General features: G+C 44.4%; 6 protein-coding genes across 7 annotated transcripts in view; 3 read left to right on the top strand and 3 right to left on the bottom strand.

Moving 5' to 3' along the window:
• tnksa (tankyrase, TRF1-interacting ankyrin-related ADP-ribose polymerase a) overlaps positions 1-11,495 on the bottom strand; it is a gene marked incomplete at its 5' end in the record, with an annotated part of 135,507 nt that extends 124,012 nt beyond the window's left edge. Inside the window, 2 exons of the mRNA XM_080842586.1 lie at positions 9,962-10,186; positions 11,054-11,495. Coding sequence (XP_080698712.1) covers positions 9,962-10,186; positions 11,054-11,495 — 667 coding nt within the window. The remainder of the gene's footprint in view (positions 1-9,961; positions 10,187-11,053) is intronic.
• Positions 11,496-20,186: 8,691 nt separating this feature from the next.
• ppp1r3b (protein phosphatase 1, regulatory subunit 3B) lies at positions 20,187-21,116 on the top strand (the record flags this gene model as incomplete). The annotated part of the gene is made up of 1 exon (XM_080842585.1): positions 20,187-21,116. One exon carries the CDS (start codon positions 20,187-20,189, stop codon positions 21,114-21,116), a length of 930 nt encoding a protein of 309 aa, XP_080698711.1.
• A 6,369-nt stretch (positions 21,117-27,485) lies between these two features.
• Positions 27,486-39,814, bottom strand: pptc7b (protein phosphatase targeting COQ7 b). The gene is made up of 6 exons (XM_080842187.1): positions 39,271-39,814; positions 35,286-35,465; positions 32,743-32,941; positions 28,975-29,098; positions 28,306-28,435; positions 27,486-28,004 (listed from the first exon to the last, which is right to left on the bottom strand). Exons 1-6 carry the CDS (start codon positions 39,470-39,472, stop codon positions 27,946-27,948), a joined length of 894 nt encoding a protein of 297 aa, XP_080698313.1. The 5' UTR covers positions 39,473-39,814; the 3' UTR covers positions 27,486-27,945.
• Positions 39,815-40,885: 1,071 nt separating this feature from the next.
• tctn1 (tectonic family member 1) lies at positions 40,886-47,598 on the top strand (the record flags this gene model as incomplete). The annotated part of the gene is made up of 14 exons (XM_080842018.1): positions 40,886-41,249; positions 42,953-43,070; positions 43,225-43,358; positions 43,529-43,680; positions 43,876-43,978; positions 44,179-44,291; positions 44,398-44,418; positions 44,656-44,805; positions 44,949-45,074; positions 45,247-45,335; positions 45,852-45,989; positions 46,351-46,504; positions 46,706-46,837; positions 47,437-47,598. The coding sequence occupies 14 exons, from the start codon at positions 40,886-40,888 to the stop codon at positions 47,581-47,583; spliced, it is 1,941 nt and encodes a 646-aa protein (XP_080698144.1). The 3' UTR covers positions 47,584-47,598.
• A 538-nt stretch (positions 47,599-48,136) lies between these two features.
• On the bottom strand, positions 48,137-52,578 carry hvcn1 (hydrogen voltage-gated channel 1). Of its 2 annotated transcripts, none has more exons than XM_080841946.1 (6): positions 52,494-52,578; positions 51,362-51,602; positions 50,991-51,095; positions 49,758-49,989; positions 49,010-49,122; positions 48,137-48,686 (listed from the first exon to the last, which is right to left on the bottom strand). In XM_080841946.1, the coding sequence occupies exons 2-6, from the start codon at positions 51,539-51,541 to the stop codon at positions 48,630-48,632; spliced, it is 687 nt and encodes a 228-aa protein (XP_080698072.1). In that variant the 5' UTR covers positions 51,542-51,602; positions 52,494-52,578; the 3' UTR covers positions 48,137-48,629. The 2 variants fall into 2 exon arrangements, with proteins under 2 accessions (XP_080698072.1, XP_080698071.1); XM_080841945.1 differs by having other exon boundaries at positions 52,209-52,530.
• A 3,189-nt stretch (positions 52,579-55,767) lies between these two features.
• csgalnact1a (chondroitin sulfate N-acetylgalactosaminyltransferase 1a) overlaps positions 55,768-60,000 on the top strand; it is a gene marked incomplete at its 3' end in the record, with an annotated part of 45,364 nt that continues 41,131 nt past the window's right edge. Inside the window, 1 exon segment of the mRNA XM_080842823.1 lies at positions 55,768-55,865.

Below are 60,000 nucleotides of genomic sequence, written 5' to 3'. Positions count from 1 at the left end.
AGAGACACACACACACACACACACACACACACACACACACACACACACACACACTTGATTCTAAACAGAGCGAGGAGCCGGCCGCACCTGCCTCGGACTCGGCGAACGAACACAACGACAGATGTCAAAATTGCGACAAAATTGCCAGATGTGAGCAAACCTGCCTGTTTGCCTGGACTCAAGACGGAGATGCCGAAAATATTTGGGGATAATAATCACAAAGGTGGGGGGGAGGGGGTTAGTATTAAACACATAGTATGTGTGTTTCTCTACCAAGGATCACAAGTCCTGTTGAAACTACTCGTATCTTTATAGGTCTGCAAGCCTTTAAAAAAACAAAGAAAAAACGTGTGGAAGATAAATGAAATGTACCATGAGAATAGACTTGTGGATCTACGGTGGAACCAGGCTAGATGGAGGTTGGTTAATGGGGCTGTATTACCCCCACCGACTCTTCCCTTCCTCCTTGCATCCCACTCCTGACCAATAAAATGGCAAGCCTGGGAGATGTTATTAACTTCATCCATCATCTGATCGCGCTGCTAACGGGCACATCACATCTCCAGCACTGGGACGCTTCTGTTTGTAATGCACCACCCAAGGGTAACTCTAGATCATAATAACGCACCTCACTAACGGCAGGGAGTTAGACGGTCTGGCACGGAGTAAGACAGTCTGTCATCTCCTACCACCACGCCACACTGAGCTCCACCAAACAGGTGTGCTCCCTACGGAGCAGAGTGAACATCAATAGCCAGCACCACCTCCTCTGTGCCCCGTCACCACCTCCTCCTCCTCCTCCTCCTCTGTGCCCCGTCACCAACTCCTCCTCCTCCTCTGTGCACCGTCAGCACCACCTCCTCTGTGCACCGTCACCTCCTCCTCTTTGCACCGTCAGCACCACCTCCTCTGTGCACCGTCACCTCCTCCTCTTTGCACCGTCAGCACCACCTCCTCTGTGCACCGTCACCTCCTCCTCCTCCTCTTTGCACCTTCACCACCTCCTCCTCTGTGCACCTTCACCACCTCCTCCTCTGTGCACCATCACCACCTCCTCCTCCTCTGTGCACCATCACCACCTCCTCCTCCTCCTCTGTGCACCGTCAGCACCACCTCCTCTGTGCACCGTCACCTCGTCCTCTTTGCACCGTCACCACCTCCTCCTCTTTGCACCTCACATCCTCCTCCTCCTCCTCCTCTTTGCACCTCACTTCCTCCTCCTCTGTGCACCGTCACCACCTCCTCCTCTTTGCACCGTCACCACCTCCTCCTCTTTGCACCTCACATCCTCCTCCTCCTCTTTGCACCTCACTTCCTCCTCCTCTGTGCACCGTCACCACCTCCTCCTCTTTGCACCGTCACCACCTCCTCCTCTTTGCACTGTCACCTCCTCCTCCTCCTCTTTGCACCGTCACCACCTCCTCCTCCTCTGTGCACCATCACCACCTCCTCCTCTTTGCACCTCACTTCCTCCTCCTCTGTGCACCGTCACCACCTCCTCCTCTTTGCACCTCACTTCCTCCTCCTCTGTGCATCGTCACCACCTCCTCCTCTGTGCACCATCACCACCTCCTCCTCCTCTGTGTAGCTATAACAGCATAAGAGTTTGATGAGATCATCTCAAACATACGGTGACTCACACACCCAAGAGCCAATGAGGGCCAGTGATTTGGGGAGTGCATGGCAACAAGAGCCCCATTTCTGAGGAGCTCTTCAGAGAGATGCCTGTGGCGTTTTAGGCTCATGAGGGGGGAAAGAAATGGACAAATTAAAAACCAATAAAGAAAAACATATTGTAATGGATGCCGCAAATCTCAGCCTTTTCCTCCTGCAGGAATTAATGTGTGCTAAAAGGCACGCGGCCTTCGCATGAGGCAGGCGCTTGAGGGTGGGGGGGGGGGGGGGGGGGGGGGGGGGGCGGCTTGGTGGGGGGGTGACGGGTTGGAAGAGATGGGCTGATGGGGCGAGGGCGACGGCAGCGATTAAGATTCATGCTGGCACCTCTTGACAGCTGGCCTATCCATCAGAAGTGCGGGCGTCAGAGCGAGCGTGCCTCCAGGACAGCGCCTGATAGGCCCCCCCCCAGTGATCGGCCCCACCAATCACGCGTACACACCACCGCCGTCGCCAACAGTCACGACATCTGATGCGGGAAAAACGGGCGCAGGTGTGTGTGTGTGTGTGTGTGTGTGTGTGTCTGGAGTGTGTGCGTATCTATGATCTATGGAAACACTACACAACATCCTGCTCATCACAAAGGCAGTTGGCTGAGAACAGATCTATAGATTAGTCTATACGCCATATGTTTACATATTCTAGACTGAGGCCCTTTTGTATGTGTATGCAAAACATTTGCCACCTTTGTGTGTGTGTGTGTGTGTGTGTGTGTGTGTGTGTGTGTGTCTGTGCCCACCATAGGGGTCGAAAACCCATTTCCGCCAAAACCAACATCAACGGCCCTGGCAGCTGTGTGTGTGTGTGTGTGTGTGTGTGTGATGTGCGTGTGGTATATTTCTGGAATATGTGTGTGTGTGTGCGTGTGGTGTAAATGTGTGTGTGCGTTATATGTGTGTGTGTGTGTGTGTGCGTTATATGTGTGTGTGTGTGTGTGTGTGCGTTATATGTGTGTGTGTGTGCATGCATGTGGTATATATGTGTGTGTGTGTGTGTGTGTGTGTGTGTGTGTGTGTGCGCGTTATATGTGTGTGTGTGCATGAGTGTGGTATATATATGTGTGTGTGCGTGTTATATGTGTGTGTCTTCTATATGTGTTTGTGTGTGTGTGTGCTATATGTGTGTGTGCTGCAGGTTCCACACAGGTGTGAGCCACAGCACTGGCCCTGGCAGCTGAAAATGGCTGATCTGAGCGGAGCTGCCCATGCAGCAGCAGTACCCCAAAGGTGCCCACTTCACCACGCCACTGATGGGGGGCAGCTGGGTGATGGTACCCCAAAGGTGCCTACTCCACCACCCCACTGATGGGGGGTTAATACGAGCTGGGGGGTTAATATGAGGGGCAATTATGACAGGCAGCCATTGAGAGGCGGGGCTTAACAGGAAGATGTGAGTGACAGGAGCCAACCACAGGTGAGAGGGGTAATGGTTCACTCACACACACACACACACACACACACACTACCACTTAAAATGAGTGGAAAAGGGTGTGTGTGTGTGTGTGTGTGTGTGTGTGTGTGTGTGTGTGCTATATGTGTTTGTGTGTGTGTTACTGTGGTGATCCCATCACTCTACGATAGCACCCTACACTCCGTGAAGATTGATTCACCCTAACGCTGTTTGTGTGGAGATTCATTACTCATACACACACCACACACACACACACACACACACACACACACACACACACACACACACTGCATGCAGACAGGCCAGGAGCATCACCAGCCGTGCCATCCATCCCCCTGTGTGTTCCGAGACTGACAGTGAGCGACCTCTAGTTTCACATTGGACCCGGCGCTGCTCAGCGCTAGCAGACACACACACACACACACACACACACACACACACACACACACACACACACACACACACACACACATAGACACAGTAATTAATGCCCCCACACCATCGCCCCTAATTAGCACAACTAATGCCAATTACTTATTCATGGTGCAAAACGCTGATCATCATCATCATCATCATTACATTTACATTACATTTAGCCATTTAGCAGCCAGGCACCTTAATCCACAACAGCTACGCTCTATGCCGTGGACATCCATTTCAATCCTGGCCCTCCCAGGGAGGCCGACCTTGACCGCGCTTCCATCAGGTCCTCCCACGGGAGAGTCATGACTTGGCTTCTTGGCTGCTTGTGGGGTGTGTGTGTGTGTGTGTGTGTGTGTGTGTGTGTGTGTGTGTGTGTGTGTGGATGGGTCGGTAGTTATATAAAAACCTGACACTGAAAGAAGATACAAAGGCCAGTGAACGGAGTCTGGCGATAGCTAATAGCCACCCCGATGACACTGGAGAACTGTCTGTATTATGAAAGCTGCCGTCAGAGTGGAAACGTTTCGGTCGAGCATTAAGCTGAAAAGATCATCGGTGCCTGCCGACCTGCCCACCATCCAAGACCTGTACACCTACAGAGTCCACTCTTTGCACTCCATGTTGTGTATACAGTTCACAGCTCCTGTATATATCAATTCCTGTATATTTCTTATATTTCTCAGTCCATATATATCCATCCCTCCTTGTATATATTTCTTATATTTCTCAGTCCATTGTGCTGTTGTGTTGTATTGTTTTTTGCTGTGTTGTTCAGTACAATGAGAGCCACTTAACCCGGAGTCAAATTCCTTGTTTGTGCAAACTTGCTTGGCCAATAAACGGGATTCTGATTCTGATTCTGATTAGAAATGTATTAGCTATCCCGGTGGGCAAGTGAGTCGCCCAGAAGAGGGCCTCTCTGCACAGGTAAAATAATAGTATGTCAAATAAATAGTGTTTGTAATAAATCTGTTACATTTTAAGTTATGCCACTTGAGTGCAAAGCAATCAGGTCTAGGAACTTGGCAGCACACGTGGATAATCTGCTTGTTCCGACTAACTCGTCCGTGAACTGCGATGAAGGCTGAGCGATGAAGAGCTCCCTCAGTGCCAATGGGAGAGTCTGCACAAGCGCTTTCAGCCTGCCATTTCTAGACTAGACTACCAGAGAAGCGTTTTATTTCGCCTTCTTGAATGGCAGCAGAAAAGGCAGCGGTTAGGGGCGGCAATAATACCTTCCCTGACAGGTATTCCCATGATTTCGATGGCAGGCCAGAACACCGCAAAGCCGAACGCAACAAGAACATTACTCATTTTCAGTCAGGGTTTAGCGTTAGCGACTGGGGCCCTTAGCTGCTGGAGGATCTCTGACACACACACACACACACACACACTCGGCCGAGGGAACAGAGTGCATTACGGGAGGCCTGTGTGAAAAGAGTCACTGTAACGTGAATACCAGTGGACACAAACAGAGACAGCCACACAGGGCTTTGTGTTCAAAATGGCAGTTGGAGATAAGGTCTGGTCTTTGTGTTGTGCCAGATACAACAGACATTCCTTTGGAACCATTAAGGCTATTAACCCAACAGTTGAAGACCTCTTCAATCATACAAACACGTACACACGGACAAGAATGTTTGTTGTAAGCGAATAGATTAGCTATAGCTTCAGGAGAATAGATCTGAACGCGACCCTCCCTCCTTCTCCCTCCGCGAGTCCTTCGCCTTGACCCCCCCCACTAAGTGATCCTTACTGGGTGTGCAGACGGCCATTGTGATGAACATGACATGCTGTGGATGATCACTCATGAGAGCCACAGCCCCAGACACACACACACACACACACACACACACACCACACACACACACAGATCAATCCTGAGAGCCCAATTTACCACCTGACAGTCACGCCGAAGAAACGAGACCTTTGTCAAGGCAGGTGTCAACGCCCTGTCAAAATACTCCTATCATACACGTACACAAGCACGCGCATGAACACACACACAATCGCATGCGCGTGCGCGCACACACACACACACACACACACACACACACACTCGCATGCATGCACACACAAACCCACTCGCATGCACACACACGCACACGCGCACACACCCACACACACACCCACCCACTCGCATGCACACACACACACACTCGCATGCACACACACACTGTCAGGTAACTTGACAAATCATCCTCAACACCTTGGTTATTATTGCTCCGCCAGATTCCATGATCACTTCATCATGTACACTGTTGCCTTGGAAATCTGACCATCCTTTTTTCCCCTCAGAGGAACAAAAAGAGATAACGACAATCCTACAGCAAGCAACACATTGAATGCTGAGCAGAACGAGAAATTATAGGCAGGGTCCACGATTCTGGCTGAAGATTGTTGATAATTAAGATGAACAGCCAATCAAATCGTAACCAAATACTGGCACATGTTCCAATAAAAATCTATGCTAGGTGAAAGATTCCTTTTCAGAACTAATCACACCCCTCTCAATCTCTCTCTCTCTCACACACACACACTCAGCAACTGCTTACCTGGCGGCAGGACAAGCAGCTTGCACTTCACTTAGCTACTCGTTATGCCGAGCCGGATCGTAACAAGCATTCAGTCATATTAAAAACTATCAAACAAACACAGGGGGCTGCTGGTGTTTCCAATAGATAACCTATTCCTTGCATAGAAACTAAAAGCTGCTTCCCCATGTCTCTTTGTCCTGTCCTTTGGAACTGTTAAGAGTGCCAGTGCCAGAGGACCCTCAGGGATCCACTTGGTGTGTACCTTGAGAGCATATCTGACATGTACTCAGGTGCATGACTGTGTAGTGATTTATAGACTAGTAAAATAATCTTAAAATCTATTCTGAAACCAACAGGTAAACAGTGCAATGATTATAAGACTGGTGGGATGTGCTCCCTCCTTCTTGTTTTGGTGAGAAATTGTGCTGCTGGATTCTGTATTATTTGTAAATGATTAATGGCTTTTTTTGGAAGACCAGACAAGAGCGATTTACAGTAGTTTAGCCTGCTCGAGATAAAAGCCCGCATCAGTCTTTCAGTGCAAGCCGGAGAAGGAAACGGCTGCACCTTAGCAATGTTTTCTTAAGTGATAAAAATATGTTTTAATCATATTTTTGATATGGGTTTCTAAATTTAGTTACGAGTCAAATATGACACCTAGGTTTCTGCCCTGGTACTTGGTCTTAAGTTCTAGTGTTTCTAAATGTGCACTACTGACATATACCACTGACATATACCGGTTTTGTCTTGGTTGAGCTGGAGAAAGTTCTGTGACATCCATACATTTATATCAGCAATGCAATTCACCAAGCAATCAATAGAGCTTTAATTTATGGTGTTACAGAAATATAGAGCTGGATGTCTTCCGCGTAGCAATGGTAAATTGTGTTGTGCCTCCAAATGGCACTACCAAGGGATAATATAATAGACTGAAAAGTAGGGGACCTAAAATGGATCCTTGAGGGACCCCACAGGTCATACAAATGTTTTTTGAGCTGTGGTCTACAAGGGCGACAAAGTATTCCCAGCCCGTTAGATAGGTCCTAAACAGGTGAGGCCAACCCAATTTTTAAGTCTTTTAATAAGGATATCATGATCTACAGTGTCAAAAGCTGCACTCAGATCCTGAAGGGCAAGGACAGATAGTTTTTTAGGGTCAGCATTTATTCTGAGGTAATTTACAACCTTGACTAACGCCGTTTCTGTGCAGTGATGATTTATATAAAAATATAGCTATGAATTATGAATATAATTGTGCTATAAGTCAGGATTAAAGTGCATATTTTTAAATCAAGTGGTAGGCTATGCATTCATATTTCCCCACATTAATACTGAGTATGGTTGAGGTGCCTTGTCTACCCTCATAATAGCCTCTCCATGTGTTCACAGCAAGCAGAAAAACAAGTCTGAGCTTCTGAAAACTGGAGGGCCAACTCATGCTATTTTTCCACGAGCAAAGGAGTTAGCCATTGCAAACAACACAGGAAGGCCCACAATGGAGGTTCTGGCCTTGGTTGTAGCTCAAAGTCCAACCCTGGGTGATATCATACCAATTGTTTCGACTGCCCAGTTTCATAAATTATGTAGTTCACATGTCTGTCTTATGTACAGTTGAAGGGGATACAATTGAGCTGCCCAAGCTAGCAGACTTATATTTTCCACAATAACAGAAATATGACTTCCACCACATCCTCCAGCCCTAGTCTCGTGGCCGACTGTTGAAATACGGTAGAACTGGATGAGGGAAGAGCTGCCACTAACAGGGCTCTGATGTAGCCCTTTTAAGGGATATCAAGGGTGCTATTATCTCAACTGGCACTGCATAGCACAACAAGGTAAAGCGTTTAAATGGCAGGGAGAGATGCTCAAATCCCTTCCATGCACGGTAAAGTTAAGCTATTGACTTCATGAAAACTGTAGTACATGTAAAAAAAAAAGCTCAGAATGCATGGCATACTGTAGGAGGGAGCCGGAGAGCCTCCCTTTCTAGACTCTTATGAATAACGCGCTGTGTTGTTGTGTGTAGTGTTGAAGCAACTGTGGGGAGAATGCATACATAACGCATGAACCCCACCCCCACAGTTCATTACACACAATAACAGGGCCTTCCGCCTGCCTGTCCTCCACGCCGTGTGCTTTAATATGCCGTGGAGGAAAACAAGAGAGATACAGCGGTCCCAGTACACACATAAATGGATAGATGATTTTCGCCCGGGTACACAAATAGGCTCCTCCACTTTCGTCTGAACTGAACAAGGTCATAGGCTGGAGAGGCTGGAGGAAGACTGTGAGGCGAGCGAGTGAGTCCAGTTTCAGCGGCGGTGAAAGTGATCTAACGTGATGTTCCTCCAGGACAGCCAGCCTCTGCTTCCCCTCACAAAAGGGAGGGGTCAGAGAGGCCACTGGGGGGACTGCGGAGGCGGGTTTCGACAGCGGCAGCGGAGACGCCGAACACTGAGGTGCCTGTGTTCGCTGTGAATAAAGGGCCAAACATGCTTGGAGTGGCAGGAAAAAATGTGTGGTTTAATGCTGCTTGTGCAAGCAAACAGCCATGCTGGCACCAGTAAACTCTCCATCTACAGACATGGGACCAGGTTTATGAAGCAAGTCGCACTAAAAGTTTCTAACTAAAAGTTTTCTCCTAAATCCTATTCCCGCAGCTACTGAGACCAACTTTTACCAAGAAAAAGCAAGAACTAAGCTAACAGAGAGACTCCGTTGCTTGGTTGATGCGTGGATGAGTGACAGGTCTGTGCCGGTGGGTAGCCATATGCTACATTGCCTTCGGCAAACAACAAATAAATACATTTGTATGTACGTCACATAGGCTAAGCACTCACACATTCAAAGAGGCAAAAACTAAAACAAAAAACCACAACAGCAAACTATCCCAAAAAGGTTTTCAACACCTTACTGTTTAGCCTGTCAGCAATGGAGGCTGGCACAGTGGATACATCTCCCAATGCCATGAGGCTGGCAAGGGGGTTGCTTTAAATTCTCTGATTCCAACAAACTCTTACATTCAACTATTGCCTGATTAAGGGTAGCAATAGTCTGGTCACAAGACTTCCTTTGAAGATAATTGGGCACTTCTAAAAACGAAACCGGCCACTTTACACAGGAAGTCTGAACTGTGGAAGTACACTGCGGATGCTTGTCTTATCTTGTACTTTAATCTGTCCTTAAACGGTCCTAACATTTTGATGCAAACCAGTCATGGGATCCAACCAGTTGCAATAGAGTAACGAGTTACAGCACAGGAGATTATAACTGGAGTTTAAGACATACTACATTCAAGCATTTGAACAAGTCCTAAATCACATTTTACAAGAAAATACCAAGGGTAGATATGCAAGTCTCTTATCTGCATTTGTCAAGCATATTGCATGCGTTTTAGAAAATCCCATTACTTAGGTCACTGATGTATAAGATAAAATACAGCTGATCTGATATTGAACAATAAAGGTTTAGCAAAGAAGAATGACAAGTTGCAAAGAGGCATCTAAACGTTAAAAGAGGGATTCCTAAGAGAGAGGAATGCTCCCTTATTAGGCTAACCAAACCCAAGGGCTGCTAGTTAGTGAAGAGAGAAGATAACAGGAATTGAAGTGATACATCTGCAAATAGTTTCTGTGTGCTTTTCATTGTAGCTTACCACCACACAGCAATGTGTACACTTAACCAAAGGTAATCATTTCCTTGTCAGCTGAAAACTCACATTCTTAATACTAAACAATATACCTGAGCAAACCTAAACCTCAATGACAATCAACAATGATTAAATGTAGCCTACTCCAAATGTTGCAGTGTACACCTCCGACTGAAGGAATATCCACATCAGTATCACTCAGTATTACATGATATTTGGAAAAGTCAAAAGCTTACTAAAGACATTCAAGAACATGGCGAGAACTTACCGATGCACACATCAATTTTGCCCTTGATGGCTGCCTCATGCAGTGGTGTGTAGTTCCAATTATCACGGGCGTTTGGGTCAGCCCCTTGGCACAGCAGGAGACTGACCACCTCAGCGTGGCCAAAGGAGCAGGCATTATGCAAAGGAATTAAACCACCGTCATCACGGGCATGGACGTTTGCCCCGGTCTGAAGGAGATGCTCCACCACGTCCTTCCTCCCAAAACCTGCAATATTTCAGATCATATGTGAAGTTCTAGTTTCCACACTTAACAGTAAAGACATTCATTTGACTGTAGTATTAATGTAAAGTATTAATGACATTAATAGTTATACTGACTGGCTTTTGGCATGTATTCTGATCATTTGTATTTATTATAGACGAAGGATTACGACTAGGCTAAATTAGGCTTCTTACTTTAAAATGTTATGAAGACATTTGTGATTTTACAATAAACAGCAAAACAACACGACTGCACCACAAAGTCGTTTAAATATTCAGTACAAGTTTTGGTCGCATCGGCTTGCCTTGCAAAATGAATGGGTTAAGGTAGTGACAAAAGTTCCACAATAATCCTGAGGTTTTAACTCCAACACCAAACGTTTTGATGTGAAAAATCTGCCAGCAAACTTGCAAGCGATAACTATAGAACCATCCAAATGGAAATGACGTTAGTCTTCCAAATGTTATTGTAACTAAGAACGTATTTTTTTATAGTAATGGTTTGCATGTCACCTAGGATATATTTCCCAGCCCAAACCGCAATAAACTATGTTAAGCTGAATTATCTGCGTTGTTTAGCTAGTATTTTATGACACTGGGTCCCAAAAGCACTAGCCACAAAGCTAGCTGTGTAAGCTAATGAACAACTGCTGAAGTTATCAAATCACAAAAATCAAAACAAACAACTCGAAACAAACATCCATCAATTACTTATCAATGCTACCAGTCAGGCCATTTAATAAGGCATGCTAGCGAGTTCTCACACAACTTCTGGTTCGACAGATAGCTAGCTTGCTACCTGCTCTGCAAAATAGCTTAGCCGCTGAAGAATAATATTTACTTGCGATAGTAAACTTAACAGTTATCATACCTGCAGCGAAATGCAGCGGGGTCGATTTACGACCAGCCATGTCTTTAGCATTCACATTAACCGAATCCACCAGTCTCTTCACCCGTGATACGTCCCCATTACGACAGGCCTCGAAAAGCTCCCGAAAGGCTCCACTGGTCCCGCAGCCTCCGCTCCCAGGGCTGTTGCTGCCTGAATCCGGACTGGAGCCACTGCTGCTGCCGCCAGCTGTAGATGAGCTAGTAGAGCTGCTACCGCTCAGGGCCGGAGCAGGGAGGTCGGGGGAGACTGGAGATATCTCCGGATCAACCACACTCTCCTGCTCGGATCCAGCCACCGGCGATGCTGTCGACCCGCCGGACACTGGGGGTGATCCCGGAGGAGTGAGAGTATGAGTAGAGGGTCGCGGTGGGGATGAAAGGTTTGATTGTTGCTGCTGGGATGAGCGACGAGACGCCGCCATTTTCATCAGTCCCTCTGGCAACAAAAACAGTTCTGTTGAACTTCCGGGGAGTGGGAGGGAAACTTCCGGCCTTGAGTTCGCCAGACAGCGCACACCAATGGCGCACACAGGTGGCCTACTTCATGGAGTGCCAGTTGTGTACACAATTTTTATTCATGTGGATGCATTTCCTCACTTCATGTTTTCATATGATGGCGCAAGCAATAATATATTTTGCTTTCTACGTTTTAGTTTTATTGTAGCGATCTCACAATTAGGTGTATATTTGGCTCTTTTGCTGTTTATTAAGATAATAATAAATAAGAATAACATTTTATTTGATTGCACCTTTATGACACTCAAGGTCACCTTACATCATACAACATCAATACAAACATGCATTGGTCATCAATACAATAACAGAAAATAAGATGAAATAAAGTGGAGCTGATGCTAGTTTAAAAAGGTGAGTTTTAAGAGCTTGGGTACAGCATAGTAGAATGCCCCTGCACCCATTGTGGTGACGTTGATGACTTGTAGTGCTAGTGGCCCTACTGATGATGACTGAGAGGAACAAGAAGGACTGTAGGTCTAAATAAGGTCTATGATATAGGCAGGGGAAATATTATGATAATCTTTAAATGTCATTAATAGGTGCATTCGTTGTACTACAGGGAGCCAGTGTAATTAAGACAGCAGGGGTTTGACATGGTCAGTGGACTTTGAGCGGGTAATAATCCATGGCGCAGAGTTCTGGATGAGTTTGAGCCAGTGAATGAGTTCGTTGGGGATGCCTGCCAGGATCGCATTGCAATAGTCAATGCGTGACGTGACCAGAACGTTGACTAGGACTACAGTGGAGTGCTGTGTGAAAGCAGGGCACAGTCTTGAGGCCATTGTTTATTTGGCTGGAGAAGGAGAGAATACTGTCCAAGATGACACCAAGGCTCTTAACCTGTTTGGAGACAGTTATGGCTGCATCACCAATGGAAAGTGAACAGACCATAGTTTTTGAGAATGTGCATTTGGTGCCAATGAGAAGTAGATCAGTTTTACGGCTGTTTTAGGTGGTTGTTTGTCATCCACATCTGTATACCATGGACACAAGCAGTGAGGGTACTGCAGGGTGGAGTAGAAATGGGCTTAGTGAAAACATAAAGCTGTGTATCACCATATCATTGAAAATGGATGCCATAATGCAAAAAAATGGTTAATTATAAATAGATGCCACCCCAACACTGAACCTTGTTGAACTCTGTTATAAACTATGGGGTTTTCAGACTGGTAATTCTGTATTTGTACAAATTGTGTTCTTTCTGCCAGATGGCGGGCAAACCATTGCTAAACATTGCCAAAGACTTCAATGCAAGTCAGACGATCCACAAGCAGCTGATGGGATATAGTATCGAAGGTGGGACTGAGGTCGAGGAGAATGAGGGTGATCCTGGACCTGAGATGACACCCTCCACTCAAGGACTTTTGATATAAATGGCGAGTTGAAGAGAGGTCGATAATTATTAAAGTCATCAGGATGCCGTCAAGGCTTTTTTTAGTGTTGGTTTTGACGATGGCCACTTTTAATGAAGGGGAGACTGTGACAGTGGTAAGAGAAGTGTTAATTATTGAGGTTATCTGAAGGGCAATAGGGGGCAGACATGTTTTAATTAAGGTTGTTGGGACAGGATCCAGCTGACAGGTGGGGCAATTGCATTTTCTGATGAGATCCAAGATGTGACTTTCTGCCTGCCTGAATTCATATACAGTACCAGTCAAAGGTTTGGACACACCTTTAATTTTTTGGAGAATTGTTTTCTTTACTATTATTATTTTTTACATTGTAGATTAATACTGAAGACATTTTAACTATGAAAGAACACATATGGAATGATGTACTAAATACAAAAGTGTTATTTACCATGTAGAGAATGATGAGAAAATAAAAAACTTCTCAAAAATTGAGGTGTGCCTAAACTTTTGACTGAAATCTTTCGACCACAACATCTCAGAATTGGCTTATGATTTGTTGCCCTTGTACACTCTCACCTGACATATCCCAACATTTGACCTTCAAACTCCCAAAACTTTTCTTTAAAGTAAGCACAGGTATTTTTCGGATCTTTGGAGCTGAGTTACTTATAAAAAGAGTCTTGCTTGCCATCTCATGCTGTGGAGGAAAGGTAAAGACAACAGAAGTGCTTCTTCCTGACATGATCACCTGCATTGCACAAAATGAAAGCAGATAAGATAAGATAAGATAAGATAAGATAAACTTTTATTAATCCCGTTAGGAAATTCACGTGTCATAGCAGCAAGATTTATGAAGCGAATAGTATAGATATACAACAGAAATAAGATAGGAAAGATAATCAACTCATTTTGAGCATTTACTGATTCATTTTTTAATAGCAAAGTGTGTGGGTCAGTGGATCACAATCGCGTTTATTGAAAAAGGATGATATAACAAGATTTCGTCATCTTGTAACAAAATAATTTAAGGCAACCGAAAAGAAGTGGTTTCTGGGAGAGAGTTATTTCCCTCTGGCATATACTTGGGATGGGAGGGGATTTGCAACTTTGCAGAGCGTTTACATTCACAAACAGCTAAATAACACACTAAAGGAAAAGGGAAGACCGGAAAAGTATTTAAAGAGAATTGTATCTTTTTAATTTAGTGAATTCACACCACATGTACGGGGACAAGTCAACGACTGAAATCCAGGTTTAATAGAGATATTAAACACCAACAAAAAGTAAATAACTCAACCCAACCGTACTATAAATGTCAGTGTCAGTTCTTAAATGATGTTAGTCCTTACTCATTTTACGGAAGGCATTAAGGTTCATTTTAAAGTTTTCTTTACATTTCTATGCCCATGTTCTATATTCAACCTTCCCAACTCTGTCAGAAGCCACCAATCAGAGAGGAGCTATTTTTAGTACATCAAACAGCGGGGCTCAGTCTGCCTGTCATTGCTTACCACCAGCTGTTTACCGGGTCACTGTTATACTTCTCCTTGACCCTCGATCACTTTCCCATCAATCATTGATCTGGTATTAAGTCTTCGCGTGACCTGTCTGCCAAAGGCAGTTTTGAAATCCAATCGCTTTCATTAGAATTGATCAGAGTTATTTAATAAAGAGACGGAGATCAAAGCTTTTAATATTGTTCGTCAGTTATTAACATTTGGCGACATTCCAGATGGAGTTCCCATCAGACATTTGGAAAGTCAAACATTTGTATTTGCTTAGTTCAGCAACACAGAATGTAAACCAACACCTAATGGTTATGTATCCAGTGAGTTCCTCGCCTACAAACCTTTGAAAATGTTGAACCGTCTGACTTGTTACGCGGTGGAAACTGACCCTGTTGACACACTGACCAGATTAAACATTCCACACTTAATGGAGGCTTGGTAGCCTGGAGTGTTTCGAGACTTGAAAGCATATTTCACAGAAGCTTCACCACTATCATATTTATAAGTAAAGCTATGTGGCCAGCAAATACACGTTTTCTAAGTTTTACACTGACCACTGGTATTGTCCTCCCTATGTCAGCAAGGCAACGCATCAGTTCATTTCCAACTTGCAGCAGTCATGTTTAACGTGTCGGAGCCTTCAGCCACACTGTGCTGAGGAAAGGGTTCAAATATGATCTCATTAAGGTATTACTCATCCCTGGCCTACTTTGGTCATGTTCATAAGTTCATAAGACACTAGGGGAGATACACTGTAAACTGTTTATGAAATAATAGTTTAATAATTAACTTCAAGGCGTGTGGTGAAGGGGAGAGAGGAAGAAGGAAATAGACCAAAGGGCGCAAAAGGCCCCTTTCATTCATATCAACATTAGTCATAATAAGAGATGTGTGTGATGATTATATCAAGTTTATACTTTTAAAGTATAAATATAAAAACGGATGTAGCTACATAGTCTCACTCCTAATACCTGAGGCCAGCATTACGCTAGGGTAGATCACAAACACACACACACACACACACACACACACACACACACCCACACAATCGGTTCCCCTTCTTCACAACACAAGTAGTTTCCTTTAATACTGAGACTGCAGCCTCAGTAGGAAACTTCCCACGCTGTGCATGGGCACATGCTCCAATCAGATGCTCTCTTCTTTAGCGGACCACAACTCATTCAGCCAATCGAGAGCAGCATTTGAATCACACTGATTTAAAACAGGAGTGGGTAGAAGATGTGCAGGCCACGCTGGGTTCCATAACCAGGACTGAGAAGCTCTTGTTTAAGGATCTCATTGGTGCAGCCTCCAGATGCCTCTCCCCACATCACAATGGTTGCTCCTAGAAACCAATATACTATATCACGTTATACCCCCTGAGCTGCTGAGACAGATGTCAACATCCATGTGGAGGATGTTTCACTGGGGGAAAAGCAAGCCTTTAAAGGAGCCCTCTATTTTTTTAACCTGGGCCCTATTTCCCCATCTTTTTGGGACAAAAAAACTATATCTAAATCAGTCCTGTTACCAGAATTCTCTGACTTTACCTACATTTCCCTGGGGATTAATAAAGTATCCATCTATCTATCTAGCTATATATCTTCACATTACAGGGTGCACTGACACTGTGTTTGAATTTCAAAATGATGTTAAGTACACAGAGTACACATTGGGAGCCAAGTATTTGCTTTAAAAAGGTCAAAGATGGAGATGCTGAGTTTGCACCCGGTGCATGGTTCATGTTCGTCAAATATTAAGTGAAGGAACATGTATTCCAGAACGTGTCATTCAGAACGCGGGCTGACAGAGGTACAGGAGGTAGACAAGTCGTTTAGTAATCAGCAGGTTGCTAGTTCGATTCCCCTTGAGCAAGACACTGAACCCCTAATTGCTCCTGATGTGCAGTGTGCCATAAGTGTAATCATTTAAAATGTGTATACCCCTTGTAAGTCGCTTTGAATAAAAGCGTCTGCTAAATGACTAAATGTAAATGTAGTGACTGTTGCCCTTTTCAAACAGGACTGGGCCTTTTTTTTTAGAGAGCCAATACGTCTGACAGTTCTAACCACATGTGCATTATGTATCAAAGCAGGATATTAAAAAGTCAGTTACCCGTCTATGACCAGTAATTCATTCTGTTTGTAGGACATTCTGATTCTGATTGAAATACTCTGAAAGGAGACTCTGGTCAGTCAGGAGTTGTTAGATGTTTTGACAATAACAAATAACCCTGTTTTGATCACACACAATTCAGTACAGAACCTTGAGGGACTTGTAAGTACTATTTTGTTCCTGTTTTTTTAATCACCAAACTGCAAACATGTTGTGACATAGGGAAAAGGGTATACAAAAAAACAAACAAAAAAACATTTTGTATATATACCTTTTCTGTAAGGCTATAAGGCTATTGTTTACATTCACCATTAACAACCACAGCCTGAGGTCTGCATGATATAATCTCTGGAATCTTTGGGGTGGCAAGCGTTTGACCTCCTGGTCTCTCTACAGGTCAGGGGGGGGGGGCGAGTAAAAACGAGGAAAAATTTGACATCAGACAAAATGCTGCGTCTGAGTTAGGACAAACGACTAAGGAGACAACTAAAAAAAGAACGGGGGCGACGGGGAAACCTTGCTCCTAAAACTCTGCTCTGTCTTTAAAACACTAAAGGCCGCCGTCCCTTTCGCTCTAGTGTTTCCTCCACACCCAGGTGATCGCGTGAGGGGGGAATAGCCTGGCAGGTCATGACACTTGACGTCATGACATTTGATGCGCGTGACACTTGACGTCATGACATTTGATGCGCGTGACACTTGACGTCATGACATTTGATGCGCGTGACACTTGACGTCATGACATTTGATGCGCGTGACACTTGACGTCATGACATTTGATGCGCGTGACACTTGACGTCATGACATTTGATGCGCGTGACACTTGACGTCATGACATTTGATGCGCGTGACACTTGACGTCATGACATTTGATGCGCGTGACACTTGACGTCATGACATTAGATGCGCGTGACACTTGACGTCATGACATTTGATGCGCGTGACACTTGACGTCATGACATTTGATGCGCGTGACACTTGACGTCATGACATTTGATGCGCGTGACACTTGACGTCATGACATTTGATGCGCGTGACACTTGACGTCATGACATTTGATGCGCGTGACACTTGACGTCATGACATTTGACTACAGGAGAGCAAAATTAGCTGAGGACTACCTCAAAATTCACAATGTCTTGATATAGTGTAACATATAGATGAAACCGATTACATTTATAATTATCTAGCTGTCTTTTTGAGAAAAAAAGACATACTATTGTCCCCTATAGCCACATAGATGTCCAAATAAGATGGCCCCAGAATAAAATGTATTGCCAAGTAGGTTTACACCTATCTGGAATTTGCTCTGGTGTATAGGTGCATACAGTAAACATAAAACATACAAACACAGTACTACACATATTATAAAACATAAAAACACAAAGGACTGCACATGAGAGAAGTACTTTAGATAAAACACAGTATATAGGATACAATATAAATATATATATATATGTTAAAATGTACATTAGAAGGCAAAATGCAAAATGCAGGGCAGGAGTGCTAAAGTGAATGTGCAGTGTGCTACCATAACACAGACTTCAGGAGTGGGGGCTTCTAAAACTACATTACGGCCTACCAGTGAGAAGCCAAGTAGCCTATTGATACATATCATGAATACATTTCTAACTTTGTTTTGACAGTTTTCAAAGGAGGAGGCCTGATTGAAAAAGCGTCTGAACTCTGAGGATGCAATGAAGTGACTGCAGTGCACCTACCTCTACAAAACAGCTCCACAGGATCCAACGTCCCAGGACGGCCACCGATCACTCCCTGGAATGCAACCAGCATGCCTAATGAGTCGTCTGTGATTGGTCGATGAAACGTGTCCACGTGCACCCGGTGTGATCTTCGCCCAGCGTGGTCTGATTGTCGCACTTCGGTGCTAAACAGGATCCTGCCCACCGGCCTACTTCAATCTTTCCACAAAACTATCTTGCATAACAGCAGCGTGGAAGAAGACAGAGTGCCGGTAAAGATCCAATGGACATGTCGTGGCAGAGGGAATGAGCTTACCACTGATGAAAACAAAGAGCACGCGAGAGATATCCTCTGTTTCTCAGATGCACTACATGTGATTATCCTGGTAAGTTAAAATGCAGATTTCTCACGGCAAGGGAAACTTTGTAACTTCCATGAAACGCGAATTACTTGAGGAGGAATACATGATTTACATGAAATGTTTGGCAGAGCAGTGACTTTGTGACTTCATAACCTACAATTGTGTGTGCATCTGTGAAATAATGTGCATTTTACAGTTAGATCGTACAACATATCACGTTCAACAGTGGGCCTTTAACGTCTTAAACAGAGAATTAAACCGAAGTATCCCAAGTGTCAGAAAGTAACCAATCCAGGAAGGAAATTCTACTAATGCAAGGAAATGGGGTCAAGTTTTGATACAATAATTTACACCTACCACGATTAAGTTGGTTTCTGACCTTATTTTTTTAGCTGAACTGTGCATTATTGAGGGAAAAAAGTTTGATCCCGGTCGAACAGGACGATAAGGAAGGGCGTATACCTTTAACGCAAGCTTTCGTAAGTAGCCTCATAATGAGGACCCGGTGCAGGTAGGCTACCTAATGAAAATATATTTATGCCATTTTTTAGGATAGGATTTAGGTTATTTTTAACGCTTTGTGTTTAAATGAGTGCTGTTATCTACCTTTTTATATTGGTTTGACTGTTTTTATTGTCGCTTAGGTCTCGGCGTCTTAGCAAACAAATTGATCGATCATTAACCAGTCATTAAACTGAACACCTAGGTCTGATCACAATACGATGCACGATAAGATTCTCAGACTAATCAAGGATGACTTTTGAGCTTGCAAGTATTGCCGACCTTTCTTTTAAATACATTGATCTAATTATTGATCTGCTAATTGGATGGGGAAACTTTTTCACCGTGTTGGAGACTCACTTGCGCCTCATATGGTGAACTCCAGAGGGCGCTATGGAAAGCTTGGTCTTGGTTCATCTCATTGGCCGTCTAGTTAAAGCAACGGAATGCATGATTTTACGCTCTAGGACTGTTCTTGGTTCATGTTTCTATGACTATAGGTACCTAAGTTTGGTTTCGTCTAGAGAATCAATATGACTCTATATGATCACGTGAAGGACGGATCCATACACCTGAGCTGCCTAGGTTACGCCCTGTGGAATGCTGTGTTCTGCAAAAATGTAATAAAAACTTTCACAGCGTCACCTCGCTAATTGAAACAAAAGTTGTCAAGCTAGTAAGTTTTGTCAGTGCCATCTGTGTTGTTGATGGGGATTGTAAGGCTTAAATATGACCTTCAGGTAGCTAGTTTTAGACCAAAACTTCTACTGCTGCTTCAACAGTAGTAATGCAAGGGTGACTTTACCCCATGGAGGCACCAAGACTGGACCTCTGGGCCAAGGTGAAAGTGTTTGTTTAGGGTAACCTACTTAGACAGGTAGATAATATTTAACGATTGACCCTTATAAAAGTCATCTCTCAAAACAACTGATAAAGCCTATTTCCCTAGAGCGTTTGTGTTTACCTTGTTAATATTGTGGAAGTAAAACCTGTTGCCCATACACTTTCGTAGTAAAACTGTAACGAAATAATGCCATCCATGCATGTCAAAACATTATGACTAATCAAGTTTTTGTTGTCATTAACAGTGCACACTACAATTCCCAGCATACACCAGCCATGCCTGTGGATCTGGCCATGCCATTCTTCCTGTCCAGAGGGGCCTTCCATGGCAAAAGGGGCCTCGGGCCTGTGAAGCCCTTGCAGCCCTGCCTGTACCCAGCTCAGAAGATCAGTCAAAGGCACACCCAGCAGCACTCCAAATTGGACGAGGAGAGCGCACTCAGAGCAAAGAAGAAGCAGGTGTCTTTCGCGGACCACAGAGGCTTGGCCCTAACCCGGGTCAAGGTCTTCTCGGAGTTTGCGGACTCCATTGACATCCCCCTCAACATCCAGGAACTTCTCCGCTCCACGCTGGTCGTGTCGGACAAGGACGCGCTGGTTCTAGACTTCGCCCAGCCGTCCTCCGACTACCTGCTGTTCCGTCAGCACCTGGAGCAGAACTACGTTTGCTTGGAGCACTGCTCACTCAAGGAGCGGGCGCTGGCAGGCACGGTGAAGGTCAAGAACCTGTCCTTCGAGAAGTCCGTCAAGCTGCGCGTCACTTTCGACACGTGGAAGAGCCACGCCGACGTGGAGTGCCGGTTCATGAAGAACACCTACAAGGACGAGGACCGCGACACCTTCGCCTTCGAGCTGAGCCTCCCGAGCGAGGCGCGACCGCACGAGCGCATCGAGTTTGCCGTCCTCTACGAGGTCGCCGGAGCGCAACACTGGGACAGCAACGAGGGTCAGAACTACAGAATCGTTCCCTCCGCACTGAAGAAGGAGCACCAGAACGCCCTCCACAGAAGAAGCCCGTCGCGAACAAGCACCAGTGACTGGGGCTTTCAGTTTGACCGCTACGGAAGCCCCAGGTGCTCAAATCGGCTCTTCCCTGATTGGCCAGGCTATGATGGCTATGATGACATTGGCCCTTACTACTAATTCCAGTAGCACCACTGGTCCTTGAGGAATCGGGAATACCGGGAAGATCTAATTGGAAACTTTTTCCACTGCAAGCGGGATAAAGGCGGTTCCACTGTTTGACTGACCTCAGACAGTGACACAAACTAACAGGGTATTTTAACCACATTACACTAATCCAGAATGAAACTATAACAACAAAAATGTTGCAATATTTCTGCTATCCTCGTAAGGGACCTATGCACTTTGGTTTTCCTATTGGGGAAAAAAAAGAAAAGAATCCTCGGTGCAATACTATCGGAGTCCAGTTCCAAGATGCACACAGAGGGGAGTTACATTCCTGCTTCTCTCAGGACTCTCTTGCAACTGGACATTTCCTTTATTTGCGTTAAGGTTCCTCACCCCGATAAGCTAAGGTTTGTAGGGCATCTATGTGTGTTTGTGTGATCAGAGAGAGCGAGTGAGGGCTCAGATACACATACGCGTTTTTGTAAAAACGCGACGCTAGGAAATACATTGATTCCTATGGTACGGGGCGCTTTGCGTGAAAGCGCGCCGTACCATAGGAATCAATGTATTTCCTAGCGTCGCGTTTTTACAAAAACGCGTATGTGTATCTGAGCCCTGAGGGAACAAGAAAACGTCACAAAAACAGTTATGATTTGGTGTTTTCTGCTACAGCTGCTCCTTTATCAGTTATATTTATTAGTATGCCTGAGGACTTGCACCCTTAAGACAATCAAGTGTGTGATAATGTGATAATGTGTGATAATTGCCGTTGGTCTTAAGGCTGTTTTTAATGCCAGAGTACTTTAATTGTTTGCACTGAGGAAGGGCATCATGAAAAGGAAAAAAAAGCAAGACCTCAAGTTACGTGTTAATTGGTGTCATGGTATTGATTTATGAATGTAATTGGTCCTTTTGATCGTGTCCGCACATAACACAACTGTTAAAAGTTGTGGTGGTTAATTGTTGCCTTTTTAAAATGACTTTAAAGCTTTTTAATGTTTTTAATATTGGGCCTGGAACACTTGCTTATTTTCATGTTCTCACGTTAGATATTTGGATTCACTTTTGATGGGCATTAGTTTTTAAAATAATTACAATTCTTCATTTATGACTTTTTATGTCCTCCACTAAGACAATGTTTGGTTTATGCAACACCATGTTCAATACTGTGTTAATAAGCATGTTTATGGTTTTTGTTGTGTTTTTTTCTCCTCACACTTTTTCTGATTATGTTGTACAGAGATCACCAGAGTACTTTGTTTCTGTGTTAAGCAGTGTTAAATGTTACCAGTAATTGCTTTCTTCTAAATATGTCTGTATTTTACGTGCAACGGTACAATTGGGAATCAGTGCTTATGTTGAGTCTGGGATGTATTGAAATCTGTGTTTAATTTGACTGGGAATTGTCATTCTTTTTTTTAAGAACTTAATAAATAACTTGACTTGTAACCTGCAATGGTGTAGTACGTATCTCTAACAGGAAGATGGCAGTGTTGAGCCAATATCCAAATGTGTCTGACGTTTACTGAGACATGCAATTTCAGCAACACTGTCACTGAGGCTTGCACTCACCTCTGGAACTACTGTCATCAGGCGTTCATAGTCGTGTGCGTCATGACTATTGATTTCTTCTTGTGATAAAAACATTTAACTTAATAGAGTGAACAGATAGACTTAGGTTAGGTACATTTTGAACAGAAAAGTTAAAGCAGTTGTCAGCAGCTCACCCTAAAAGCCAACATGGGATACAATTAACATGTACAGCTATATAGAACACTTTATTGTAATTCAAAGTGCATTTCTTGTTGTTGATGTCAGTAGCAGTGTTGGCAAGTGTCCAAAGCTTGAATGGGATCGGAAAAAAGCAAGCAAATGTCCCCTACAGTCAGAATGTCAATACTGCCCATCTCGTTTAGTATTTCAGCAGTGTAGCGCTGTTCGATATACGGCAGATGTCGGCAAGTGCTTGCCACTATAGTCGTGTGTATTTGCACGCATGCCAGCATGAATATCAACGGGCTCGTACTAAACGCGACTACAACTGTAGTTCCACTGCACGCATGTTTTGCCAGCACATATTCGCTACGTTTTGCCACGTGCTGGCAGAGTCGTGGCTCCCCCGTCACGCCCCGGAGCGATCAGCTGAGCGCGGCCCGTGTGTTCCCCACGCGTGACAGGGCAGATTGTAAGTGAGGCAGCGTTCAGTGATTTCACATCCACGTGCAGCACCATCATCGATTTAGGCTCAGTGCCTGGTATTGTGCTTTGAAGCCTATCGTGCACGTGGCACCCAGCTGCTAATGGGTAATGCGTGACCAACAGGCAGGCTTATTTTGGTTTTTTTTGTATTGGTTAAATCTTTTGGGATAAAATGTGGAATAACCTGATTCTACGGAAACGCATAAGGGTCACGGCTGCTATTGTTGAGCTGCTTTTGTGTCCCCTCGCGATATTTTTTAGGTTCCAACAAATATGTTTTGCGCTTCCTCGACAGTATTCCTAGATACATTAAATGTATTGCGAGACGACGCAAAAGTATGGGAAATGCAAATATTGCTTATTTAAAAAAAAAATCATCCCCGTGACCCTTAAGTGGCTCCATAAAATTCAGCAGGCTATTTGTTATAAATAACAGCCACGTGATGTACAAACTGTAATGGGAATGCCATAGAGAGAGCCCCCATCATTTATCGTAATCAGTTTATACACTTATGATCTATTTTAAGCTTAGGAGAGGAGAATGCTCACTAGCTGAAGGGTGTTAGGTTACATTCATGCAATGCGTGTGTTGCTGAAGTAGGCTCATTTACTGAAAGTTTCACTAAATCATCGCTGACCTTTTGTCTCCACAACTTCATCACGACCACTGGCTAATCAATCAAGTTCATAATCTTCATCCTCTCACACCGTGGGCCCGCTAAAGATTTACATGCTGACGTGGCCTAGAAGGCCATTGCGGCTACACATTTATCTTATCACTGATAGGGCCGCCAGTCATCAAAAGATATTTTTGACCGCAGGTTATCAGTAGATCATTTTAACCACAGAACAAAGATAGCGGTTCAGTAGAGGTGATCTGCAAGTGCACTGGAAGACTGAGTTCACTCTCTTTGATCATTACTGATTTAAATATATTATAGATTTAAATAGTACATGTTATACTATACATCAAATACAATTTCTAAATGTTAGTATCAATATATTCACACTGGTATCCCCAGCCATTCCACCTGTCACTTCTTTTGATCTCGTTCATCAAAGGGGCCGATCCATGATCCATATAACACACTGCATAGTTGTGTTCATAAGAACTGTCAACACAACACACTCACAATTTTTTAGTATAAATACTATATTTCTTTTATTTAAATATTTTACAACTTTTGAAAACATATTTACAGAAACTATTCTTGCATTGTCACACACTGTACACACAAAAAGTGTAGTTCTCATTCGAAACATACATCAGCTTGGAGAGACCACTCATCTTGACTGCAAAAGCACCATCAAAGACAGAAAAAGACAAAGACAGACAGACAGTCAGACAGAGACAGAGAACAGTGTGTGGGACCAGGTCCTGACAAGACAAGCCAACTCTGCCATACACAGCCTCTTGACCAGGATAGTCTCGGTTAGTTAATGTTTCCTTAAGGCAAGTCCTGGTTGTACGAGTACGCCCTCCCCACCCATCACAATGGAACACGTATTTTGGAAACAATGGTGGGGTGGGGGGATGGGGGGGGGGGGGGGGGGGGGGGGGGGGGTTTAATAAAAACACCATTTAGCGGCTTAATACCAGTTATTCGGTATTCAGCTGCTAAAGGTCTTGGCTGAGGAAAATCAGGTTTTTAAGAACCATGATGCCATTTTTGAGGGCTCCTTTGATTCTGTGAAGATGTAGCGGAGGCTCTGTAGCATTGAGATGGCTGAGACTACCAGCAACAGATACTCAGTGAGAGGCAGTGTAGCATTGAGATGGCTGAGACTACCAGCAACAGATACTCAGTGAGAGGCAGTGTAGCATTGAGATGGCTGAGACTACCAGCAACAGATACAGAAGTTAGAGGCAGTGTAGCATTGAGATGGGGGAGTCTACCAGCAACAGATACAGAAGCGAGCCAACGTATAACCAGCCCAGACAAACACCATGCAACAAGAGAGCCCAAAACAGATGATTTACCAAGATTGAAAAAAAAAAAAAAATTCTGTGTCTAAAAACACACACCCAAACACACAAAGTGTATTGTTACATCTATGGTATTGTCATGCCAACAATTAAACTGTCCGCTTGCTTGATTTGTGTTCCATGTCCTTGTACATATAGTCAGTACAGTGACGCCATGTTTTTCTCACATAACAGTAACTCACATTTCCAAGACAACAGGGACTGTCATTTTGAAAGACGCCTTGGACATGCTGTTTGTTATGGCTTTCCTACTTTGGTTTTCTTTAAAGAAACATGGCCTGCAATGAGGTTACACACGACTTCTGGCGCACGCTCACACACACACACACACACACACACACACACACACACACACACACACACACACACACACACACACAGTTATAGTGGTCCGGGGACCTGGTCACCAGAGCCATACACGTGTAAGTCACCACTTTTCTGGTAACAACTGTGTTTGAGGCACGTGGACGAGGATCTGGTCACTATTTTTAATTTTTTTACCATTTCCCCCTTAAAACATCTCTGACCATTATACATACAAGTCTAATTTAGCCTCACTGTCCAACTTTACACACACACAGACACAGACACACAGTTGCTGAATCAGATTACTTAATGGCAAATAAATCAGCTAAGCATACAACCAAATGACTTGTGGTTGCCATGTTGTGTGACAATACTGCTTTGTGTTTCCCAAAAGAAATGTGGACTCCATCTTGGTCACGCTTACATTCTAACTTGAGCTTAAATGGCGAGAACAGTTGGGAGAGAAATGTGACCGAAGAGTCAAACCAGAACCCACTGAATACAGTAACAGTCTGATGGAGCTCCAGTGTTAATGACAGACCCTATTCCCCCTTAAACACACACACACGCACATACGCACGCACACGCACACACACACACACGCGCACAGACAGAATTATTTAACAACCAAGGGTAACCCTAACCCACATAAATAATCCATATAGACCCACTTGTAGTTTCATGTAAAAAGCAGCATGTGAACTTTCTCTAGAATGAGCCTAGAGCCGAAACAAACAAAAAAAATAACAAAAAGAATTGTTAAAAATCCCTTCACACAAACATCACTCTCTCGCGGAGCAGGTGTTGTTTAGCCATCCGAACTAACCAAAATGGCTGCACGTGCTCGTGCCCTGAGCCGACCACCCAAAACAGAAGCATACATCTACCACACTTTTTCTTTTAAGGAAGTACACTACGAAATACAAAAATAAAACCTCTGACTTTCAATCCATGGCTATCTGAACACTTTTTTTTATTTCTTTTCTTTTCTTTTATTTATTCCCTCCCGGAGACCAGCTTCACCCCTTGTGCGTTTGTGTAACCTGATCAAGAAGAGGGGCGGGGCAGGGCAGTAGAAACACAATATCTGACTGGCAACTTTCAAAGACTAAGATGCCAAACGCAACCCCCATACACTTCCCCAAGCACAAGCGTCCCTGTGTGTGTGTGTGTGTGTGTGTGTGTGTGTCTGGTAGGGTTTACGCCTCCCCCTCTTCCCAATGCAAACTCCGAAACACTGAAACTGAAACACTGCGGCCCACTGTCCAGCCACTCGAACCCTGAACTACAACATTCACACACTAAATGCAGAAAATCATTTTTTTTTTAAAAATGGAAACGGCCCTTTAACCAGAAGAGGCTCAAATCAAAGCAGCGGACTCAAGCGCTTTGCTTCGACTACATTAAACCCAACACATGCGCCCTACACCTTGCAAACCTCCTGTGCACCATCAGACTCCACCGCCATCGCCCCTAAGCACCAGTGGCGCCCCTCGCCTAGACTAGCCCTGGGTGGCACTGACCTCACACACACTCCCATTAGCCACAGGCAGTAACGCCCTGGACACACACATCCACCAAATGGACCCACGCATCTAAACAATCAACAACATCAACATCGCAGCATGAGAGACAACAGACATCCTTCATTTTCCTTCTCAAACAAACAAAAAGGCATTTAGCCACATATTTCTGCACCAACCCCCCCCCATAAAGCCCCTTTTTGTCTGATTCGGACCCAGTTCCATTCCCAGAACAGCACCACGGACACACACACACACACACACACACACACACACACACACCTCACAGATCATGAGTCACACCGAGGACAGCTGCACCTCCACTTCCTCTTCTTCCTCTTCTCCCTCTTCCTCTTCCTCTTCTTCTTCTTTTGTTTTGATGTTTTCAGTGTTGACACTCTGGTGACCAAATGATGATCTCTGTGCCAGTGAGTCTCACAGCCCGTGTCTGCATTGCCTGGTGCAGGGCGGGAAGACTTCCAATTCAGAGGCCATTTCTGTGTGTGTGTGTGTGTGTGTGTGTGTGTGTGTGTGTGTGTGTGTGTGTGTGAGTGAGATGACCACCAGAATGACTCCAGAGAGAGCAGTGCAAGAGAGGGGGGGCAGGGGGTGGTTGTCTTGGGCGTGGCGTGGCGTGGCGTGGGGGTTCAGAAGAGCAGGGTGGGCAGTCGGAAGACTCGGGCCTTGAGGTGGAGCAGCACCATAGAGAATTCCCACGCAGAAACAATCACACACACACATACACACACACACACACACAGACACGCGCCGCAAACACACACACACACACACACACACACACGCCACACACACGCCACACACATGCTCAGTCAGTGTACTCTGCCACTATAGAGAGGAGCACCGTGATGTCATCTGGCTTTCCTCCTGCAGAAAAACACCAGGCCAAAATTAAGAATTAATAAACATATACATAAATCACATTTATTTACACACACATACACAGGCTTACATTAAATCAACCCTTCCTAGGAACTGAACCTGTATCCTTAAATTGCTGTTGTAGTATAAGGGCAGCATGAAGCCAACTACAGCTGAAGCACTGGTACAGATCAGACTGAATAAGGTCATCTGAGAGTGGCCGAGTCAGCCAGAGGTCAGCCGGAGGTCAGCCGGAGGTCGCCCAAACAGCGTGGGCTCCAGGTGGTGGAGGCAGGGGCCAACTCACCTCGTACATTCAGGCCGTTGTCACAGGCAAACTGGGCGAAGGGAGACATGTAGTTGGGGTCGTACGCCAGCTCGTGGGCCTGCTCGGCAATGCTGCGCGCAGTCTGCTGGATGCTGTCGTAGTTGGTGTTCTGGAAGAGAGAAATAAGTGCGTTATGATAAGCAGCGCTTGGAATCATTTACAGCTTATCATTGGGTGCCAGATTTCAGCCTGAGTGTGTGAGTATGTGTGAGTGGTTGTGTTTCCCTTGCATGCATAGAAATGGTCACATGAATGCATCTATATAATGTCGAATACTATGTGAGTGTGTGTGTGTGTGTGTGTGTGTGTGTGTGTGTGTGGTGTACACTACAGGCAGCCATGCATTTTTAAGGCGTGCATGCTGAATGTTGAGTGTTAAGTGTATGTGCCATTGGAGACTCTGATCTCACCTTGAGCATCTTGAATGCATCAATATACTATATGTGTGTGTGTGTGTGTGTGTGTGTGTGTGTGTGTGTGTGTGTGTGTGTGTGTGTGTGTGTGTGTGTGTGTCTGTGTGTGTCTGTCTGCGTGTCTGTGTCATTGGAGATGCTGCTTTCACCTTGAGCTTCTTGAATGTATCTATATACTAGGTGTGTGTGTGTGTGTGTGTGTGTGTGTGTGTGTCATTGGAGACGCTGTTCTCACCTTGAGCTTCTTGAGTTCTTGAAGAATCATGTAGTCGGGCATGTTGTCAAAGAGCCCGTCAGTGGCCGTCAGGATGATGTCACCCAGCTGCACGTCGAAAGATGAGCTGTCTGCCGCCTCGGGGCTACGGAGAAATCAGAGGATTTGTTTCATTATTTGTATCATTTTATTATTTAGTTATTTTATTCTTCTTTTAAATCTATTTTCATTTCTTTAAGCCTATGTTTGTCTTTGGAAGGTTGATTTGACAGGCTAAAATGTGTAAAGCGCTAAAACCCTGTGTTGGATTCACAGTGGAGCACACACACCCACTAAAACCCTGTGTTGGAGTTGAACACACACACCCACTAAAACCCTGTGTTGGAGTTGGACACACTCACCCACTAAAACCCTGTGTTGGATTCACAGTTAAACACACACACCCTGACAATGAAACCAGATCTCCCTTTGAGCTGCTCAAAGTCGCCGCATGAGTAAGTGTTCAGATGGCATGATGACTTATACCAATGTCTACACCTATTTTTCTATTTTTGGCCTTTAATCGTTAGTTTTTAGTGAAGAGTGGGACAGGAAATGAGAGGGAGAAGAGGTGGGGAGTGGACAGGAGAAATGACATCAGGCCGGAATCGAACCTGTGTCCTCCATGTGCATCAAGCCCGAATTTGTTTGGGGCTACTGGTGGCGCCACAGTGCCCCCCCCCCCCCTACTACTCCTATTCTCTGATTTATATCAGATTTGCTTCCTTGAGTAGGAAGCCATTTGCAGCCCTGTTGTGAAAATAGGGGATCATGCCACAACCTCAGACTGCACTTAAGAGAGGAGACTGACAGGTGGCGCCAGTGCTTTCTGAGGATTGACCAAATGGCCTTTAGGGCTGAGTGGACAGAAGAAGACTATGGCTGCGGTGGGATAGTCTGTCCTATCGTCTTTTCCCTCGACCTCGATGGAAAACGTCATGAGGTCAAGGAAAAATGTGAAGTAGAATTCATAAGGACTTAGTAAAGGACAACCACGACGCTAAGAGAATCTGTCTGCACTTACACTAATAAGGAGAAGTCAGATGTTATTGATATTGATTGTATGTATATTGATCAGTTGTTGAGTGTTTGGAGAGTGGGTTGTCGATTCCGAAGCAAAAAAAAAAGACCAGCCGAACGAGTCTTTCTTAAATCCACGAAAAGTTAAAAACAACAATAAAACATCAAACTCATTAGGACATGACAGAGAATTGCCCGTTACCTCTGGCTTTCACTACGGTTCATGCCAGTAACTGAATTATCTGTGAGATGTTTGGAGGTAGGAGTGTGGGGGTGTATGGACCAAGAATTGGAAAGTTGGAGGGGTTTAGAGTGTGGGGGTTGGAGGGGAGAGGGGGTGAGAGGGTGAGGCGGTGAGGGGGGTTGGAGGGGAGAGGGGGTGAGAGGGTGAGGCGGTGAGGGGAGAGGGGGTGTGGGGGGTTGGAGGGGAGAGGGGGTGAGAGGGTGAGGCGGTGAGGGGAGAGGGGGTTGGAGGGGAGAGGGGGTGAGAGGGTGAGGCGGTGAGGGGAGAGAGGAGAGGGGGTGAGAGGGTGAGGCGGTGAGGGGTGTGGGGGTTGGAGGGGAGAGGGGGTGAGGCGGTGAGGGGAGAGGGGGTGTAGGGGTTGGAGGGGAGAGGGGGTGAGGGGAGAGGGGGTGAGGCGGTTAGGGGAGAGGGGGTGTAGGGGTTGGAGGGGAGAGGGGGTGAGGGGAGAGGGGGTGAGGCGGTGAGGGGAGAGGGGGTGTAGGGGTTGGAGGGGAGAGGGGGTGAGGGGAGAGGGGGTGAGGCGGTGAGGGGAGAGGGGGTGTAGGGGTTGGAGGGGAGAGGGGGTGAGGGGAGAGGGGGTGAGGCGGTGAGGGGAGAGGGGGTGTAGGGGTTGGAGGGGGGATAGGGGGTGAGAGGGTGAGGCGGTGAGGGATCATGTGGGAGCGGAGAGCTGAGATGTCTGGACCTGGGCCCGGTTGAAGCCCCTGGACGACACCCAAAGGCCACAGTCCAGGACCTGGAGGACAGCCATCGGCGTGCCGCCGCAACACCGGGTGTGTTTCAGTCTAATCCTTCAGCCGTACACCTCGCACCCACACACACACACGCCCAGGCACACAGGCACACACACACACACACACACACACACACACACACACACACACACGCCCAGACATACACACGGGGCCGGTTCTCAAAACGGTCACCTACTTTCCAGTAATGGAACATACTTAACCGCTGCCAATGTCACAGGTAATTCCAATTCCGAATCCCATGTACGAAAAACACAAGCATTTCAGAAGAATTTCCAAATGAAACCCTGGCATGCCTATTAGATTGCGAGAGCCCAGAGGTCAAGTATGCAGTTTAAACTAGAAGCAGTACTTTTTGCATCCTTTTTGCCCAACTTTAATTTCGGGTGTGTGTGTGTGAGTGTGTGTGTGTGTGTATGTGTGTGTCTAAGTGTGTGTGTTTGTGTGTGTGTGTGAGTGTGTGTTTCTGAGGAGAGAAAAATACATCAAGTAGTGTAGGACCTGTCCAGGAACGGCGAGTATCTATGACTACATATGGGACCTATGCAGTTATTGTGTAGTGTAGCAAGGGACCAAATATGTGTCACCGAAGTTCTAAAAAAAGGACTGCTTGATTGAAGGTGTCTCATGAAGGTGGTAAAACAGAACGTCCTCCAAAAGGTTGAGCCACCAAAATAAAACATAAAATGGTCTGAAGTAAATTTAGAAAGTGCACGGAAAGCTCGAATTGTCGAGCGCTTCCAACTTTAAAGAGCAAGAGGAGGGAGAAAAAAAAAGTGAAAAACAAAGGATGGGATTGGCTGTGCTGTCCCCTAAGAGCCCACCCTTGGTCTGTGATTGGAGCACTGCATCCATCCCTGTGTTTCTGTGTGTGCGTATGTGTGTGTGTCTGTCTGTGAGCATGTGTTTTTGTGTGTGTGTGTGTGTGTGTGCTTGGGCATGTGTGTGTGTCTGTGTGAGCATATGTGTCTGTGTGAGCATATGTGTCTGTGTGAGCATGTGTGTGTGCGTGTGTGTGTGTGTGTGTGTGCGTGTGCGTGCGTGTGTGTTGGCAAGCCCTGGGGAATAAGGGGCTGGCATCACATGGCCCTGCTACTCCTGAATAGTTTTCCATGAAAAAACACAGGATCTACCAAACACATGGGGTGTGCACGGACAAGGAGGGAAAAGGAAAGGAAGGAGAGAGGGAGGGGGAGTAGGGAGAGAGGGGGGGGGGGGGGGGGGTAAGGAGAGAGGGAAGAGAAGTTAGCCATGTGGATGTTTCAGTACCAAGTGTTCCACTCCCCACAAGGACTCAAGCAGGAGGTCAAGCAACTCAAGCATGGACAGACAAAGAGTGAGATTTACAAGCAAGAGACACGCAATGGGAGCGATCCTGACTCCTGACCGACACCAATCCCTTGCCATGATGCGGTGCTAAATCGGTCTTTTACAAACCCAACGAAGCAGCTATGGAAGTGTATTTTACCTTTATATACACACCATTACGTGAATAAGTATTTACAAAAGCTTTCTGAAAGATAATAAGACAGATTTCTTAATGGGTGACCTGAGTGTGATGGGTTTGAGTGTAAAAGGTTGTTACCAGCTTCAAATAAACAGCAAATTCAGTTGTAACGGTTAAAACAGCTGAATGCAGAGTTCAAAAGGGGTCACAAACAGACCATTAGTGACACCTGGCACACACACACACACACACACACACACACACACACACACACACACGAGCCTCACCTGTCACTCAGAACCACACCCTCAGCCCCGGGCGGTGCTATGGACAGCTGGAAGGGCGTGTTGAAGTAGTGCTGCTGCTCGTCCGAGCGGTGAACCACCTCTCCCCCGCGCACCACCAGGAAGCCCGAGTCGCCAAGGTTACAGGTGTGCAGCCGATGCCTCCGCTGGTCCAGCACAACGATGCAGGCTGTACTGCTCCCTGCGAGGAGAGAGAGAGAGAGAGAGAGAGAGAGAGAGAGAGAGAGAGAGAAAGGAGAGAGAGAGAGAGTGAGTTGATGAGGCCCAATGAAGGGACAAATTATCCTACAATGTGTCACTTTAATGCTGCATTAAAACATTAATAGAGGGGACGTCAGGGCTGTCACAACAAGACAAACCGTCCTCCCACATACCAGCAGGCCCGATCACCTTCCCTCCCTGCCCCCCCACATACACACACACACACACACACACACACACACACACACACACACACACACACACACACACACACACACACACACACACACACACACACACACACACACACACACACACACACACACACACACACACACACACACACACACACACACACACACACACACACACACACACACAGCGGGCCCGATCCCCTTCCCTGCCTGCCACACGGCAAACCTTCCAAGCAGGCGACCGGTCACCCACTGACCTTTCAGCAACGGCCGCCAAAAATAAACGAGGCCGAACTTTCGGCGCAAACAGCCCAGTTAAAAGGCTGGCATGGGTATCATGGAAAACAGCCATGCCGTCAGACTCAGAGAGAAGTTCCACCTCCTCTCCTGGAGCGACTCCACATGTGTCCGAGCCCTCTGGGACTGACGGCACAGGTCGTTTCACTTAATGGTCGTGTTCTTATGTGTGTGTGTGTGTGTGTGTGTGTGTGTGTGTGTGTGTAAAGGGAGATGGGAACAGGCTAACGAGGGCACCTGAGATGCTTTCGTTTGACTTAATTTTAGGCTCCAGAACCACACGGAAGCAAGCGGAGGGGAAAGGCCTTTAGCGAGGAGAGAAGAGAGAAGCAGGCGGGGGAAAGACCTGGAGTGAGGAGAGAAGGAAGAGGAGGAAGAGGAGGGGAAAAGCCTGTAGTGAGGAGAGAAGGAAGAGGAGGGGAAAGGCCTGGAGTGAGGAGAGAAGGAAGAGGAGGAAGAGGAGGGGAAAGGCCTGGAGTGAGGAGAGAAGGAAGAGGAGGAAGAGGAGGGGAAAAGCCTGTAGTGAGGAGAGAAGGAAGCGGAGAGAAGGAAGCGGAGGGGAAAGGCCTGGAGTGAGGAGAGAAGGAAGCGGAGAGAAGGAAGCGGAGGGGAAAGGCCTGGAGTGAGGAGAGAAGGAAGCGGAGAGAAGGAAGCGGAGGGGAAAGGCCTGGAGTGAGGAGAGAAGGAAGCGGAGAGAAGGAAGCGGAGGGGAAAGGCCTGGAGTGAGGAGAGAAGGAAGCGGAGAGAAGGAAGCGGAGAGAAGGAAGCGGAGGGGAAAGGCCTGAAGTGAGGAGAGAAGCAGGCGGGGGAAAAGACCTGTAGGGAGGGGAGAAGGACACGCTGCAGGAGGGGGCAGGGATGTCCTCACGACAGGGGGCCTGTGTCTCATCCTGCAGCTGCTAGCTCTATTTATTTATTTATTTATTTATTGTGTGTGTGTGTGTGTGTGTGTGTAGTGTGTGTGTGTGTGTGTGTGTGTGTGTGTGTGTGTGTGTGTGTGTGTGTGTGTGTGTGTATGAGTGGCATGTCTGTATGGTCTACTAGGTTCTGCAGGTTTCCTTAAAAACAGCTGTGTTTGTGTGTAGATACACCGGTAGGTGTGTGTGTGAATGTGTGTGTGTGTGTGTGTGTGGAGAAGTGTAGGTGTGGTTGGAAATGCCGACCTCCAGAAAGGAGTGTGTGAGCTACAGTGCTCAGCAAGCAATGTCACCCTCTGCTCAGGAGAAAGGAAAGGCGAGTGGACATATAAAGGATGCTTCAGACAGGCAGAGAAATGGTGATATGGTGTGTGACTGGGCATAGCTTTCTTCTTATGCCACAGCTCATAGTTTTTAAAAGCAGAGGTTGTGTGTCTGACGGTGTTGTGGGTCTGAGAGTGTTGTGTTGTGTGTCTGAGGGTGTTGTGGGTCTGAGAATGATGTGCGTCTGAGAGTCTTGAGGGTCTAAGAGTGTGTACGAATCTCTCCAGGCAAGGATACTGGATCTGTCTGCAGCTCACTGTGGCAAACAGTGTTTTGAAGTCTATGTATATGCGCAAGTGACTCACTGAACAGGATTCTCTGCAGCGCCTGTCTGTTCGTGTCTGTGCGAGACTCGTCTGTGTCTGTGTCTGTGTCTGTGTCTGTGTCTGTGTCTGTGTCTGTGTCTGTGTCTGTGTCTGTGTCTGTGTCTGTGTCTGTGCGAGACTCATATCTGTGTGTCTGTGTGTCTGTGTGTCTGTTTGTCTGTGTCTGTTTGTCTGTGTGTGTGTGTGTGTGTGTGTGTGTGTGTGTGTGTGTGTGTGTGTGTGTGTGCATGTCTGTGTGTGTGTGTGTGTGTGTGTGTAAGACTCACCAAGCAGGGGCACTTTGTTCTGCAGCAGCTCGTAGTAGGCAGAGTTGAGGATGCCCACGGGGTTGCTGGGGGTGAAGCGGCCCTCCCTGACCAGCCGCTCGCACGTCTTCATGAGGGTGGCAGAGAACTGGGACGGGTCCACCCCGTAGTCCCTCCAGCCCCCGACGCCGTCCGCCACGCCTGAGGGAAGAACGGAGACGGATGAGCGTGTGTGTCTGTGTGTGTGTGTGTGTGTGTGCCTGTTCTGCCACTCCTGAGGGAAGAAAGGAGACAGCGATGGATGAGCAGCGTTGTTATTGTTGTGCTCTATTTACGCTGCCGACGCGTCTAGCCTCTAAATGTTATCTTTTTAGAATTCACTTATGTATCGTTTCTCCATTGCAGCATAGGCCACTTCTGGTAGGCAAATCACCATCACCATGGGAACAGTGGTGTGTGCACCAATCATATGTTTGTGGTATTAATGCCAGCGTGCCCTCTGGCTGATCTGTGCATACGCAGGAGGTCTTTGCCCGCTTTAGAACAACATTTTGGCACACCCTTTTCCCCTGACCACTCCACCTCAACGCTTTTAAAGATGTGAATACCTCAGAGATAGTCCTGCATTAACAGCAAGTACTTCACTCCCTCACTCACTCGGAAGGCCTGGACGGACCTGCCCTGCCCGGCAGTGCGCTGATAAGAGCACAGTTCACCCTGCATGCTTCCCGAGATTGGAAGAGCAGCAGCTGTTCTTGATGGAAGCCAGTGACCTCCAGTGACCTTCGTGGGAACTACAGAGCCAACTATAGCCCAAACGCTCGCCTCAGCTGACTGGGTGAGGTGGGGGTGGGGTGGAGATTTGGGGGGGGGGGGGGTCAGCTATGTCATATTGTGACTGGGACAGCCACTACTGGAGTGAACACGAGGAGAGGTGTCAGTTCTCTGGTCCTGACCCCAACAACGGCCGTTGGTGTACCTCCTTCGTGTGTCATGATTTAAAGCTTTGCCCTTTCAAGCGAAAGAACAAAAAATAAACATAAAGCCTTATGAAACTTTAATTTGTGTGCAACGTTAAGGCTTCTCTCTTACAGACACAGATGCCTGTCTGCCTGCCTGTCTGCCTGCCTGTCTGTCTGCCTGTCTGTCTGTCTGCTTGTCAAACACACACAAGGCAATCTACTTGTGGAGCGTCCCATCTCAAAGTAACAAAACTACAGGAGCCAATAGGGCGATCACTAATACGACATGGATATCTGTAGAGTGCTACAAAGGCCTTGGGTTAGACTTCAAAAGATCAAATAGATTTATAGTCTATTTGAACTTTGAATTTTAAGTGTCTGTGCAGCAAACACATTATGCGCACTAGCTCAAAAGGCAGACGCCAACAAGAAGAGCCTCAGGTGGTATTGTCAACTGCCATCATCTGAGGTTTGATTAACAGTTGGGATTGCCACGCGTGACCCCCTGAAGTGTTAAGCTTATATTTGTCTTCCTAGGTGTTTGACGTTCAGTTTTGTTGATCCTGTAAACAGGAAAACAGTCCTTTCAGATTTTGCATGTGACGTCATGTCACTAAACCTGGGAATAAAGTCAGGGTGGGAAAAACACACCATCCATCAGCCACTACTATACACTTTTTGGTTTGAGTCACATCAATGTCGGCCAACCGCACCCACTGCCACTGTATTGCCGTACACCTACTCTACCCAATACCCTATGCTAGCATTTATGTACAATATACATTATTGCCTCCACCGAAATGTTTCTCTGTCCCTACATCCCCTACCCCTGTAACAGTAACCCTATTGCCACAGTAATCTGGTCTTGTCTGTATCATGTATTTACCACCAGATGTATGTACACATATGTCCAGTGACCAAATGCTGGCTGTGTATTGCCCCTGTTGCTTCCTTTCCCCTTCTGCCACACTACCCTTCCCCTTCCCCCCTTCCCCCTGTCCCACCTTCCTGTCTCCACCCGGCCGACCTCAAGCAGATGGGTCCCCCCTTATGTGCCGTGGTTCTGCTTAAGGTTTCTTCCTGCCTAACAGGGAGTTTTTCCTTGCCCCTGTTGCCGTTGTGCATGCACTAAGGGGGTTCAGGCTCTGGGCTCTGTTAAGCGCCGAGAGGCAATTGTGTTGTCATGGCGCTATACAAATAAAATTGAATTGAATTGAAATGTATGTTTGCTTATTTGTAGCAAAAGAATGCCTGTATAGTTCACCCTGCTAATCATATTTGGCTAATTTTACACCTACATTAAACAAAAAGAACCGGGGATGGTTAACTATTATAAATAGGTGTCAGAGGTGAACTCAAGATTCTGACAAAGCAACCAGGTCTGGTCTGTTCATTTATTTCTTCCGCTTACAGCCCAGGATCCTAGTCCAGACAGCTTTGGATAACCTCCCGCGGAGCAGTTAACAATCTTATAAAGATTGGATTGACTGGGGCAGTCACCTTGGTTACGTTAATAGAAATGACATTCCCTTTAACGTCTGTACTACCTGGAAAAAAAAAAAGTATATGTAAAAAAAAAAGTATATTTATAATTTCTTGATCTCTGGCCAAAAGGTTTGAGTGCCTTTAACACTTACAATATTGGAGGGTATTCCGCTTTGGTAGCGTCGCAGGCTCGTTAAAAAATGTTTGATCATTGGGGTTCTACTTTCGCCTGCACACACACAATAGAAAAAGCCGGGCGAACAGCTGGGTGACCACATGTCGTGCGGTTTCCAATACACTATGCAGCCGCGCCGGACTATACAAAACAAAATTTAGTTCGAAGAGGTTTTCAACTATTTCAACTTTATTATAACACCTGGCATCAACTGAATTCATAAGAAGTTAAACCATGTGACAAATGCTCGATTATTTTGCAGATATTGTGATTTCTCAAATACCTAGCAGTTAGAAGTATGAGTCTGGAGGTGATAAACAAATAACACACGTAGGCCTACATTACCTATAATCTAAACTGTAGACTAAATGGAGGACTATCCTCCACTTTTTTTTTTTACAGGGACGAGTTCATTTCCCCATCGCTTTGTTTTGTCAACTTCACACAACAAGAAGGTGTTTTAAGGACAAAGGCTTTCCCATGCGGAACAGCGACAAACAGGCGTAAATTGGTAACGCGTTAGCCACAATGGCTAGCAACATGGCCGCCTCCATGCGCAACCATTCTGACCTTTAAAGAACTCCGGCAAAATTACACGTAATTACCAAAACACTAAAAGAAATGGCGGTTAAGACTTCTTATATTTACTGTCACTTGACACTGACAAAGCTGAACATGTATCTACATTCACATACATACGTTGTTACATGACCACATAATACAATAGGTTGACTCAGTTCGTTTCGTGGAGTCAGGTTACGTTAAGTGCATTTTAACAAAAATGAATTCCTCACAAAAATGCCATGATGTTTTGTTTGTGTTTCTTTTGTAATTGAGTATAGAGTCGATTACATTGAACATGTGATCACACTAGCAAGATCACTAAGCACCTCTGGTTGTGCTGGCTGGGGGGGGTCGTTCTGGACTCTTTCTAGGTAAAAGGTCACATCCAAATACTCCCTACTCACGGCTATGGTGTTCGCTGATTTTCTCAACAAAAGAACATTCTGACATTCTTATTTCGTGTTTTCATTTGCCAGCCTGTTATGTCGATCAAGTATGCAACTGTTTTTGGTTTTGTCTTGTTTCTTCAAACTACGTGCCGATAAGGTGAACTCGGGTCAGGTAGACAGTCACACCTTACATACACAACCTAGCTTGCGGGTACATCAGTGTGCGTCTCTGCATGCTTTAACCCATGAAGGTCATGCAATGAAAACATGCCACAGGAAAGTTGGTATCAGACTATAGATAAGCATCGCTTGGATACTGACACATTTGTGCTCTATAGCACTTATAAAATAAATAACGTTAAAAAGTTATATAAAGGTAATGCAAAGAGAAGCATACATTAACTTGTTGTTACCCTACAGGCATAACTTACCCAAAACATCCACAGATTTGTGTCGAGCGATGAAGCAGGCATCATCGCCGTAGCACATCCCTTTCTTCAAGATCCCCTTACGAAAGTCCTTTCCGAATCCACAGCTAGCTGTGATGAGGCTGTAATCCCGACCATCAGTTTGGGAAAGTCCGCCCAGGACAGCCCTGGCAACAATTCTGCCATAAGAGAGTACGGATAACATTCCCCAATTCGAGATCGAGCAAGTCTACTTGCCGACCCCAACACTTCCCAGCTGTCCGAGCCTGTGGCCACTCAGTTGTCCAACATGCGTGTGCTCTTGGCCAAGAAGTGTAGCGAGCTAGTCGTCTCTACTCTGCACACGGAAGGAGATAAATGAAGCGTCCACCGTCCTATTTAGCGATTAAGAGAAAATAACGTCTCTGTAAACCAAAACACAACATTTAAAGTCGCAGCCTATTTAGGTTTTGGCAGACTTCACAGACGCGATTCCTCCATGTCGCTCCATCCTACCAGGCATCATCGTTTCCACTCACGAGCCTACACAACAAAACCCCACCGGTTTGCGGAGAAGCAAAGATCGGGTCTCGTGACTTGGTGTACTGACGTCAGGACCTAGTGGCTACGTAATTCGGGCTTTCCCTAAAAGGACATTCAGCATGTTTCTGCATCAGAGACCCAAGTGGCTGTCACCCAAGTGGTCGCAGAGGACCTTTCACAGTCATTGGAGTTGGTCCATTTTTTTGCACCTTGTTCGACGTCATACATACCTATAGTGTATTTCCCTTTAGTCGTCAACATTTTGCTGTGTGTAATTTTGATGTAAAAATAAAGAATGTATTCATGTTTAAAACTGTCAATGTCAGGACTTTAAGTGAGAGGCGTCGAGACTATGTTTACATCTGTTTTGATTCTTCAGGTTATGGAGGTGAAAATGTACAAAGAAGTAAAACAATCAAATGCACTATAATATAACTCGAGGTATTATATGCCTTCACGTTAACAGTAACTTCCTTGCAAGGTAATTTTGATCAATGTTGAGTGCTACAGAGAGTAAAACGGATCAGAGGCCAGCGTCTGGGGGTAAACTTAATTTAAAACGCTTCCGTTAATTCCCCTTTTCCAGACAGACGACTCACTTAGGTCAGTCTTACATGTCTTGTCGTATTCCAGGCAATATCTTTTGTAGCATTTTCTGCACGGAGGGAAAACATGGTGCATGTGCTCCAAGGTCACGTGATACATCGTCGCGCAAAGGTCGAATGTATAACACACAGAGTTAGCCTATGGATAAATAAATGATCAGACATATCTCTATGATATAAATGTCGGACATTGTTTCGTTTTTTTCACTTTTGATGTAGCTGGGGAGGCCTTATGCAAAGGTTTTATAGGCAGAGCAAAACAAAAACGGGATTACACAGTTGTGTGTAAATTCCAATAGATTTACATTTGAATACATTTTAAGGGAGAACAGCACTACTTCTTCTTTGCAATTGGAAGAAAAATTGGAACATAAATAAAAAGGCAGGATAATTTGTTTTATTTTTACCCATAATGCTTAGGCGCTTCTGACTTCCTGTCTGACTTCCTGGATACAAGACGCCGTAGACGCCAAATCTGGTCGGTTAGGATTATGGAAGCACTGTTTTTAGTGTTTATTTTAGTATACTCTGAAAGAACTTGTTTCAGTGCGTACAATGAGAATACAACCGACATTAGCAATATAACCGACTTGGTTGGACAACAGAATTTCTCGGAATTAATGGAGAGTTCCACTTTTTCGTTGCCAACACCAACAGATACTTTGCCCACACCAACAGATACTTTGCCCACTGAAACAGACACATCGTTCCCAGATCAAACTGGACAGAGCGAGACCACTTCTGAAAATGTGCCAACAGATCTTCCTACAACGTCAACAACACAAAGTGCGCCTACAGTCGCTCCACGGGAACCTCATCAACTCTTCAGTTCTCTGCCTAGCCCTGAATATTCTGGTACGATCTTAGACATTTGCATTGTTGATACAGATGCCAGCAACTGTAGGGGAGAGCGGGGTAATGTGAGACATCGGGTAATGTGAGACACCCCCTGTATCTAGGCTAAGGAACACATTTTTGGTCAAATGACAATTATGTTTTCAAGCCATTCCCATTCCCCCCTTGCCATGAAGGAGAGGTTGGTGCTGGTGCTGTGGAAAGTATGTTTTTGCACAAAAATGTGTTTTTTGCATGTAAAAGTAAATTTTCTTGATGTGAACTAAATCAACTGTTGTGTCAAAGCAAATTGATTCAGGTAGAAAAACTTATATCATACATGTTGATGAACTTCCAACATATAAAACCATGTGATTGATGTTGGTGAAGATTAGCCTGAAATGCTTAGAGATGTTGTTTTTTCTAAAAAAGTGGCTGCGGGGTAAAGTGAGACATATGCTGTGGGGTAAAGTGAGACACTGTTTAGAGAGATCTAACCCGTGAATGAGGCTTTTTGTCAGCAGTGACACAACGGAATATCTCTTCTGGATTCAAGTCCACTGGGATATTCCCATATAACCAAGCTTTTTTCCCTGAGGAAGTGTTTGCACCATCTCTGGTGTCAGACCGGCCAAATCCTGAGCTGAACTCCACTGGTCCATCCACTTCAGATGACTGTAACCTTCGCGTCGGGGTGCCGTTCGCCCTGTCGGGGCTTATTTTCACGATAATGACCGGCGTTCCATACATTATCCCTTACAAAATGAGTACGAGGCTGATATTCTAATCCAGCTGGGTCTCTGGGTCCTGTGTTCTGAGTCCCAGGCTGTTCTAGCTGGTTCTGATTATGGTCCTATGCCTGTGTTCTAATCTAACTGGTCATTCTATCTGTCATTTGAATGTTAACAAAAACATTTTTAATTATATTATGTTGTACATGATTTTGTTCGGAGTTACTTTCAAGTGTTGTGTTAAAATGCTTAATTGACCAATCCCCTTGATTCTGGTACTAGTCCGATATAGGTTTTGGAATGTGTAGTTGTCAATCTAGCTGTCAGGATTCTTACTGTTACAACATGTGTTGTTATGGTAGTTTTAAAGTGGAAAAAGTAAGTGGATCACTTTACCCCGTTGATTTCTCTGGTCTGTCTCACTTTACCCCTAAGCTGGGGTAAAGTGAGACACAAGACCACTTTTTTTAAAACAATCATATTTTCGATGCCCTTTGTCTTGAAGACATTCTGATGATTTCAATTGCTAGGAAACATCCTGAATAAATGGGATATGTGTACATTTTACTGATACATCAATTAAGCTCGCCTAGAGGAGAGCAAATGTAAAAAATGTCTCACATTACCCCACTCTCCCCTACCTATTTGCTAGCTAGCAAAGTAGATGTCAATATAGTTGCACACGCAATGCCGACTACTTGGTTGGTCTGTAGACCAATGTGGACTGTATGCACTAGTAATATTTAAGCTACTGTTGGTTCAGTCATCTATGTACCTGCCAAAATATACAAAGCTCAAGCGAACTCTTTATTGTTTGACTAGTCAGGGCAAATCAGGTTGTTAACGCCACTTAGCTAGCTACTTTCCATCGTAAAGCCACGTATTTTGATTGCGACAGGTAATGTTACAATTTACAGTTTACCTGTGTTTAGCTACGATCATCTTTGTGTTATTGTCTCTGGCTAATGAAGATCATGATCTTTATCCACCCAGTCTCCAGCCTGTGCCCATGTAACCAGCAGCATGCGGAGTGTGAGGTGAACTGCTGCTGCGATCCGGATTGCACAGATGAACTATCTCTCTTCACTTCCTGTTCAGTTGAGAAAGTTATGTACGTGAGGAAAAACAGTTACCTACTTGGATATTAAATCCATTTGATCATGCAAATCAAAATGTAAATGGAGATTCAATTACAATACCCCCTTTCAGATATGGTTCTCCATTTTTAGCAATAACTTGAATTACTTTTCCTTCTGCATTTGCAGTGTCAATCCAAAACTGTGTTGTCAAGATGTGGCTTCCTACTCATTAAGAACCAGTCCAGACGGTTATGCCAGCGTGCAGTCCTCTGTTTATCGAGAGGTCAACACGGATGTGTTCTGCATACAGAAAGCTAACTGTAAGAAACTTTCCATATTCACACATTGGTTCTGCATAAATAATAGCTCTGTCACAAGTGAACACACTGGTCTTGAACAATAACCTACATTTGTGAATGGAAATATATGTCTGATGTTTGTTTACCTACATGGCTACTGTATCATGTTTGTATTGTATGTTTCCTTATAGATGACCAAGGCCTGTCTTATGCAACTCCAGAGGTTCCCACAGATGCCAATTTTGACTCCCTCTTCCGTCAGTTTGTTGGATTTTTCTTTAGCACCTCTGAAGGGAAAGCCGTTTCAACCCAAGAGGTTCCAACCCTCTCAGCTGGATACCGGGTAACGTTCCTTTCATTATTTATTTAACTCTATAGGACAATATCCATAACGCCTAGCTTTAAATCTGCCGTTGATTCATGTTTCAAATTCTAATGCAGCATGGTATGTTCGTATTGGAGGTTGTTAAAGAACGTCAAGTTACCCTTCTTGTGGACTGATATGCCCATGCCTGTTGTCTTTCATGTGGATTGCCAGTATGATGATCCAATCCAAACAGAAGATGAGACGGGGCAGCGGGAGAACCTCTGGCTACCTGCTCCAGCAGGGACCACCTATTGCTTAGATGCAAACCCCGCAGGTAATTGACACCCTTCTCTCCACTTATTTTTTCCCTCCATTTTGATTCTCTCTCTCTCTCTCTCTCTCTCTCTCCCTCTCCCATACATACACACACACGGTTCATCTTTTTCTTTTGCTCTGATAAGGGTTTATTCTATGAGTAGGTATGCTAACTTTCCTCTATACATGATTGATATTGCTGTCTGCTGTATTGAACAGCTTTCCTACAGGATCAGACCACCACATGTCTGCGAAGCTTTGACTTGGTGAATGACTGCACCACACTGGCTGCATTAAGCTGGCAGACCTATGCCAGTCTCCAAGTTGTCACGGTGAGTCCATTGGTCTGTTCAATGAGCCATGGCATCCTATTAAATATGGGCCTTTGCTGAGAAGACGCTATATATTCATTCTGAAGTTTTACTTGTTATTTTCCAGGGAGAGATTACTAGTGCTAATGTAAGTGCAACCCCACCACTCCTTCACAAACACAAACACACACACACACACACACACCCACACATTTGTTTCTCAATAACATTAGAACTGTATCTATGATTTAATGGTTGGGTAGAGAGTTAGAAGGTTAGTATGGGTAAGCCCCCATGTCTAACCATGACTGCTATTATCTTGGTTAATAGTAAAACAGCATTAGTCAGATTGTTTTATTGGTCTGTGACTCTTTGATGATCACAGCGGGTCCCAGTGGAGGTGGTATCCATCGCCCTACAGTCTTTGGAAGGCGTACAGACCCCAGTGGATCCGTCCGACCACTCCAGCTACACTCCTCAACTAGTGAACCCAACAGGTGCCGACTCTGCAGTCTGCAATAATGTGGTGCTTCAGGTGAGGTCCTGGAATGGTGTAGATCACTATATCTATATCTTACTACATCACTGTGTTTTCTTGTGTAACCTACAGGCAGTTCTCTGGCTATTTCACACCTCTCTTGGTCATTAAAAAATATGTTGTGTTTCTATCTCTTAAAGGTCAAGTATGTAGTCGTGTTCAGCGACTTTGGAACTATCAGGAATGTGACCACAGCCTTTGTCCTTGGTACGGTCACGCCCAATACGCTGCCAATCCTTCAAACTTTTCAGATTGAATTTGTGCAGGTATGGAAAATTGGTGAAAGTGTTTGCCTATTTTAACAGGTTGATATCTTTAATGTTTGCCTATTTTAACAGGTTGATTTCTTTAATGTTTGCCTATTTTAACAAGTTGATATCTTTCCCATCTCTGATGTTTTATACAATATAGATCAATCATATTTTTGTATACTTACAGGAGTCCATGAGCAAACCAGTATTCAAATTCAGTGGCAATCCTGGATACATAGTTGGATTACCCCTAATTGCTGGAACAAAATCAGCAGAATATCCTTTCCACCAGCTCCGAGACATAGCCATCGGGATGGAAGTGAGCCCTGTTTATCTGTGATGCCGATGAGGTCGTTCTATATGTTCTTTACCCTCTCAAACCCAGTGTATATGTTTGGTACCCTCTTAAACCCAGTGTATATGGAGACAAGGAGCAGACTGTTAATCAGTCTCAGTTCAACGGTTTCATAGCCTGTTTGTTCTTGTCTGTTTTGGGATGGGCATCACGTTAACTGAACGATAATGGTCACTGATATCAGTAATAAGTAATATTCGGATTTGGTCAGCATTTAGTTGCTGTGGTGTCTTCTAGCAGTATAATTCATGAAGTTGAGTTTTTGTCACAATAAAAAATAAAATAAAAATTGGAAGAAAATTGGCCAAGGAACCCAATTTATTCGGATTCCAATTTCTACGTTCATAATTTTATGATCGTAGGTTCATGTTGGTTCAAGGATTCAGCTAATGAGCTACAGCAGTCAAGAGTCTGTGTCCTTAACTGTCCTCCTTCACTGGGATTGCATTGAGCAGTGACCCCACGGCAGCTCTCACAGTCATCCACAGCTCCAGGGGTCAGGACTGCCTGTCAGGCGGCATGGAGCGCTCCCCGGTACTCTTTGGAGTAGACACCGTCTCTGGCTGCACCCTCAGGTGAGCCAAACATCTCATTAAATTAATTACACCTTATAACATTTATAAGTTCATTTCCATTACTCTTCTGCATTGAGCTGAGATTCCCGGTGATGGCCGCGTACAGTGTGTTTTTTTGGCTACTCACACAATTCCCTCTAAACAAGTACATGCAATTGATAAACATAAACCTGACATTTCATATATCGAAAATTGGTGATAAAACAATAATGGTAAAACAACAGAAAACTCTTAAGTGCTCAAGGGGTTCAGATATTTTCAAGCAGCACTGTATATGTTGCATGTGAATTGTGCTGAACTATGACTGTGTTGTAATGGATGTCAGCCTTATATTCTCTGCTCTTCACACCTTTCTGCACAGATTGAGAGATGCCTCCAACTGCTCAGTTCTATATGAGGCTCTCATTGGCGTTCTTAAAGGCAAGAACTTACCAGACCATGTGGCTTCTTTTGGAAATTCCCTTCCTAAGTACCCTTTGGACTGGGTACCTATTCAGAACCAAATTACAACAACAGTAAGAGATTCATGGCTGCTTATTTTTATTTTGAGGAACCTACATTTTATTTTTGTAATGAAAAGATTTAATCTGATACAATTTTACAGAAACTAGGAAGTGCCTTATGTGCATAAATGCTGTTATTTTGGTACAAATACTGTCTGAGGTAAGCTTTTTTGTTTGTGCTTTGATATAATATGTGTTTTTATATTTCGACAGGCTTCCCAAGAGTGTGACGTACCACTATCTCTTCACCTTGAAGTGAGATGGACCAAGTATGGGTCCCTGGTGAATCCCCAAGCACAGATTGTCAGTGTGACGGAAATAATTGAAACCAACACGAGCAGCCTGGTAGGTTACCTCTTTCTCTAATTTCAGTATCCCCTTGCTTCATACCAAATACATCAAAGTCAAAGTCAAATTTATTTATGAAGCACATTTAAAACTCACCCTGACCAAAGTCCTGTACAATTAAATAACAATAAAATAAACAATCAAATAGAAAATAGAAAACATTAAAAAAAATTAGTTCACAATAAGTTCGGAGTTTATCATGTTTCCACTTCCACTCAGCTTCTCTGCACACCCTCCTTAAGGCTCTGGTGGCGTCATTGAGCCATAAAGGGGGCAATAGTTTAAAATAGAAGAACCAGTGGTTTAGAATAGGGAAGTAAGCTCTTCAGTGCTGAGATGGGGAGGGGAAACCTCAATAGTGCATGTATTTGGGGCAGCTATGAGGGCCTGGGAGAACTTATCGGCAGTCGTGGAGATAAGGTAGCGAGAGCAGCGTACAGGGAGATGAGAATTAGTTTGAACAAAAGAATAAAACAGCACTATGATCAGACAGGCAATGTGAAAATTATTGTAATTGTAATGTTGTCATTCAGTACACGACAGCAGATATGTGCGGTCATGACCATTTTTTTCCTGTTCCACTTCTGTGGTTCCAGGTGCTCTTGTCAGGTGCCAACGATTTCGTGCCCATCACCACCTCTGTGGCATTCGTGGATGTTTCTGCGCCAGCTGAGCCTGGTTACCGGGCAGCGCCCACCATCGATGCCAAGCTGCCCTGGGACTTCTTCTTTCCTTTTGTGTAATAGATGGAGGGTTTGTCTCCCACAAGGTCAAGGTTCATGTTCACAAGGCCAAGGTCTGTGTTCACAAAACAACTAACAGAGCAGGAGTGAGCGGACTCACAGGATCACATGAAGGGTTTATGGAAGGGTCCTCCAGGTTAATTTAGAGAGCAGAGAAAATAACAAATTCAGTTTGCTCTGCTCCAGGCACCAGTGGATTCACGGTCTGTATACATCAAATACTGCTTTATTTCAGCAGGCTCACTAATCTGAAAGTCCAGTTTAGTGATGTACCTGTTTGAGGATCCAAATGACATCCAACTATCCTGATGTTGTTTAACTGGTATCTCACATCGACCAATTCATGAGTGCTCAGAAGATTTAACCTACCTCAACATACTTGTTCAATGATGGGACCAACAGTTAAAATTGTAGGTCACGGATGTTTTATAGGATTATAAGTTTGCACTAGTAAATAATAAATGTATCTACATTAGATATGTGTATGAATTATTTTGTATATTTGTGCGTGTGAATGTTTTGTATTTAAATGCAATAAATCACTTTGATCCCACATTGACATGTGTTTTTTATTGGTACGTGACATCAAGTGTTAGTAAATTGTATACAATGGACTTAATGCAGAATACAGATATAAATGTGGAGTTCATAAACATATCTTAATGTCCAGTGAGTGAAGCATTTCCTTGTGTTTGTAAGGAAATCAATTTGAACAAAATGAGTTCCAACAAATATACACTTTTGTTTAGGAATCAAATTGAAAATAATTTGAAACAGTACAGCTGATTAAAAATGACCCCCTCTTGTGCCTTCATACACAAGTGTCCACTCGATTTAGCACAAGGGCACTTGGCCATGCAAAACAAGTTGTTTAGTTCACTGGTTCATCACACTTATTAGCTAAGGCACTATAAATACATTTGATTTCGATATTGGTCAGTGAATATAAACAGTTTCCCTTTTTTGTCATGTGCTGAGCAAAGACACAAGCCTCAAGTGCATTAATGTGCTTCATAGTTTCACAAACCCCTTCTTCTTTGGGAACGTCAAAACTCGATCCCATGTTGTCGCAGGAGTGAGCTTAGTCGACTATTCTCTTGCTCCTAAAAAAAAGACAGAATAACATAAATTCCAGTGCAGATTATTACTGTTACGGCAATAACAGCTTCATGTCACTGCCTAATGTGTGCGTGTTCACCTGGCTTTGGTGTGAGTGCTTTATTTTTTGTTAACATCCTACTTGCTGTTTTGACAGAGTCCAGCTTCTAGATTTGAACATACTGGTATGTGTATGAGTAAATATGCACAGTTACGATCTTAAACATGTAAATATTAGGTGCTCCTGTTAATAGGGAAAAATACATAAGCTACCTACCATTGGCATTGACTACCAGTGAACTGAGGCGTTTCATAGAAGTGCACTTACCATCTTTGTGTTCTTCTCCTGCAGTTCATTGACTCTCTGGATGAGGTGATCATTGCTGTCCTTCAGTTTCTGAATTTTGTGATTAGCACGATTCTTCATCGACACGAGGATGCCTGTAGAAGAGAGACGAGAAGGATTACACAATCAATCTCAAAGAGTGAAACAAGATAAGCTAGGACTACAGCCATTATTTAAAAATATATACATATATACAGTACCAGTCAAAAGTTTGGACACACCTTCTAATTTTTGAGAAGTTTTTTCTTCACTTTTATCATTTTCTATAACACTTTTTTTGTTTAGTACATCATTCCATATGTGTTCTTTCGTAGTTTAAATGTATTCAGTATTTATCTACAATGTAGAAAATAATTAGTAAAGAAGTAGTTAGTAAAGAAGTAAAGAAAACAATTCTCAAAAAAATGTAAGGTGTGTCCAAACTTTTGACTGGTACTGTATATGCAGCTCCCACTACTCTTCAGAGTAACTCTATCTGTACACACAGCCTGTATACATTAGTGAGCTACATCTACAATTACAGTCCAGCAGCCCCTGACAAAGACATATAAATGAAAACGCATTCAGAGTCATTCAGAACCGAGGTGTGATCTCTGTTCCTCTCAGCCTCTCTTCTCAGCACATCCCACGCATGCCATCTCTTAGATCTGGAAGGGACTCATCGTTGACGATCCTAGCCACCTCTTTTCTTCTCAGCACATCCTAAGCATACCGTCTGAAAAGAACTCACCGTTGACGATCCTAGCCACCCTCCACAGCCTGAGCAGGATCAGCAGCCCCACGCCGTCGAAGGCATCCTCGCTGGAGATGTACACCACGTCCAGGATGAAGGACACCACCACCACTACCCCATCAAACACCTCAAACTTGTGCTTGAAGAAGCCCAGGCGGTAGGCGAAGATCTTCCCTGCCAGCTCAACCATGAAGAAGGTGAGCAGTGCCAGGCTGAGGTAGTGGAACACCTGGGCACGGATCAGGAGATGATTATGGGAACTACCGGTGGAACAGCCACTCCATATTATCAATTATTCCATATTTAACTGACCGTATATTCGTGTCCCTGTTGCACTGAAAATATTTCTTCTCAAATAGGTAAACCACTGTTATTATTATTATTTTGCTATGCAATATAAGGGCAATACTTTGTAATGAGTTTTTGTAGATTTTATGTATGTATAGATGGAAAACCTGGGCAGGGCTCAGGAGATGGTGACTGCCTATTACTACCAGAGCAGGGGCGTCCTTCTACATTCCTGCACTTCCTTTTCTTTCTATGTCGTTTTTGTAATTCTTATGTAAAGTAGTATTTATTGTTACACCAGGTTTGTATTGCTCTTAGCTTGACCTTGTTCTCTCCCTTGTACGTCGCCCTGGACAAAAGCATCTGCTAAATGACTAAATGTAAATGTAAATGATGGGAGCTACCGATGGAACAGCCACTCCATGTAACCAATTATTCCATATTTAACTGCCCGTATATCCGAGGCAATATGTTCTTTTGTCCCTGCTGCACTGAAAATATTTCTTTGCAAATTAGTAAACCGCTGTTATTATAATGTTTTTGCTATGCAATATCAGGGCAATACTTTGTATTGGGTTTTTGTAGATTTAAAAAAAAATGTATAGATCCATTTATATATTAATACACTGTTGTATTATGTTTTATTGAGCTTGTTGAGATTATTTGCTCCATCTAATGATACTGGGAAATCTTGTTAAGCTGTACTGTTCGGGTGATGTGAATACATCTAAATGTGGCTGTGGCTTTTGCATGATGTCATGAAATGTGACAATTCTTACACAAGGCCTTTTTCTGCCCACCACTGAAACTGTGGTGTGACATGAAGAAAAAAAAAGAAGCTTTACTTCGGCAACTGTCTCGTTCAATAAGTATGGCCATTAGCAACTTACGCAATGAAGTACACAAACTAATAAAAGATAACATACATCACTTGGGTGTTACCTTTGGGGCAATCTTGCCATGGTCAGAGGCTATTATGGACAGATCCAAAAGAAGCTCACAGAGTACAAACACAGCATCCAAGATGACCAAACAGACCACAGCAATCTGAAAAACATCCATTACATACAAATGATCACAAATACCTCTGAAAAGAAGTGCGATATTAATCATTGTGGAATGTGACCGTTTTGTGAGCAATATTTTCAGACATGAGTTAAAGAATGCACTTGCCAAAGAAAGACAGTAACTGTAACACTAGAATCTAAGTTCAAAAAACTCTGGTTTCCCTTTTCAGGAGACCACACTCAACTGCGATTATGATTATGGCAGTTTGTCCTGCACTAATCTTTTACCCGTCCCTGTCCACGTACCTGAAATCTCTCGGAGCTGTACAGTCGGCACAGGGAGTCCCGGAAGGTGATTCGCTGCTGGTGCTGTCCAGTGGCTGGCTCCAGGTCTTCACTGACCTCATGGAGCCCCTCATCCTGCCACGCAGCATCACCATGGTGCTGGTCACCGACGACTGTGAAGAACCTCAGGTAACGGGACATATTAGCCTGCAGTAGGCTACGCCTGCAGTACAGGGAGCTCGCCGTGTGTTACTGGAAATATCTGAAAGAGATAGTAGGTTTGGTCTGGTCCTTCAATGTTTGGGTTCAAGTCCATTTTTCTTCAATTGATTAGTTAGCGGTGTTTCGCTAATCGATTAGTTAGCGGACGCACGATTCCTTGCTTAATGCTTCATTGTATTTCGTCCAGTCTGTCTGCCTTGCAATGTGCATATAAAGAAACCTCTGGAAAAGTACTCATCATTTTTAGTACCTTACTGATTAGGCTACTATTGATACAATTATCAAATTGAGCCTGGGCAGAAGTCTAGAAATATACAGGGGAAAGAGCAGTTTCATATAATTGTAAATAATAGGAGAGGAACGCCTTCACTTACCTTACAGACTACACATTTACTTTTGTGAGTCCAGTTTTTGGCAATTGTGTAAATCGTACCACGACTTCTCTATTCGGTCGAACATTGCAAAATGCTGGAAACCAGCATGACTCGGTGAGTCAAACCCACTGCGTCGAAATGGTTAACTTATATGAAAAGCTACACACAGCATACGCGAGTTCACCGATACTGAGTTCCTTTAAAGTTTATTTTGTATTACATAACAACAACATTTAGGTTATGCACTGCGAAATTGGGTTGACATAACTTACTTGGCTGGCTTTTCCTTCGCGGTAGCCTATTGCCAGTGACTTGTGCTCAACTCGTGATTTCCCTCAAAAATGCAGACCACACCATTACATGAACAAACAGAAAAAAATCGACTCTACAATGCTGTCTTGAGTAGCAACGCCTCATTTCGCACTTTTAGTGATATGGCTCCCGATTTTAATTTGTGCATTCTTAAAACAAACAAAACAAGACAGAAACAAGTTGGGGCAACTTAACGTTAAAAACCTAACAAGGGAAGCCGAGGGTTAGTTAATATGTAACCTTACCTCTATAACTTTTTGCAAGCACGTATCAAATTAAAAAGAAAAAAATATTTCACTCTCCCTCTCAAGTGCCCCTAAGAGATTCGCCAATAATCACACACAAATCCGCTTTAGCCTAATGGAGAAAGTTAACTTTTACCTAAACTCCTCCTCTCACTTGGAATTGTCTTTCCTTTCCTAAAGGAAGTGAGGGTGGCGATATCATGGGACCGTTAACAGGGACTGTCAGTGAAGAAGAGGAGATAAGAAACATACGAGATAAAGAAATATTCCTCGAAAAAACCTGACATTTGTGTAAATTCTGGCCTCTAAATATGCAACAGGAAGCCTTGTTTTTGCTGTTAACAGTTTTTTTCCTAGGCCTACGTGATGTGAATCTGAAATATTCTTCAAATATGTTATTATGTACTCTGACTTGATTCTGTAATTCAACTGTTTTATGAACTTTGTTTACTTTTTCAGCTCAAGGGATGTAAACAAATGTGAGCAAGTCAACGCAAATGTAAACAAATGCAGTGACAGAAAGCAGGAAGCATAGCGTTCGGTGCAAAATTGTGAAAAATGTTTTCAATGGTGTGATGTTGCAGCAAAAACATTACACTTTTAATGTTTGGTAGCCTATAGTGTGTTGGCATGTTGGATTTGTCATACCCGGTCTGGCGGCTGACCCTATGTGGAAGTTTTTGGCCAGTAGATGGCAGTATTTGTCACTACACAAAAGTCTTTCGTGGAACACAGTCAGTCTGAGTATGACAAATGTCCACAGTACATTTAGATTAGTTGAGAGAAGAAATGAGTACAGTTGCATGTGCATATCACAGCATATGTTTCTGATATATGTTAAAAAATATACTAAAATTTGTTTAAGATGTGTAGGGCCTATTTCAGTCATTGACAAAAATCTGTAGTGTCCATACATTTGCTTTTCAAGAGGAGTAAAGGTCTCAATTTCCATACATAGCTCACAAGCAAAAATCTCTGAACCATTACATCAGCTTCCAAAACATCTTTTGGGAATCAACAAACAACATGATAAGCATGCTTCAACAGATATGGACGATTTGATGGACCTGTTGTGTGAAGCTATACTCATAAATGTCTGCATACTCCTCTGGGCTGCACAGAGAGCACAGGCACAGGTGATCAATGAAAGTCACTGAACCAAAGAAACACAAACACAATTATTCAGAAAAATAAAATAACAAAAAAACTAATGTATGTATTCATACACCATGGATGAATAGTTGGAAGGATGGCTAGTGGGAGAAGGAGTGTTGGCATGGGAGAGGCCCGTAATGCAGGGGTTTGTGGTGGCAGTAGAGCCTACCTTGCAGTCTAGCATAAGAGGCGCCCTAAATCAGCCTGCATTTTTCCTTGTGCCTTGCAGGATTCTGGAGCTTTTTTTTGTATGTAGATGGTCTGAATAAATGTTACTTTACTTACTTTGTGTATGTTATTATTTGAACATGTATGCATACTTTGATATGCCCATCAGAAGAAAGATGATGTGATGTGATAAATATAATATAAAATATTATAATAGCAAAATATATAGAAGTTGTGTGAACAGCTTGTGCAGTAGTAGCATTGATGTCATTACTGCAATAGTTGTACAAAACACGTTTCAATTAATATGTATAAGTAGTATGTTTGTGTGTTGTTTGATATTTACTAGGAATTTGAGGTTCATACAGATTGATTTTAGCTTTAGTCTTGAAGTTCAAGGAATTTGACCAAGCTGTTGACAAACCTTGTGAGTCGTGAGCAGTCAGGTTAATTCCATTACATTCATTCTTGCCTGCTGGTTGGTTTTGTGTGTCTGCTCTAAATGCAACTGTAACCAGGTTACATTGGGGCACTGCTGTAGACTTGGGAAGTTGCCAGAATGTTTGGTCGATGAGACTGGGAGAGGGCATATCTCCCGACTTGCCCTGATCTCACTCAAAGGTACACTTTTTTTTAAGACTCTGTTGTTGACCTTTACAGTTTATCACTTCTTAAGATTCTCACAGCCCTACACTACAGAGACGGTGGCCTTCTCACTGCTTCCAATTTTATTAAAACCCTCATGAAACCTTAAAACCAGTCTCATCAGGATCATTCCTCAGTCGCTATCTGTTCAAGTTTGAATTTTTTTCATGCACAGTTTATTATTTATTAGCAGTGCCCCAATGTTACCTGGTTACAGTAGCCTTGGTCTGCCACAGACAGGTCCTGTTTGAGTTTGGGCTTTTTGTGATTGTATCAGTGGTAATGATCATGCTTTACTGTAAAGCAGTACTGAAAAATAATACTTCAGAGTAACTTGGACATAATCAGCTCCAATCTCTACAACACTGGGATTTATTAAACCACCTCAACAGTTATGGCCAGCAGATGGTGTTAGAGACTAATTACACTTAACTTAAACTTCCATGGTGTGGTGTGGGCTGCAGTTCGAGGCGACGTCTGATTTCGGGTAGCATTAGCAGTACTAAACATTTCCCATGTTGGCAAGACACTGTAGGCTACTAAGCAGGCCATTGGCAGGCCATGTGTTTTGAAATTGAATTAACTGAGAGCGAGCGAGTAATAAAATCATCATACTAATTCATGTTCAGGCTCTACCGCTTGAACTGAAATTCCGATATACGGCCAAATTGACCTTAAACGAATTTCAGCGCGAGATGAAAAAGAGGACACGACGCTAAATGTATGCTAGCCTACATAAGGGACGGGATGAATAGTTCAATCATTTGCTCAGTGTTGCTCAAACGAAATAGTTTCAATGGGTCTTCAGTGAAAACTACTTACTCCACTGCCATGATATATGTGGCTACTTGTCTTCCTCGTCCTCTTCCTTTGAAACTTTTTATAGCCTAGGACCATATTCTGCAGTCAGAGATTTTGTATGTTGTGTGCGTAATACCGTTATTTCATCAGCATCTCTGCAAGTCTGAAGTTGATGCAACACCTACTGCCTGAACACTGCACCAGCAGCGGCAAAGATATCTGGATATCAATAACTCACTTCTGTCCGTGAGAGACTTTTCTGGAATTCAACGACTCAGATACACAGTTGGCCTTTAAGAGTGGAAACTGCCTCGCGCGCCCTGAGCGGACCGCGAAGAGCCACAGGTAACGTTAACAACGCATCCTTTATGCAGAGCGAGGGGGGAGGAGGCGGCTCCCGTCGGGGCGGGGTGCACGAGATCCTGTTTCTGTAGAGTCCGAAACACGCACCCATTCATCGCACTGTAGTGCGGAACCGCGATGCGGGGACCTCGGAGCACAGAGCGCCCGCTGTGCAGCGCAGTATGGACGTGAGACCACAACGTTGACAGACCCTACACCGTTGGAAGCCGGACTTTCTTGAAGACGGGATGCCATCGACAGGTAAGCCGTTATTAATTTGCTGTGTTTTGTGTTTTGCATCTGTCAGTGGCGGGACGCGTGTTAGAATCGCCTCTGCTGAATTACACAAAGGCAATATCTGTGTGAATAGACATCAATACTTATGTCATACTTTTAGTTGAGCTTGAGTTTTCTTTAACATGTCGTTATGCCCAGTTATAGCCCACCAAATCAATATCCCGGACTTTTGTCCTTCCCCCAGGAACATATTAGCTGAATGATGGAGTGTAGCCTATTGGATTACTGCGCTTAACTCATTTGTGTGGAAACGGTGAGTTCAACTTTCAAAATGTCACTGCAATGGCCAGAGACCTGCACTGAGCCAATAACACCCTCAGTGTCTAAGCCTGGGCCAAGATAAATGAAGATGAATGAACTCAAAGTGCAAACTGCGAGAGGAAAATTGCAGGGCGTTTTCAGAGGGAACATTAGTTTAATTATTAGGTTGCGCAAAAGTAATTAATTTAACTGATATTGATCGGGGCTTTTTGGAGTTGGCGTTGGCTAATGGCACTGATAGATCGCATCCGAGCCATCTAGTTGGCTTAGTGTCAGTATTCTAAATCAAGATAGAGAAGCTGCAGTAGGATGTAATGTCTAGATATCGAAGAAGCCATTAACACATTGAACGCACTGTACTGGCTTTCTCAAAATGCCAACAGATCAGCCATCAAGTGTAAATCTATTTTGACGGTGTGTGGGGGTATTTGGAGTAAGCTACACGGGAAAGTGGAGTGATACTGGCAATACTCAGAGAGCCAGTGCCGTGACCACCCTTACCTCCTTCCCTAACGGACTTTGGTCCACACTGGTATGGTAATTTTGTGGCTTTTATTGGGCAATTACGCTAAATCCTACCAAGTGGCCTCATTAAGGCTGCTTAAGCATGGGGTCTAAAGTGACATTTCTAACCGAAATAATGAGAGACTGTGTGTGTATATGGGTTGGGTATTTTTTTCACACTGTAGTTTGAAGGCATAATTGTCATAGACCTGGTGTTAAAGTACATGAATTAGATCCACTAACTTTCAACCAACTTTAATATAATGATAGCCTAGGGCTCTCAACATGTTGATGAGTCCCCTTATGGACATCTAACCTTTGCTCTGCAACTTTGTGGTCAAGCATTTGAGTGGCTATTTCTCTCATTTCCCTGCTTCTGGGGCGGACATCTGCTGTCATCTGAGCCCAGTTAAGTGCTGCACGGCCTGCTCAGGCTCCGCTTGTTAAGAGAGAGCAGGCCTGCCCGTATGGGGTTACTAATCTTTACATCATCCGAGGCGCCTACACAGCGACCTCTGGTTTCTATTCAGACCCATGTGACCTCTGTGAAAGGAACTTTGCTCTCGTCTGGCTTGATGAAGAAAAGAAGAGGAAGGGGGAGAAGTAGAAACCACCCCCCCCCCCCCCCCCCAAAAAAAGAGACCCAGACACACACTGTGCAGTGTTTACTGATTTAGAGTGTTGGTCTGTTTTCAGTCTGGGTTTGTGCAAGGCTCAGGTGATGGTCAGTAGGGGTCAGATCAGCGGCAGGCATTCACCTGTTTCTCTGCTCTCTGGCTGATCTGCGGAGGCATTCACCTGTTTCTCTGCTCTCCGATTGATCTGCGGAGGCATTCACCTGTTTCTCTGCTCTGCGGTTGGTCTGCGGAGGCATTCACCTGTTTCTCTGCTCTCCGATTGATCTGCGGAGGCATTCACCTGTTTCTCTGCTCTGCGGTTGGTCTGCGGAGGCATTCACCTGTTTCTCTGCGGAGGCATTCACCTGTTTGTCTGCTCTCTGGCTGTTCTGCGGAAGGCATTCACCTGTTTGTGTGCTCTCTTGCTGTTCTGCGGAAGGCATTCACCTGTTTGTCTGCTCTCCGGTTGATGTGCGGAGCAGTAGCAAGCTCCATTTACAGATAGAAAGGAAAAAAAGACTCAAGTGTCGTTTTATCTCCTCACGAAGTGCAAGGAGTTCTATCCACTTGTCTGGCATCTCAGGGACAGTTCTGGGGTGTCGTTGCTGTTAACTGTAGAAGTGAAAGAAATTAGTCCATTTTGAAAAAATGCAATAAAAAGATGAATGAGGAATGAATTATCTTATTGTAATTGGAACACCTTTCATGGTTTTATGGAGGATGTTTAAGTTCTGCATTTTGTCCTGATAGCAAAATAGAACATTAAAAAATAAAACAATCTTAACAGGACATGTAGTCCCATGGTTGTAATAAATTGCGTAACACAGCAGTCCTACAAAAAAATCAATTCACAAGAGAAAACAGCCATGACGTATGGTTTTATTTTTGTCCTTATCAGGAATTCAAACTCAATGAATATGCGATTAGGACCCCTCCAACTCCATCCTGGGCCCAGGCAACTGGTTACTGAACAGAGTGACATATCACCATGGCAATGTCTCACAGTCTCACAGCCTCACAGACTCACAGTGTCACAGTGTCACAGTCTCCCAGCTTACATTCTCACTGTCTTATAGCCTCACAGCCTTTTCAGGAGCTAGTGCCACTAGAGAGATGCAGCGAGTTGCACACCGAGGCTCAGCTGGATCAGGCCGAGGTCTTGCACCACTGGCTTTGGATACAGCGGAAAGCTCGCCTGGCCTGCCTACGTTCAAGGCTGGAGCTCTGCTTCCGAAGAGCACTGCAACAGTGAGTTAACTGCAACAGTGAGTTTACTGCAACAGTGAGTTTACTGCAACAGTGAGTTTACTGCAACAGTGAGTTAACTGCAACAGTGAGTTTACTGCAACAGTGAGTTTACTGCAACAGTGAGTTAACTGCAACAGTGAGTTTACTGCAACAGTGAGTTTACTGCAACAGTGAGTTTACTGCAACAGTGAGTTTACTGGAACTCTGCTTCCGAAGAGCACTGCAGCAGTGAGTTTACTGGAACTCTGCTTCCGAAGAGCACTGCAACAGTGAGTTAACTGCAACAGTGAGTTTACTGCAACAGTGAGTTTACTGCAACAGTGAGTTTACTGCAACAGTGAGTTTACTGGAACTCTGCTTCCGAAGAGCACTGCAGCAGTGAGTTTACTGCAACAGTGAGTTTACTGCAACAGTGAGTTTACTGCAACAGTGAGTTTACTGCAACAGTGAGTTTACTGCAACAGTGAGTTTACTGCAACAGTGAGTTTACTGCAACAGTGAGTTTACTGCAACAGTGAGTTTACTGGAACTCTGCTTCCGAAGAGCACTGCAACAGTGAGTTTACTGGAACTCTGCTTCCGAAGAGTACTGTAGCAGTGAGTTTACTGGAACTCTGCTTCCGAAGAGTACTGCAGCAGTGAGTTTACTTCAAGGCTGGAACTCTGCTTCCAAAGAGTACTGCAACAGTGAGTTTACTGGAACTCTGCTTCCGAAGAGTACTGCAACAGTGAGTTTACTTCAAGGCTGGAACTCTGCTTCCAAAGAGCACTGCAACAGTGAGTTTACTGCAACAGTGAGTTTACTGCAACAGTGAGTTTACTGCAACAGTGAGTTTACTGCAACAGTGAGTTTACTGCAACAGTGAGTTAACTGCAGCTCTGCTTCCAAAGAGCACTGCAACAGTGAGTTTACTGCAACAGTGAGTTAACTGCAACAGTGAGTTTACTGCAACAGTGAGTTTACTGCAACAGTGAGTTAACTGCAACAGTGAGTTTACTGCAACAGTGAGTTAACTGCAACAGTGAGTTTACTGCAACAGTGAGTTAACTGCAGCTCTGCTTCCAAAGAGCACTGCAACAGTGAGTTTACTGCAACAGTGAGTTAACTGCAACAGTGAGTTTACTGCAACAGTGAGTTAACTGCAACAGTGAGTTTACTGCAACAGTGAGTTTACTGCAACAGTGAGTTAACTGCAACAGTGAGTTTACTGCAACAGTGAGTTAACTGCAACAGTGAGTTTACTGCAACAGTGAGTTTACTGCAACAGTGAGTTTACTGCAACAGTGAGTTAACTGCAGCTCTGCTTCCAAAGAGCACTGCAACAGTGAGTTAACTGCAACAGTGAGTTTACTGCAGCTCTGCTTCCAAAGAGCACTGCAACAGTGAGTTTACTGCAACAGTGAGTTAACTGCAACAGTGAGTTTACTGCAACAGTGAGTTAACTGCAGCTCTGCTTCCAAAGAGCACTG

The sequence above is a fragment of the Sprattus sprattus genome (genome assembly GCF_963457725.1).
Source record: "Sprattus sprattus genome assembly, chromosome: 7".
In the NCBI taxonomy this organism is placed as follows: Eukaryota; Metazoa; Chordata; class Actinopteri; order Clupeiformes; family Clupeidae; genus Sprattus; species Sprattus sprattus.
The sequence above is the reverse complement of the archived record's forward strand: the minus strand, read 5'-3'. Positions and strand labels throughout refer to the sequence as shown.

Bases quoted from the DNA above. Each gene is read 5' to 3' on its own strand.
- pptc7b (XM_080842187.1), bottom strand. From the start codon at position 39,472: ATGTTATCCGTACTCTCTTATGGCAGAATTGTTGCCAGGGCTGTCCTG. The intron at 35,466-39,270 runs GTAAGTTATGCC...TTCTTCCCTCAG, and splicing joins CAAATCTGTGGATGTTTTGG to GCGTGGCGGACGGCGTCGGG. The intron at 28,436-28,974 runs GTGAGAACAGCG...TCTCTCTTCCAG, and splicing joins AAGAACTCAAGAAGCTCAAG to AACACCAACTACGACAGCAT.
- hvcn1 (XM_080841946.1), bottom strand. From the start codon at position 51,541: ATGTCCCGTTACCTGAGGTTCTTCACAGTCGTCGGTGACCAGCACCAT. The intron at 51,096-51,361 runs GTACGTGGACAG...GATGTTTTTCAG, and splicing joins ACAGCTCCGAGAGATTTCAG to ATTGCTGTGGTCTGTTTGGT. The intron at 49,123-49,757 runs GTGAGTTCTTTT...TCTCTTCTACAG, and splicing joins GGTGGCTAGGATCGTCAACG to GCATCCTCGTGTCGATGAAG.